This window comes from Carya illinoinensis, chromosome 11 (genome assembly GCF_018687715.1).
Source record: "Carya illinoinensis cultivar Pawnee chromosome 11, C.illinoinensisPawnee_v1, whole genome shotgun sequence".
Lineage (NCBI taxonomy): Eukaryota > Viridiplantae > Streptophyta > Magnoliopsida > Fagales > Juglandaceae > Carya > Carya illinoinensis.
In genome coordinates, this window is record NC_056762.1 from 12,672,746 (window position 1) to 12,744,834 (window position 72,089).

Consider the following 72,089-nt stretch of genomic DNA (forward strand, 5'->3'; position numbering starts at 1 on the left):
AGACATCATGAACATCTCCAAAATAATCTGGCAAAGCAACTCTATAAGCGACGGACCCTACTCTCTCCAGAATCTGAAAAGGGCCGACGTACCTCGGATCTAGTTTCCTCTTCTTACCAAAACGCTTAACACCTCTCATGGGAAAGACTTTAAGATAAACCCAGTCACCAACTTCAAATGACAATTCTCTCCTCCTAGTATCAGCGTAGCTTTTCTGGCGACTCTGAGCTGCCGCCATTTTATCTCTAATGATCCGGACTTGGCTTTGCATTTCTTGAATTATTTCGGATCCAATTACCCTACTCTCCCCAACTTCATCCCAACACAAGGGCGACCTACACTTTCTCCCATAAAGAGCTTCATAGGGAGCCATCTGAATGGTCGCATGGTAGCTGTTATTGTAGGCAAACTCAATGAGCGGCAAATGATTTTCCCAACTCCCTTGGAATTCCATGACACATGCTCGCAGCATGTCTTCCAGGGTCTGTATGGTGCGCTCTGACTGGCCGTCTGTCTGCGGGTGATAAGCAGTGCTAAACTTCAACTTAGTACCCAAAGCTGCCTGCAAACTCTTCCAGAACTGCGACGTAAACCTCGGGTCTCGATCCGACACTATACTCTTTGGTATGCCATGTAGCCGCACTATCTCTTTGACATACAAACGGGTCAACTTACCCAAAGAGTCGGTGTTATTTACAGGCAGAAAATGGGCGCTCTTCGTTAACCGGTCCACGATCACCCAAACAGAATTCTTCCCACTAGGCGTTCTCGGCAAACCCACCACGAAGTCCATCGTGATGTCATCCCACTTCCACTCAGGAATAGGGAGGGGTTGGAGCATACCTGCAGGTCTCTGATGCTCGGCCTTTACCTGACGGCACGTGTGGCATTTCTCCACATATAAGGCAACGTTCTTCTTCATTCCATCCCACCAGTAATTTTTCTTCAAGTCTCGATACATCTTTGTACTGCCGGGATGAACTGAATACGGGGCCGCATGAGCTTCCGCCATGATCCGTTCTTTGAAATCTGAGTCCTTTGGGACCACTCTGCGATCTCGGAACCGAAGTATCTCATCACTATCCATGCTATAGTGCAACGGCCCTCGAGATTTTCGGACTCTTTTCCTGATATTCAGCAGCTTCGGATCCTTTCTTTGGAGAGCTTTCAATTCTTCAGAATCAGTTACCCGAATATCAAGAACTGAAGACAAAATCTCTACTTGCTGCGAACTCTCTATAAGGAGCATTCTCATCCCATAAAGTAACGAATCCATTTCTGACGGTTCGGCTTCATCCTCCAAATGTGACTTCCGGCTCAAAGCATCAGCAACTATATTAGCCTTCCCCAGGTGGTACTTGATCTCACACTGATAGTCACTGATTAGCTCCAGCCATCGCCTCTGCCTCATATTCAAATTTTTCTGGGAAAACAATTGCTTCAAGCTCTTGTGATCGGTAAATACCTCGCAAGCTTCCCCATACAAGAAGTGCCGCCAGATCTTAAGGGCAAAGACAATCGCAGCCAATTCTAGATCATGCGTCGGATAATTCTTCTCATGGTCCTTAAGCTGACAAGATGCATAGGCTACAACCCGTCCTTCCTGCATAAGGACACAACCCAAACCGAACTTAGACGCATCACTGAAGACTACGAATGGCTTATGCGGTTCTGGGAGTGCTAACACTGGTGCCGTTGTCAACCTGTTCTTCAATTCCTGGAAGCTTCTCTCACATTTCTCTGACCACACAAATTCTGTATTCTTCCGAGTCAAAGCTGTGAGAGGTCCGGATAAGCGAGCAAAACCCTCTACAAATCTTCGGTAATAACCGGCGAGCCCCAAGAAACTCCTGATCTCACGTACTGTAGTTGGGCGTGGCCATGACAAAATGGCTTCTATCTTACTAGGATCAACTGCCACTCCGCCCCGAGAAATTACATGCCCAAGAAATTTAACTTCTTCCAACCAGAACTCACACTTGCTGAGCTTGGCGTATAGCTGGTGTTCTCTCAATCTCTCAAGTACCAGACTAAGATGATATACATGCTCTTCAACATCTCGGGAATAAATCAGTATATCATCGATAAATACTACCACAAAGGAATCCAGGTAAGGTTGAAACACCCTATTCATCAAATCCATGAAAGCAGCAGGGGCATTAGCTAACCCAAACGGCATCACCTTAAATTCATAATGCCCATACCTCGACCTGAAAGCAGTTTTAGGCACATCCTGGTCCCTGATTCTCAGCTGGTAGTATCCCGACCTCAGATCAATCTTGGAGAACACGGCTGCTCCTTGAAGCTGGTCAAACAAATCATCAATCTGCGGGAGAGGGTATTTATTTTTTATGGTCACCTTGTTCAATTCCCGATAGTCAATGCACATACGGAGGGTTCCATCTTTCTTCTTAACAAATAAAACTGGTGCACCCCACGGCGACGTACTAGGCTGAATAAATCCCTTCTCTACTAACTCTTGCAACTGAGTCTTCAACTCTTTCAATTCAGCCGGTGCCATGCGATAAGGAGCTTTATGCACAGGAGCCGCTCCAGGTTCCAAGTCTATAACAAACTCCATCTCCCGAACAGGGGGTAGTCCGGGCAAGTCATCCACAAACACATCGGGGAATTCTTCCACAACTGGAATGTCTGCCAAAGACTTCTTCTCAGACGGCGTGGACACCATCTGCACCAAGAATGCATCCGCTCCCCATGCAATCTCTCGTCTTGCCTGAATCGCCGATATAATTATCGGTTTCTCTTTTAATCTACTCCCCACAAATTCCAGACAATCACCATCTGGAAGCTGAAAGCTAATTATCCGACTTCTGCAATTAATACTCGCAGAATATCGGTATAGCCAATCCATTCCGAGGATAATATCAAAACCCAACAGCTTGAACACCACCAAATCCGCATCCAAGAATCTTCCCTCAAAATTTAACGGGCACCCCAAAGCAACCTTGGAACACCACACCATCTCGCCATCGGGTAGCGCCACTACCATAGCCTTCGGCAACGGTTCCGTGACCAAGTTACACACCCGAGCAAACGTGGAAGACACAAACGATCGTGAAGCACCGGAATCAAACAAAGTACAAGCATAAAACTCATACAAACGGACTCTTCCTGAACCAAACACACAACCCATGAAATCCAAAAAATAACGAAGAAACCAAATGCACAAAAAATTAAATCCAACTTAAAAAAAATTAAATTAACCCATACCTGTGATTACTCCAGCATCATGGGTCGCTGGTGCCTCATCATCCACCTCTCCGGGCGTGACAGCATAAACCCGGGCTTGCACTGCTTGTCTCGGGTTGGTTCTTCCACCGTGTCTACCTCCACGGCTTCCTTGAGCTCTGACAGGGCAATCCCGAGCAATATGTCCCACTTGGCCGCACCGATAACACTGGGGTCCGCTACTCGTCCGACACTCGCCCTCATGAGCTCTATTACAAGCTCCACAAACAGGCATACGTCCTCCCATGCGAACACTTGAGGATGCTTGAGGTCAAGTTCCGGTCCGCTGAACAAACTTTTGAGGCGAACCCGAGCTGCTTCCTTCACCAGAAAAACTCCGCCTCTTTTGCCCTGGAGGGGAGCCCATACTCAGATTATTTTCCCGCTCTATAAGGGTGGCCACATCCACTAACTCCTGAAAAGTGGATATCCGATGGCTGACCACCATACGGCGTATGTCCTGACGCAGCCCCTCCTGGAAACGATCTGCTCGCATCTCCTCAGTGGCGACAAGGTGAGGAGCAAACCGCTCAAGTTCTATGAACCTCCGGGCGTACAGCTCCACTGTCGCGCCCCCTTGGACCAGATTGGAGAACTCTCTTGCCTTTTGCTTCCTTACCGATGCGGGAAAGAAGCGGTCATTGAACTCCTTCTTGAAACGCTGCCAGGTCACCGCAGCGAAAGATCCCAGTTCAGATTCCAACAGCACCCTCTTGGTATCCCACCAATCAGAAGCGGTACCTTGCAAGAGATAGCTGGCGTAAAGTACTTGCTGTGCCTCAGTGCACCCACACACCTCAAAAGTCTTCTCCAGATCTTTGATCCATTTTCCAGCCTGAAGTGGATCCTCATTTCCAGTGAAGTGTGGGGTCCTATGCGCCAGGAAGCGCTCATAGGTGCATCCGGCTTGCACCATGCTACTGGACCCTCCTGGATACATCCAAGGCCCTCCCTGATATGGCCAGGGACCTCCTGGTTGTGGCCAATACCCTCCTTGTTGCGGACAAGGCTCTCCTGCCGGTGGATAAGGCCCTCCTGATGGTGGACAAGGCCCTCCTGATGGTGGCCAAGGACCCCCTTGTGGTGGCCAAGGTCCTTGTGGTGGCCAAGGCCCTGCCTGTTGAGACCTCGCACTCTGTTGCATAAACTCCGTCATCTGCCGAATTGCTTCGGCTATGGAGTCATCCCTGGAGGTATTGTCCTGTGGTTCCTGAGTATTTTTCCTTGGTCTCCCTGGTCTCCCCATACTCTTGCCACAACACCACTCTTGACCCTCCTTTACGAAAACAAATAAAACCATCATAAAACCAACAAAAACAAAAACAACACTACACAGCAAGAAACAAAAGAAACCAGCATGCCAAAACATAACTAAATAAATAAAAACAAACAAACAAGCTCACACAAATAAAACAAATAAAACAACTATACTTAACATAGTTTTCAAAAACACAACTTTAAAAACATTCTGGTACTACCTACGGGACATGTGGTTTTACCCAGAGCCAAACCACTCTGATACCACCTGTGACGCCCCCAAAATCCCCACGCCCGAACACGGGGAAATTGAGACGTCCGGATGGTGACAACCCGGGTCACCATCCCATCGACGGGTGCCGAGTGTGTGCAAGGCAACAGATGTGTACAGAGAAACACGCAGCGGATAACGAAAGTCATAACTAAGTACCAGAATTTTTCTTAACGTAATACAAGCTGTTTAAAACGTACATAGATAAAATATTACAGAACACAAATACAGTTTTAACAAATATAAAAGATAGCATCAGCAACCCGGCGGAGCCGCATCCTCGGGCTCAGCCTCCTCCTCTTCGTCCTCTAACTCTGCACCAAAAGCTACGGAACCACGAATGGTACCGCAGGTAAGTAAAACCCAAACACTACCAGATAAAAACACATAAAACTCAAACAAGATGCATGAAACATGCCCAATGCACAAAGCCCATAAAACACAAGTTTTCCACACACGCCAAAAACCCATTTGGCCCAAAACATATCCTTTCCGAAAAACACGCCAAAAGTCACATTTGGCCGCCAAAAGTCCATTTGGCCCAATATCTCGCCAGAAGTCCATCTGGCCCAATATCTCGCCAGAAGTCCATCCGGCCCACGCCAAAAGTCCCATTTGGCCTCATAAACCATTATCCAATTTTAACCGTATGCACCATGACCTCCCCTAGGGGTCATCTGCACACCCTGGCTCCAGTGTCACACCGTAGAGTACCACCACGCATGTGACACCTAACGAGCGATGCCCAGTTCCGCGCCCCGCGCGTGCGTAGCCAAGCATCCTCTAGCCCTCGCCAGCGAAGGGCCACGGAGTCGGTGAGTAGGGCGATGCCCGGTTCCGCGCCCGGCGAGTTCGTAGCCAAGCATCCCCTAGCCCCGGTCCCGTCATCTCTCTCGACAACTCAGGGGACATCACTCAGTTTATTCTGCTCCCGAGTGACCAGAGGAGCTCCACCGAGATAATAACACATCCCGGCTTGGGCTCGTGATACACACGCACCCGCAATACACTTACGCCAAAACACAGGCTTTTCACATAAATCCACAAACACACGTGCATGCACTATGTAATGCCATAACAATGCATAATAAACTAATCCAACAATCATAAATCAAATAAACAGGCAACTCCGTCCTCCATCCATCCGACCCCCGAAACTCCTCGGACTCAGTCCGGAATCAACAACCAACAACAGTAAAATAATTGAATGAGCAATATATATTAAAATCTGAAAATAGGGTTTGGAAAATACTTACAGCGCTATATGGCAATTTTAGAAAACAAGCGGCGTTGCAAACGGCGGAAAAACAGCAACGTCACAGTGAAAATTCACTGTGGCCGTGGGTTTGAAAAACCCACTTTTGAACGGGGAAAAACTAGGACACGAAATTGATAGGGAATGGTCTAGGGATGGTTGTGAAGCTATTGGAAGTGATGAACGGCCGTGGGTGGCGGCGGAATCGCCGGAAATGGCCGGATTACCCAAAACGGAAACTAAGCTCGTAGGAGCTGTTCCGGTGGTCGTTGGAGGCCGGAAATGGGTGGGTTAGGACGGCAAGGAGTCGGTGATGAAGTGGTGAAGAAATGGTGGCCGGAGGTGGAGCGACGGCGGCGGATCGGAGCCAAAACCGTGCGGCTTTGTTGGGCTTTTTCCGGCCAAATGGCCGGCCGGTTGGGGGTGAGCTTGGGTGGGGTGGTGCACCGGAGGGAGAGGAAGAGAATGGGACCGGTGGGGGGTCGATTGGTGGCCGGACGGCGGCGGTCTGGTAGAGAGAAGGGACGCCGGCGTGAGGGAGAGGGAGGAGAGAGAGAGAGCACGGGGGGGTTCGGTCGAGCGGGAAGCAGGGAAAGAAAAAGAAAAAAAAGAAAAAGAAGAAAAGGAAAAGAAAAGAAAAAGAAAAGAAGAAAAAAGAGAAAAAAAGAAAATGATGTGAAAAGAGATGAGGTTCAATCCTCACTCCGAGAAAACGAAACAAACCGCCGAAAAAGATTAAAAACCACAAAACAAGTTAAAGAAATAAAACACAACATCAAATAAATTAAATTAAATTAAAAACCCATTTTTTTTAAAACGCAAATAAATTAAAATAAATAACTGATATATTAATTAAAATAAAGACAATTATTTCAGCGAAAATACACTTAAAAGTTGGTCATCACAACAGATGCGCTAAATGGATATATATATTTTTCAAAATTTAGCTTTCTAAAAAGTCCAATAAAACAGCTCCATCAGCTTCCTTCTAATTCATCTTAAGAATAAAGATAAAGAGCCATATTTAATTTTTAGAGAATAATAACAATTATATTAAAAAAGGACAAGATTATAACATTGTAACCGCTTTCATGCCAATAGATTAATACGATTATTAAGATATAAAATAAATAATAAAATCTACTTTTTCTTATTAGTTTAAACTTTTAAAATTAGTTGTGATTTCATATAATATCATAGCAAAAGTCCTGACTTCTAACCCTAACTTTACATTTTACCCCATTCAATTAAGGAAATACTTTAGCTATAAAGGGTTTATACATAGATAAACCAACAAACTGATATAATTTGATGTATTATATCAGATTATGAAGTTATTTTTATTATAAAGTAAATCTAACGGATTCTATGAAATCACATCAATTTATGAGTTTATTTTATGTAATCTTTTGTATCCGTAATAGTTCTCTTTAATTAAATATTTTACGTGTTGAGCCACTCATTGAATGGGAGTCTGGCCCACACGTGAGAGGAGTGTTAAGATATAAAATATACATATTTCTATCAATTTAAATTTTTAGAATAAATAATAATTTCACAATAATGATACAGTTTTATCATTATATAAACAATTCTCTCTCTCTCACGTTTTTTCCTTTCTTTCTTTCTTTTTTCTAAACTCTCTTTACTTTCTCCAATACCTTCTCTATTTTGTTTTTGGTTCATTTTATTTTCTAGTCTTGTTTTTTGATTTTTTGATTTGGATTTTAGGATTGATATTTTAATCATCTTAAAATTTAAATATATATATAAGTTTAATCAAATTAAAATTTAAATCTATTTTAATCACATTCTATAAAATACACTCAAAAAAGGAAATTAAGTTCTATTCAGGTTAAAATATATAATCAAAAGTTGATATTAATGGATTAGCACTGATATGGTCTTAAGATAGAGAAAATGTTTTTATTTATTTATTTTATTTTTTTAAAATAGCTCAAACGAAAGAATGTTGTTGAAGATAGTCTCAAGGTCGGTTTCATCCGGCCCTTTTTTTAAAATTAGGTCGGTTCTTGCCCCCTCATTCAATTCAATTGAGATGTTGACGTTGTTGTTGAATAATCTAAATAATATTTTTTATGGGTTTTTTTTCTATTTAATATTAAAAAAAATTTATTGACCAAAAATTTGAATACCTTTATAAGAAGATTAAAAAAAAAAAAAAAAAAAAAGAGAATTTGTTAAAGAATGTGGTTTTGTCTAAACATGATTTGTTATGTATGATGCCTTTTTTAATTTTGTGGCCAACAGTTGGTCGGACCTCCATGATTACAATTAGGGGTGAGTATCGGCCGGTCCGGACCGGCAAAACCGACCGGACCGGCACTGTTTGGACCGAACCGAACCGGATCGAATTGGGACCGGTCCGGTCCGGTCCGGTCCAATTTTTAAGGGACCGAGAGGATTCGGTCCGGTCCCGGTCCGGGAGCTTTTCACCCCGGACCGGACCGAACCGGACCGAATAGAAATTAAAAAAAAATATATTTATATATATTATTTATATAATAGTTGTATATAATTAATTATATAATTATATATGGTATAAAAAAATATTAATAGTCTAATATAGACTATAGTTATAATATGTATTAAATCACTATAACTACATAGAGTATTAGTAATAAGAGTATTACTATTATTTAATATAGTATTACATATAGTATTACTATCATTACATATAGTTATTAGTTATAGTATTAGTACTAGTATAGTTATTAATACTAGTATAGTTATTAGTACTAATAGACTAATAGTATTAGTTATTAGTATTACATATAGTTACATATATAGTTATCACTATAACTATTATTACATATAGTTATTAGTTATAGTATAGTTATTATTACATATAGTTATTAGTTATAGTATTATTACTAATAGACTAATAGTATTAGCATATTACTAATATATATATAATAGTATACTATATATATATATTAAATATATTACAATATAATTACATAAGTATTAAAAAAATGTCATTAGATAAAAAAAAAAAAAAAAAAAAAAAAAAAAAAAAAAAAAAAAAAGTCAACCTTGGACCGAATGGACCGACCGGACCGGACCGGACCGAATAGGACCGGACCGAACCGGTCCTGAGGGAGTTCGGTCCGGTCCAGGGTGAGAAAACCCTGGACCGAATAGGTTCGGTCCGGTCCACAAAACCTCTCCGGACCGAACCGAACCGGACCGAACTCCCCCCTAATTACAATTAGTGATGTTCGCCCAACCCGACCCGAATATGTAAATTTTAATCTAACCCGAAACTTATGGATTACCGTTAATTGATTAAATGTGTTCCTCAACCCGAAAGAGTCAAGGAGAAACAAGTATTCCGACCCGACCCAATTTTATTTTTTAAAAAATTATTATTTTTAAAAATACATATATTCTGAAATTCAACAACAAAAAATAAAGACTTCAAAAACCAAAAAATAAAAGAAGGAAAAGTTCACATCTTTTGCAAAATTTGCTCATTTGAAAATTACAAATTAAAACATTATTTTATTTTATCTACAAATAACCAATTCATTTAAACCATGGAAGAGTCTGGAACTCTACCAAACCCATCACTTCCTCAAAGGAATCACCTGGACCTATTATGTTGAGAGGGGTTGGTTTTACAAGGAGTAATATGCTAGAAGCCTAGAAGGAACGAGAGGCTGAGGAGCAAGAATAACGAGACGAGGCATGAGAGGAGCAACGAAGCTTGAGAACTTGAGGAAATCTGCCTTCGCAGCTTACTCTGTGGAGCAAAGCGAGGTCCTCACCATTGGTTCAAATTTCGTACCGTACCAGCCGGCCGATATATGCTATATCGGCTATTAGTCTAATATATAAATTTTATCTGTTTCGTACCAGTTCAAATACCCGTTATACTAGTCAGTATTTCGGCCTTCACTATTTTTTTATTCATTTCTTCAAACTAGAAGCTCATTTTTTTGACCCTCGATTCATATCAGACTATTTATAATTTATATATATATATATATGTATTTATGTATAATTTATTAATATATAGAATATTATTTTAGAATATAATTAATATATATTTATAAATATATAATTTATTCATATATCGATTATCCTGAAACGGTCTCGGTACTAAAATATTTCGTTTCAGTGCCTTGACCTGTATAGAATCCGGTACCATATTCAAAATATTAGTTCTAACTTCAAAGTATATGCTGAGAAGTATGACGAAAGAGAACAAATCTATCTAAAGGCTCTATGACTATATAAAAAAAAAAAAAAAAAAAAAAAAGCAAACGGATTTTTGGGCAATCTGATACTATTTCTGCGTAATAATGAATTATGTGTATATTTAAGATACTTGCTAGTTTCTATGGGTTGGAGATGGATTCTGGTGTCATATTTAGCATGTTCGAGTAAATCCTGAAGAAATATTTTTGGGTTTTGATGGGTTTGAGTCTTGAGGTGTTTTAGCAGCAGTGATCTTGATTCAAGGTTCTAAAAATAGATAACAACCCTTGCAGGGCCACTGGTAGTTTTCGATTACGGAAGTCTTTGGTATGGTGGAATAACGTTGTGGACGTTTTCTCGATGTCTTCGCGAGAAGAAGATGATGAAGAAGCTCTCAAATGGGTTGCTTCAACTTCGGCTAAAGAAAAAATTTATTAATTCAGGTATTGGGTAATTACCCGATCCTATTTGTCCAGATCGAAAATTACCTGTTTATTTTCGGGTAGGGCATTTTTCAAGTTAGAATAGACTGAAAATCGGATCGAGTCAGGTCGATTTTTAAGATTATTTGTTCAGCCCTAAATTTACAATACTTTGCTATGATGGTAGAGATTTTGCATTCATGACTTGCTAAAGTAAAATAACTGGTAAAAAGTAAATAAACATAAGATTTAATGTGGTTCAACATTGGGGTTTAAGTTCATGAACTTAGGAAGTGAAATCTATTGTAAATTGTGCTTGATTCAAGCTCTCAACTCTCATTTAGTGGTGGGCTTTGACTCCAATCAAATCAGATTGGCCAATTTCGATCATTGACTCTTAACTAAGATCCGAAGCCAAGTTGACACTACATTTTCAACTCTGTTGTAAGGGATCATAAAGTCCTAAAAGCCCCTCAAAGTACATGTTCATAGTACGATATAAATTACTGAATATGCGAACAGTGGTATCATAAACAAATTTAAAAAATGGAACGAAATACCTCACATTATCCCAAATATGAGTGTTTGGTGGTCTGAGCCCCTTCCTCTCCGTTGTGTCCTCTAACAAAGTATCATATAGAACAACATCTTCAACTTCCATTCTTTTAAAGGCTTTTGATACTTTTCTACTACATCCAACATCATGTAGGTCAAGTTTCATCTAGTGGGAATGTCCAAGATCAATATACTACTATGTAATTTTTAGTTACTCGATACACAGCTTAAACTTGTCAAGTCTTTGGGGGGAAGACTTCATGTACTTTACAATATTGGGACACTAATAATTGAATCATCAACTTCCTTCAGACCCTCGTTGACTATGAGATTGATAATTTGAGCACAGCATCTAATGTGACGCGCCTAGATTCTGCTTAGGATTTGACGGATTCTGAAGTATCGGGACATGCAATATAAGGTTAACTGCCCCTATTCATGACAGATAAAGATGCAATGCACCTAATATGTATCTAATAATATACAATATTCCTAGTTGATACTTTTTTTCTTTGAGCAATGCTATGTACCAGAAGTAATATATTTTAAAAACATAAACATACTAAAAAAATCCACATGATAGATGTTTAAAAATTAGTGTGTATGTCCAAAGACCTGTAACATCACGAGTACCAGAGATAACGCTCATTAAAAACATGTAAATACTGCTAATATATACTAGGCTAGTCCTTCCAATAGCTCATGTAACTCAACCAAAGAAGCCAATATACTATCAATGAGACGGAGCATCGAGGCTATAAGCTCCGCGTCATTGTGTTGATGCCTAATCAACCTCCTCCAGTCGAACATCGGCCGCATCTCCTAGTCTTGGCATATGATACACCATTATGGGGGGATATGGTAGTTTGGACAATCAATTGAGATTTGATTACTAATATCAACAAGTTAGCAAATAACTTTAACTAGTAGTATACAAATTCATGAATGACAGTAAAAATATAAATACTAACGTGAACATGAATAAACGTGACGTAACTTGGCAAATAATGTGACATGAACTGACATAAACTAAAATTAATGTGAGATGAACTTTGCTCAAGGAGTTGCATAATAGGCATGTTGAGGTGTGCTCCAAGACCTCTACCTAAGGTTTCACGTTTTACAGGAGATCGCTAAAGCTACAAACCATTCTGAAATCTCTACTCGAGGTTGTGACGCCCCCAAATTTCACTTGAGATTAGACTGACTCTAAATTGTGGGAACGTGCAACATGAGATTATTTGTTTTGTTCATGATAATTATACAATGCATCTAGCATGCATATAATAGTATGCAATATTCACAGCAGATACATTTTTTCTTTGAATAATTAACATTGTACCAGAAATTATATCTCGAAATATAACATTTTTCATAACTTCATAACAGACTGATAACTTTAATGTTATAAAACTTTTCTGTCATAAATATAACTTAAATAAGTACTGGAGTCGGCGCTAAGTATGGTACGGAAAAACATAACTATTGAGCTAACTCGCTGAGCCACCCTTGCAACTCAGCTAAGATAGCCATAATTCTATTTATGAACTGGATGACTGAATTAATAATCTTATTGTCATGCTAGGGCCTAATCGACCTCATCTAATCTATCCTCAGCTAGCTCTCCAGAGCCTGACACATAGTCTATCATTCTAGGGGGAACAACAGTTGGAACTACTAAGTGAGATTTGATTATAAATCTCAGTAAGTCAACTACCAGCTTAACTAGCAGTATGATATGAACCCACAGAATTGAAATCTCTTGAACTCATGATCAATTTGAAAAATTCACCCAAAAAAGCCAAATCAAATCAATGGATGAAGAATCTAAACTCGTTGAGAATTTATTTCAAGAATCGGATTCGATCTCGAATTTTCACCTACATTAAAAGGAGAAAGATTAGAAACATTGAAGATGACAGAAACATTATACTCACATGGAAGATCCACTTTATATGCATTGTCATTAATTTTCTCAAGAATTTGAAAATGTCTATCCTCTCGATGATGCAACTTAGTCTATCTATGGGATGTGAATATTTCTTTGCACATGTGAACCCAAACCCAATCTCCTTATTCTAAAATCATAGTTCAAATAAAATAATAACTTTTCAAATAAGTTCTTGACCAAAATACAAGACTTTTTCAAAATCCCTAATTCATTAAAAATAAGACATATGTGGGCTAAGCATCCTCAAACCCACTTATTCTAAATTAATAATAAAAATCCTTAAAACAAATTGAAATCCTTAACAACAGGTCTTATCTCTAAGTCATGTCTTACACAATTTTTATCAAGTGAATCAAAACTGTTTCTCCTTCTTTCAAGCCTATCTTGAGTGTTGTGCTCTTCCTAACTTCATCCTAATTGGATTATACAAATCATTGCATTGATTTCTTAATCTTCTTGGCTCTTGATCTTGTAATTAGTCCATCTGAAATTTGCAAAGGATCTTTAAGGCTAGCTCCACCTCAGTTCCCATTACAGTTATTAGATGTATGCATGATAGTAAAATGATGTGAATGCGATTTGATATGAACATGAATGCATGTGACATGACTTGACAAATAGCATGACATGTGCTGACATAAGTTGAAACTTGACACGGAGTGAAAATTGACATGGACTGAACATGAACTTGTAATCTTGTTCAACATAAACATGTGGATGCTACATAGATCCCCTTGAGCTGTGTGCTCCTGCCAATATCGCATCACATCACAATGGGTTGGATTGTTGCCAATCGGTCTAGTCCACGGACCGAAGTGGCATATGGACTAGACTGAACCACAATGGCATATGGACCAAACCGTACTATAACCAATCAATCCAGTCCTGTCTGGTCGGTTCGACCCTTACCCCATTGGGCCACTTTTCTAGTTTCGGCCCAACTGACTTTTCTAGTCAAGTTTTGGCCCAAGTCATGATTTTGAGACTATTTTCAACCTAAATTATTATTAGCATACAAGAAAATTAGTAAAAAACAACCAAAGAAGATGTAAAATTCCAATAACATCCAAAATATAAATTAAAAAATATATATAGAAAAAATGAAAAAATACTAATAAAACCAAAAATCCATAATCATCAAAACTCCAAATGAAAGACAAAAAATAGTTACAAAAATAAAAAAAAGTAAAGAAAATACACAATAAAATTTACAAATTATAATCCATGCATCTCAGTCGAAATTACAAATTATAAATGACTAAATGGTAATAAAAAACTCCAACTCTAAGTATTTAGGCCTCGTTCGGTTACATAGTTCAGATAAGATATGATATTTTGAATAATAATAAGATTTGTGAGTAAAGATAAGATGTGATAGTTTATAAATAAGTATATGTTTAGATAGTGAGATGAGATGAGGTAGTTTTGATTTTTTGGGATTTAATAAATGGGTGGGTCCCACCATTGATTGGAAATCATTTAATAATTATGAATATATTGATAAAAAGTAATATTTATGAGTAATTAAAAAATCATATATAAATAAATTTAAATCCTAAAATATATTTTGAAGTCGTTGGCCGAATTTACTCTATAATTCATAAAGATAAAATTTCTCTTTTAAAATATGTTATTACTCTAATTTTGACCTATTTATTTTTCTATATTAGAAAATTTAGATTTTTTATTATGGTGGGGATGTGATTGGTTTTAGCAGATGAGATGGTGGGTTTCGATAGATGTTTCAAGGGGCAGTAATGAGATAAATTTGAAAGGGGATTGAAAAATTAAAAAGAGGTCGACGGGTCACACCAAAAGATAGTACTTTTCAGTATTCACTGTTGATATGTTAGATGGAGTATTGGTTGAAAAGTTAAAAATTCATAGACGAGATACAATACGCGTTATGACCGTTTGGACAATCTCATCCGTACTGTTCATATGAGATACAGAGTATCTGAACTAGCTAACCAAACCGAGCCTAGCCTCCAAGTCCAAAACTCCAAATCTTTACAACTTTATAGTAAAAATAGAGCAAATAAATATTAAATGTCTTAGTTTAATAACAAAAATAACTCGTATAGTAGTATAAATGAACTATTTAATTGTATCTTTATTTCAAACTCTCTTATTAGTTGAGCACCACCCGAGTCCAAATTGAACTCTACGACACCTGTCCCAATTTCTCCATATACCTCTTCTCAGCTCTCTATTATTGCCCCCAACCGATAGAACTTCCGCAAGATGTGCAACCCCTCGTTCTGCTTTTTTTTTTTTTTTTTTCAATTCTGAAAGTGGTTTTAAGTCTATACGCGTCCCCTTTTCGAGTAGGGGAGCCTTATCATGAATTGTTCTAGCGAGGGTGCATTTTTCAATTTTTGTTGGGATCGCTACGCCTACCGCTAGGGGTTGTCGCTAAGAGCTTCTGCTAAGCTATTTATATATATATATATATATATATATATATATTTGCACTTTTAAATATTTTTAAAAATAAAAAAAAATGTAATATTATTAAATAATATTTTTTTAATTATTAAAAAAATTTAAAAAAAAAGGGAACAGGAAGCTCCAGCAGGATCCCCAACATTTTTTTTTTCAAATATTTTTTAAACCCCCCGGGTCCCTTTAAACATTTTTAGAAAAAAATAAAAAAAATCACAAATTTATTTTAAAAATACTTTCTTAATAATTATAATCGGTATCATTTATTGACTGTAGCTCTTTAAACGTTTTTGTCCCTCGAATTGTTGTTTTTCGTGATCTGTAAATTTGCTTCCTTTCGGTAGCATGTGGTACGGTTTTCTTTGCCATCCCTGTCATTTCCCTTTCCCCAAGAACTTGTTATTGCTTTATTCCACGAATCAGTTGATTTCTCAACCTTATTAAATTCTCCTTGAACAACTAGGATTCAGGTTGTGATCGAGGGACAGGTGCAGAGATTAGTGGTAAAAACATTTGAAAACATTAGGTTGACCTATGTTCAGAGTCTTGTATTTATACACAATCGATACTACTTTGTGGTGTACACGGGAACGATCTAAGTAAATTGATTGAAATCCGATATTATATTTAAAATAACTCTATATCACTTTACATTTTGAACCATATTGTTGATGTAGCCCATCTTTGGACTATCGCATTATGCATAGCTCCTAATGTATATGACCATATTGAAAAACTCAAATTTGTTCTAACAATCCAAAATAACTGTTTATAGGAAAATTTATATATATATATATAAAAAATACATCAGAAAAAATATTCTAACAACAATAACAGATGAAATAAATAAATTCAGTATTTATAAGAAAAAGAATTTCTCAAAAGTTTATATAGCTGGAACAAAAAAAATAGGACATACCGAAAAATAGGAACCCACAAAAGATAAGTGAAAATACACGAAATCAACTACCACCGCGATGTGCACAACTGAAATAAAGATATAACCAATAAATATGTTTAAAAAAAATATAATAACAAAATATCATAAAAATATAATTATATCTATTGAGCTCAACTATATTAGTAAATTTAAACAAAATACCTCAACATTTATTAATATATTCTTTTACTAATTATTATTTATTATTATTATTTTTTTATTAATATTTAATATTTTTTATTTATTTATTTTTATTATTATTCATAATATATTTTAATATTTTTCATCTAAACCCATGACTGCAGGGATTGAAAGCAATGTCAGGGTACCTGTCAAATATTCACAACTCACATGAAAATCAATCCTAGTACAGATGCCTAATAAATGGGCAGAAATAATTTTGATTTCTGAAAAGCGTGTGAAAAGCATGTCTGCCAAGCTAGGATTAGAGCATTCACATTAATTTTATTAAAATCATTTTTAAAATTTAATAAAAAATATAAATTTTTCGTAAATTTAAAATCCTCCTATCTATAATCTCACATTACAGTAAAGAAATTAACTTATTAATATGCAGTAAAGCATTTGATTAATTAAAATGCAATAAAGCAGTTGATGAATTAAAATGCAGTAAAATATTTAGATGATAAGTGTACAGTAGCCCTTCATATTTGAAGGAAATGAGATAAACACTGTAGGTCAAAACTTTCCATTATTTGGTTTGACTAATCCAATGCAGCTCTTTTTCATCCATATTTATCATTTTATATATTTGGTTTGATTTTTGATGAAGCCAATACCAATACTCTTAGTTGAGAAACTTTACAACAGCTACAACCTACAGCATTTTTAATGGATTACATATATATATATATATATATAAATTTTTTAATAAATATAAAATAAATTTAAATTTTGATTATTTTATTTATATAAATTTCCATATTAAAATAATCATTATTTTTTATATAATAATAAAATAATAAAAACTAATTTTAATTTTAACTATTCATATTTAATTTTTACGTTAAATTATTTATTTATTTATTTATTATATAGTAATGATTAATTAATAATTTAACAAATATTTAATTTTTTTAATTATTAATTTATTTTATTTATCATATTTTATTATTCTATTTATTATATGTTAATTAGTAATCATATTTTAATTAAATTATGGGTTAAAAAGTTATATTTTTTTCAATTGCTATTTAATATTAATAATCACAAATATCTAATTAAATTTATTTAAAATTTTATATAAATATCTTAATTACAAATCAATTTTCTATATTTTTCATTTAATTATATTTTTATTTTCAGATTTTATTCTACCCAACAACTATCAAAACGACACACAGAGAGTTACGGATAACTAATAAAATAAACATTTACTCTTTAAACACTTAAGGATCGAATTTGATTTTATCTTTATAAAGACTGTAGCTAAAAGTTAAAAAATATTTATTCAATAAATATTTATAAAGAAAAGAATGAAAAGTTTAACTGAATAAATTATTACAACAAATAAACTTTTTATTAATGGAATTTTTAATAACTTCATTGATAATATTATAAATATTATATTCTTTTTCATTAATAATATTGTGTTTAATCCTAGTCATTGAAATGTTAGGTGAGAAAAATATCTTCCCACGCTTAATCTCCACCATTCATTTTGACTTCACAAGTAAATGACTAAAAACTCTTTGCCTTTAGAGCATTGGCAATGGCTAGGAGTTTATAATTTAGTTAAAATGTTAACTTTTAGTTAGAACATAAACTTCTAGATATATTAGTCTACATTAGACTAGCAATTTTAAAGTCTAAATAATAATAAAATATTATATATTTTAATAATATTTGAATTTTTTTAATATTTTACAAATACACTTCACATATTAGTTAATAACTTTATTAAATAAATTATTATTTAACTACAAATTATTATTTTTCAACTATTTTTTTTCCTCGATGTTATGTTGTAAAAAATAGTTGGCATTTTGTTGTAAATATATATATATATATATATATATATATATGGCAACCGATGTTATGTTGTTAAAAATAGTTGACATTTTCGTAATAAATACATCTTTGCTATGTTAGAAAATTGTAAAAAAAATTACAAAGATATCTAAAAAATATTACAAATAGTTAGAAATCCCTATTATGTTTCGAAATATCACTAACATCCATAATACTCTATTTTCATATTTCTAATATAGTTCGCAAATGTACAAACCAACAGTTCACAAAAAACCCCACTACAATCCACTAATGTACCCCAAAACATTCCACTAATTATCAAAATAGTCCACTAATTACCAAAACAGTCTATTAATCAGTCAATTAATTTAGTTGCTATCCAGCTACGTGTTTATCCAGCCCACATGTGGCTGGGTAGCCACTAATATTTCAAAAAAAAAAAATCTTCACTATCAATAGTAGACATTAGACACCTCCATAAGGTGTCGAAGGAGATGTAAATGTACCCCTGATATCCTTCCTTCGTTCCTAAAAAATTTTGAATTGAATATAGCTGAAATATTCTTACTGCATGGAATTAAGGCCACTTAGATCTAGCAACATCATCTTTACCTCGAACTTCTTCTTTTTTAGTTCAAATGCTGCTGATCTTTCTAGGTCTGCCTTCAAGGCATTTCTATGCTCTTCCATGATCATCGCTTTATCCTCGGTCATTTTAGTTAAGACAATCTTGATCTCACCATTGTTGCCTTTCATGAACTTCCGCTTCCTCTCCCTTTCTTTCTCAGCTTTTTTGTCTGAAGGTCTCTCAGTAAGAACCTCTATATCCTCCAATAAATTAGCAAGGTTTGCACCAATTAGAAAATTTTATTTTATCATTTACTATAGACCATCGTTTTTTATAGTGTTTTGTTAAGGTAAGAATGTTGTTCCTTCAGTAATGGTGAATACGTGAAAGCTGGGCTGGCTGAATTGGAACATTAGTGTGATATATCAAATGCTCTGATAGTGTGATATATCTCTAATAATTAACCAAAGTTAAAAAAAGCAATCAGTATGCAGGTTCTTCTTGGGATGAGGTCAAGCATATTAAATAGGCTATTGGGTTTCTTGTATCATTCTTCTATTCTTGGTTATTTCCCATTTCTACTAGATTTAATATGTTAATGGTGGAGCAACTAATAGTCTTTTGAAATATCCAATTTTTTTTATTCATGTCATACATAAAAAACCAAAGAAAACACTAGATAAAATATAAAATCATCTTTTCCACTTCTTTTCCTTCTTAGAAAATGCAAAATTTCATAAGCAACTAACACATTGTCAGTAATTAATCTTCCTGAAACAAATGCTATTTGAGAAGGTGAAATGATAGAAGATAATATCCTCTTGATTCTATTTTCTAGAATCTTGGATATCAGCTTATAGATAACATTATAAAGGCTGATTGACCTATAATAAGATACTAGCTCAAGCTTATTTTTCTTTGGAACTTAAGTGACAAAAGTATGGTTAATATCAGCAGGGAAATGACCACAATTAAGAGCATGAAGAATTGTATCAGTGACATCTTTACCAACAATAGACCAAAATTTTTGATAAAAAAGTGGAGCCATACCATTTGGTCCAGGTGCCTTTGTTGGCTGATCTCATCTAGAGTTTTTTTCACCTTCTCTTCTGTAAAGATCAAATCAAGTTGCTCCACCATAACTGGGGTTATTCTACCTACCAATCCATGCAAAATCCCTATTACCAAGTACATTTGCAGCTTTGAAGAGAATATTAAAGTATTCAATGATAACTTCATCTCTTGCCTCATCAATTTGCCATCTTCCATTTGAGTCCTGCACCCCCTTTATCCAATTCTTCTTCTTTCTCTGAGTTGCCTTATGATGTAAAAAATTTGAATTTTTATCACCCTCAGCTAGCCGCAAAGCCTTAAATCTTTGCCTCTACATGGTTTCACTTCTCTGTAACCATTTTTGAACCTCATTTCTAACTTCTTGAAACTTCTGTTTGTTATGAGAGAAGGGATCAACCTGATGTGCAAATCAAAGCTTTTCCTAAGCCTTTCTTAAATTTCTATGTACATGTTTAAAGCTAGATTTGTTCAATATAGTAAGTTTCTCACCACAATACTGTATTTTCTTCATCACAGTGCTTAGTTCTTTCCTACCTTCAAGTCTCCATGCCTCTTGAATAATCTATTTGTAGTCAGTATATTTTACCCATATTGCTTCAAATCTAAATAATTTCTTTCTTACAACCTGTAGTTGGACCCCTTCATTTAACTTCAAGATTATAGGCATGTGATCAGAATAAGTAACAACACCATGCAGCACAGTAGCCATTGGGTAGAAAGAATGACATTTAAAATTCGACAAACACCTGTCCAACCTTTCACTTATAGTTTGCTCCACCTCTCTTCTGTTACACCAAGTGAAAAGATTACATTTAAAATCCAAATCATGTAAATGACATTCTTCAATAACATCTCTAAAAGCCTCTATTTGTCTATCAGGTCTTGCTCTTCCCATTCTTTTCATTATTGCTCATAATCTCATTAAAGTCTCCCAATGGTAACCATCCCTTATCACTAGGTACTTTTATAAATATCAACAAAGACCATGATTCATATCTCTTACTCATATTTGGTTGGCCATAAAAACTAGTTAGCCACCATAGTTCAAACTTTTCACCCTCCTTAGTAACTTTTACATGAATATGAAATTTAGAAAAATTTTATACTTCAACTTTAAATTGCTTCTTCTAGTAAAGGGCTATTCTACCACTCTTACCTTCACAACTAGCTGCTAAGCAACCATAGAACCCTAACTTGTATTTCAACCTATCCATTACTTGAGCATGTAGCCTTGTCTCTTGAAGAAACCAAAACTTAGGAACTTCTTTTCTAGACCAAGTCAGAAAGAGCTTGAATTCCTAGTGGGTTCCCAAGTCCACGGAAATTCCAACTTACGAAACTCATTGATTTCGGCAGGGTTGTTGCATAGCCACTCTCGATCCCAAAACATTGTTGCCCCTCCGATCATGCTCATGACCCCTTTTAAGACAAATAACATCATCAGTGGAAAGAGTAGCAAATTTACCTCTCTTATTGCCAACAACAACAATTGTGCCTCCAAAAATCTCCTCCATAGTTCTTTTCTTCTTAGACTCCTCTTCAAAAGAGTTCCATCTTGCTCTATTCTTCCAAGTACTTGTAGTGTTTCTTTCTTGCTTTTGAATAGAATGTTGTTGTGGTATAATCTTCTCAAAATCTTGGACTCGAGTGATTAAATCATGCCATTGAGCCCAGCAACAAACCTAGTAAAAGGCACATAATTTACTGCATAGGGCCCAGAATGAGGTGGGCCATCAGCAGTTTCATTTAACACATTCGAAAATATAGGTGCCTGCACTTCCACATTGCCTCTAATAACTGAATTTCCTTTATTAGCCAGTACAACAAGAATGAAACCCTCCTATCCATAACAGTCAATAATTGCTTCAATTAAATTTTCTTTATTAGCAATTGAACTTGTAGCTGAATTCAAGATATTCTCATCAATAGGCATTGATGAAGGAAAACCATTACTCTTCCTCTTCCTCTTCCTCTTCTCAAGGATCACAGCTCCACCACTCACACCATGTTTTGCTCCATCTCCCCCTTGTGCTCATGGCCATTGTTTTACTATTATCATGAGAAAACTCTTACATCCTCTTAAAACTATCAGTACGTAACCATGCACCAAATTATGGTGAAGAATCTATCTCCAATTTGCAACTTGCATTCTCATGAATAATTTGACCACACGTAAAACAAAAATCGTAGAAGTTTTTCATACTGCACTGAACTCCAAACCTTGACACCAGTCAGTGTACAAGTCTTGTCTCTATAGCAAGAGGTTTCTTCAAATCTATTAGAATTTTGACACCATTCAATGTACATCATCTTTATCAACATCCACCTCCTATACCTCTCTTATTGAACTGCCCAACTTTTCACTACAATCTTTGTTTATTCCAAACAAAGGTAGATTATGAAATTGCACCAAAAAAGGAGCAACATCAAACTTCAGTGCATATACTAGTTTGAGGCCATCAAAAGGAATGATGACAAGAAACTAACCATAAAAAACCATGGCCTCCCGCCTTCTATTCTTTGTTTGTAATCATAAGTTGCAAAGATCATCACAAACATACTTCTCCCAACCTCCCTCAACACAGCTAGTTTACTAAGCCACCAAATCTTTGTCATGGTAGACTCCACAACTTGCTTTTCCAACTGTCTATCACTTCAAATTTTGTCAATCAAACTACAATCACCATTTTTTTAACCTTTGACACTGCAGCATCCTCAATCACAATGGCATCATCCTCTTCTTCACTCAATCGCAGACTACTCCATAATTTTTGCAGACTATCCATTGTAATGGAATACAATAGAAGATCACCAATGTTTGAAGAATAGATTATGAAATACCACTGTTGAAAAAACAAGGACTCACCACCACCTCTATTCTCTCAAAGCAAAGCTAGAGAGAAAAGTACTAGTCTATGCCTATGCTTATAAAAGGGTGTATTAACAATCATTTGTACAACATAAGAAACTAGAAGTGAATGATATTGAACTCTTAAAAAGATAACTTTATATTACAATCTTTCAATTCTCTTACTACTTCTCATTAATTCCACAACAATTATGATATTTTCTTAACCTACATTTTAGTATTTATTTTTGTGGTAATGATATGCATGTGAAATTATATATGTGGTACTCTACTATGGGTTGACTTATATTCTTTTGCAATTGTTCGGTGGATTCATGCATGTAGATTGACACATTGTTTTGTTCATCTTAGGTGCAATTTGGATAGTGATATGAGATGAGATGGTTTTATATTAAAGTTGAAAGTTTAATAAAATATTGTTAGAATATTAATTTTTAATATTATTATTATTTTAAGATTTGAAAAATCTGAATTGTTTATTATATTTTATGTGAAAATTTAAAAAAATTGTAATGATAAGAAGAGATAAGATGAGATGAAATGCTTTCATTATCCAAACAGATATAAGATAATCCTAACAGTATACGTTTTTCGGAAGAGAAAGTGTAAAGGCTTTTATTTGTTCTTTTTCTAAAATATAAATTATTAATATTGAAAATTTTTAAAAAATAAATGAAAGTGCCAATTAAAATAAAGCAAAGTACAATATTTATATTAGAAAATTATTATTGAGATAGAAGAAGTTATATTACAGAAAATACACTACATAAGATCGCGTGGCCTAATGGATAAGGCGCTCGCCTCCGGAGCGGGAGATTGTGGGTTCGAGTCCCATCGCGATCGCTAATGTTATCTATTTGAAGTTTTTCTGTCTTCTCCTTTGCAATGCACCGCACACTGCTACCGTATTCCACAGTCCCTCCAGCTACAACCTTCACCTCAAAAATTAATGCAAGACCAAGAATATATTTCGCATAAATTAAAAAAATATAAATTTATATTTTTATTAAAAACAAGGGATAATTTTAAAGTAAAAATACTCATACTTGATCCTCCAACGAAAATAGCTCAGTTCTAACTCTTAAAAAAATAACTTTTGCAAATCCAAAATATTAAAAGAAATGCTTTAATTATAGATAAAGTAAATTAGAAATACTGAGGTGAGTTAATATAGTACGTCATATTAGAAAATTAATAAAATAAATATAACGTATCATATAAAACTGTATCAATTTATGATTTACTTTTATGAAATCTCTTAAAACTAAAAAGTTAATATGTATACATTGATCAAACCCATAAATTATAATGCTCGACTTTCTTTCTATTGATTTATCCTTTTCCTCAAATTTCAATGTTCCATTAGTACTGACTAACAAAATGCCAAAAATACTAATTCCACATAAACCATTTTGCATGAAACAGAACCATAACGTTCTGTTTATCTATGAGCAATATGCCTGCCCGTCTCCTTTCTTTTAGCATGCACATTCCACACAACTTAGGAAGACGTAATATGTAAATACGAACATCATAACTATATAGCAACGAATGGCTGCAGACAGGCCCTGTGATTTAAGCAATTCTACCATACGAAAGCTTGATCTACATGTAAAGATAGTTGGTTTTGTCGGGAAAAAAGGATAATAAAAAATAGTACAAAAAGTATTGCAACTGGGAATCATCTTTTGAATAAGAAAACGGGTATGGGAGCCCATGGTTTGTTCAATATCTGGAACTTGCAGCAAACCCATTCATCTACTGGCAATCCAGAAGCAAATGCTTGAATTGTCTCCCATTCCTGCCTGGATATCAGAAAAAAGAACAAAGATATATCTGTTAATGGTTATTAAAACATTTATCTAGAACAGATCCGAAGGGACCGAAGCCTTAAAAACAGCTACTGAAAAAAGAATTTTTTGTATGGGGAGGGCAAACAAATACATAGACACAGATGCATCGTCTTCCTATATGCGTGTGCGCGTATTTATGTAAATTCGAAACGGAAAAGTTATATTAATTTTCTCATAAGTCATAAATTATAACAGTACAAAAAAGTTAGTCTAAAATAATATATGAAATGACTAGGCAAAAAGTTAGTCTAAAATAATATATGAAATGACTAGGCAATGCAAGTGTATATATATATATATAGCGTGCGTGTTGTATATATATAACAAAAAGTATTGATCATCCTCTATATAAATTACAAACTATGGAATCACACCCATGTAAGACCACATAAAATTCCACCTCCAAGATAATAATCTTATGCAACTCTCAGATTACAACTTAGTAATGGTAGAAGAGTTTGCAAAAAATCCAGTAAAACGTGTACTAAATTAAGTTGGAATCTCCACCGACCAATCACAGTTTACCAACTGAAGTAGAAAACTTAAAATGGCCCATGAAATTATTCAAACAGTAATGTCTTACCAAACAACCACTATGAACTTGAACTTAAACTGCCTCACTGTTTTCATTGCATGCAGAAATAAGGCACTAAAAGGGGGAAAAAAACACAGGTTTCATGAATTCTAAGTCAATCTAGACTGAATCTATGATGCTTGCAGGCTATACTCTTACTGGACATTGAAATTATCAACAATTTGTTTGAAACAAAACATTTCCTCTAACTGGCATCATAAGAGCTTGCCAAACTTCATAATTTTACACGAAAGCCCCTCTAACGCGGTGCTATTATAGGATTTAAACCCTCCAATAGGAGTTTGCCACGTGTTCAGCACGATAAATTTACAGTAGGAGCGAAACTCTATTTATGATTTATTTTTTTATCACATTAACCTTTACTTCTTATTTCATATTTTAGCCTATCTAGAGATTTATTCCTAGCCTGTAGAAACAAAAATAATAATTAACAAATAAAATATCAGCCTGGTTCATTGACCAAAACTGGTTTCCATCACAACCTAAATAGTAAATACACTTATAGATAAATTTAAAAAGTAGAATGAAGTCTTGCGCTTTTGCTTCTTTTAAGGAAATTTTATTACTTGTAAAAAGGTATAATTTAGTGCATTCAATAAGATGCAGGAATGGACCCAAGGGAGTGATGAATGCATGAGTATTTTCAAAATATGAATTACTTATCCGATTACTGGATTAGTCCATTGAGGCTATTTTGCAAGCTTTCCATTCCTTAGTCAAAATCTTCTTCAGTGCGAGGAAAAATATACTTTCCATACTCTTATCTCTAAGTTTTAGCTACAAAATTCCACTCTCTCTATTTTAGAGACTCACTTTTGAAGTGTACTCCACAGAGAGCTCTGAATGACTCAAATGCTGAAGAACCACTGGAGTGGGAGAGGGGGACATTTTTTTTCCTGAGCAAGAGAGGGAGAGGGATTGGGAGAAAAGAGTGAGAAGAATAAAAAGAAGGGAGCAAGAGACAGTTGGGGAAAGTGAGGGAATGTTTCATAAGTGAAAATTTCTGTAACTTTTGAGAATTCTTGAACAAATTTTTTATTTATTTTTGATAAGTAAGAATTCTTGAACAAAATTTTAAGATGTCTCTTGTATTGGGTTTTGTACAAGGGGGTCAGTAGGAAGAGAAATTGCTTGTAGACATTTTTTTCAAGATACATTTGGTATTGGGTTTGTGAAAGTGGGTAGGTATCAGTGAAAAGTCATTTGAATAAGGTTTGTGAAAGGTGTCATTTTGGGTTTTGTGCAAATTGTTTTGGTTTTTATATTTTTTATTTAACCATTTGCTCTCGCATTCAAAGCAAAAGTCAAATAGTTAGCGAGTGAGTTACAGTGCCCCTTCTAGTTTGGGGAGGCCCTGTAGCTCATTGTTATTTTACAGTAAATAGAGGGAAGCTGATGTTTATTGATCTGAAATTAGGGTGCTTATCTCTGAATTACAGAGCCCCTTCTATTACAGATGCTGTGAACAACAATTCCATAGTTCTAATGCCCACATGAGATCTAGATACCGAAAATAGGTATTAATACAATCGAATTTTAAAGCATTTTAGAGACTGAGAAATCCATTTGTTCCTGGCTTTTAAAGTCCAAGGGTGGTTTAAGAAACTGAGAAATCAAGCCCTAAAGGTTACAGATCTTTGATTTTTTATATACTATTAAGTTGGCTAAAGCCTTCCATAAAGTAGTGGGATAAACTTCGAGAACAGAACCTATGGTCTACATAGAACAAAAAGTCTCTAGGAAATCATGTGCAGAGTAATTTGGATGATTACTAATCACACAAAAAGGAGGCATAAAATCAATTACTGAAAAAAGGATCCAATCGTGGTCCCCATGCAACTCAACAAATTGTTATTTCACCATTGTAACCATTAACTTCGATAGGTAAAAATATTTTTTCCTGATAGGCGTAACCATTAAATAATCCACTAGAATAACAATCCATTCATGCCATAATAGCCTCATTTCATCTGTTCACTCTACCAAATGACAACAAATATGGTACTAATCAAGTCTTTAATGTGTTAAAGGCTTAACCAGATTGATTAGTAAGACAAAACACGGATCATTAACAGTAAACTAGCTATATAAGCAGAGGTACATCTATTAATAATAGGAATTGAGCTGAGCAGAGCAGAAGTATTACCATCCGCCGGGATGCCCCACATAAACCACTAAGCTTATAAGCCCTCCTGGCATTACACTTTCTTTTGCAGCTTCCAGCGCAAGTAAAGTCGTCTCTGGCTTTGTGATTATTGCCTTGTCACCACCAGGAAGGAAACCTAAGTTGAAAGCAACAAGCCTAAAACCACCCAGGTCATCAAATTCTGCCTTTTCTGAAAGCAGTCTTCTTGTTTTCCTTGATGAAATGCATAAATATGTCTTTGATTGAAAATTAACAGATACACTCATAGGGTCTGGAGTCCACAACCACGAGCACATCCTCCCACTCATATTTATGGGCACAGAAGGTGGCATTCGAGCTAAAGCCATTGGCTTAATGAAATGCAGAAATATTAACTAAGATATGGCTTGGCTCAATATGAATCCATGATATTGAAGAATTTAATTGATTATCATATCTTAATACATCTACAATAAGAAGTACAATAAATGGCCGTTAGATGTTGTACATATTTCTTCTTTCTAGTAAATTGTGTTGTTAATTTCTTCTATAATTAATGTTTTCTTTAAATTATAAATAATTTCTTTTATTAGAAACTCCATATGAAGCAGTATCCTTGGAGGCCAGATCTTGATGGTTTAGCTTTTGATAACATTGACTCTGAGTGTTACATGGCTTGAACGACCTTTTGAGGAGAAAGAAGTTTTAAGGATAGAACTCCTGCTTTGGATGGCTTCAACCATGACATTTTTTCAGGTTTGTTGGGACATTGTACAGGAAGACATAATGAAAGTGTTTCAGGAATTGCATTCTTTTGGGAGTTTGAAAAGAGTCTAAATGCGACCTTCATTGCACTTATTCCAAAGAGGGTGGGGGCTTTTGATGTGAAGGGTTTTCATGGTTTACAAAATCATTTCCAAAGTTCTTGCCATCCGTTTGAGCACAGTTATGGGGATGATTATTTCAAAATCTCATAATGCTTTCGTTAAAAGGAGACAAATTCTGGATTCAGTATTAATAGCCAATGAATATTTGGAAAGTAGAATTAAATAGGGAGTGCTAGGTATTTTATGTGAGCTTGACATGGAGAAGGCTTTTGATCATGTCAGTTGGGATTTTCATTTTTACCGACTAGGGAGATGTGGCTTTGGGAGGAGGTGGTGTAAGTGGAGTACGCATCGCGTTTCAACAGCACGATTATCAGTGTTAGTACACAACTCTCCCGTGATCTTCTTTAATAGTTCTCGTGGTTTGAGACAAGGGGATTTGTTGTCTCCCTTCCTTTTTGTCATAGCTATGGATGCACTAGGCCAAATGCTGAGGGCTACAATAAATGGTGGTTTCTTGGCAGGTTTCTTGGTGGGTGGGTCTTATAATGGATTGATTAATATTTCTCACCTTTTGTTTGCATATGATATGTTACTTTTTTGTGATGTGAATCCAGGTCAGGTGCAAACATTGAGAGCACACTTGCTTTGTTTTGGGGCTGTCTTGCCAAAAGGTATTTCTTGGAAAATCCAAGAAATATTAGCACTTGGCAAACATTCTAGGTTGCCAGGTTTCTTCATTGCCACTAAGAGATCTTGGTCTCCCTTTGGGGGCTGTTTTTAAGGCAAGAGCAGTTTAAAATCGGGTGATAGAGAAGGTTGAGAGAAGGTTGGCGGAATGGAAGAGGTTGTACCTATCAGAACAGAAGAATCACCTTAATCAAGAGCACTCTTTCTAATCTCCCTACATGTTTTCTCTCACTATTTCCTATACCAGTTGGCATGGCTAATCGGACTGAAAATATTTTTTGAGAGTTCTTGTGGAGAGGTATTGAGGCGGAAGCCAAGTTTATTATGTTAGTTGGGAAAAGTTATGTACCCCACTGTCGTGTGGAGGGTTGGGAGTTATGAAGTGGTTATGGAGGAATCATTAGGAAAGTGAGTCTTTGTGGAGGGCTGTGATTGATTCCAAATATGGGAGTGCTTTTTATGTGTGTGTGTGTTGGTGGTTGTGGGGGGGTGGGTTGGGTGTTGTTGGTGTTCTAATGAGGTTATAGGTACACATGGTGTGGGGGTTTTAAAAAAATATTAGGAGTGGTTGGGATGAGTTCACCAAACATGCTTGTTTTGCATTAGGGATGGCTCTACGAATAGTTAATGGCATAATTCATGGTTTGGTGGTAGGACCCTTAGTGCTTAGTGCTGCTTTTCCAGGTCTTCTTGTATCACTTAGAATCAGGGTGCTTTAGTGGAAGATGTTTTGGATTGCTAGAGTGGTTTCCCCTCAATAGAATGTACATTTTTCTAGAGCAGCAAATGATTGGGAAATGTAAGCAATTTCTGATCTGTTTAGTTTGCTGTATGATACAAGTATTGGCCAGGCTGAGGCGGAGAAGATGGTCTCGATTCACACTGGAAACAAGAAGTTTTTATTTTTAGGAAGCATGGATTACTTGTTATGTATTGGTGCAACATGTAAAAAATGTGGCAAATCGGTGGATCCTTTGTTACTTCATTCTGAGATGGCAAGGATGTTATGGTATGAGGTCTTTAATAGGACTGGAGTGGCATGGGTGATGCCGACAAGGAGGGTGGTGGAACTTTTTGCTTGTTTGAATGATCTTAGGGGTAACTCTCAATTGCCATCGGCGGGAACCTGATCCCTTTATGTCTTGTGTGGTGTATCTGGCTCGAGAGGAATGGTCAGTGTTTTGAAGATAATAAATGCTTAGCGGACGAACTTAGATATGTTTGCTTTTAACACTTTATTTCTTTGGGCTTCGGCCATTATATTTCATGGAACTAGTGTCCATGATTTCCTTATTTCTTTTTCTAGTTCCAGAATTGTAACTAGGTTTCCACATTTGTATAATTCCTGTGTACTTGGGCTATGCCTTTTTAGTTGTCCAAATAAAACTTTTCACGATACCCAATATTGCAATTGATAAAAAAAACTTCCACAAAGTCTGAGTATGGTTACGGGGAAGATCATCACAAAGTCTCAAAATGCCTTTGTCAAGGGTAGACAATTCTTAACTCTATTCTCATAGCTAATGAATGCTTGGAGAGTAGGATTAGAGGCGGGGTTCTAGGAATCCTTTGCAAATTAGATATGGAGAAGGCTTTTGATTATGTTAAATGAGATTTTTTTATATATATCCTTGGTAGGCATGGTTTTGGGGAAAAATGGTGTAAGTGGATGAAGCATTGCATTTCTTCAGCTAGATTTTCAGTTTTGGACAATGGTACTCCAGCTGTTTTTTTTTTTTAATTTTTTTAACGGCTCACAGGACTAAGACAAGGGGATCCTTTATCCCCTTTCTCTTTGTTTTAGTTATGGATGTGTTGAGTAGAATGTTGAAGGCAGTGGTGGACAGGGATTTTATCTCGGGCTTCTCGGTGGGCAGTACCGTTCAAGGCAGCATTAATTTCTCTCATTTACCTTTTGCAGATGATACTTTGATCCTATGTGAGCCAAATTCTGATTAGATCTGTTCATTGAGGGCACTTTTGTTATGTTTTGAAGCTGTATCTGGTTTAAAAGTCAATTTGTCTAAATCTGAAATAGTCCTCGTTGGTTTGGTCAATAATCTTGGGGATTTGACTGATATATTAGGTTGTAAGTTTTCTTCTTTGCCTATGAAATATCTGGGTCTTCCCTTGGGGGCACCTTTTAAATTAAAAGCAATTTGGGACAGGGTTTTAGGCCTGGTTTGTGAAAGGCCTGGTTTGTTTTCACAAACCAACTCAACTCATCTCATTTAATCATGACAACTTTTTCAAATCCCCACATAATATAAAATAAAAAATTCAACCTTTTCAAATCCCAAAACAAAAATAATATTAAAAAAATATATTCTAACAATATTTTATTTAAATTTCAACTTTAATCTCAACTCATCTACGAAAACAAATGAGGCTAAAGAAAATTGAATGTAGGTTTGCTGGCTGGAAAATGATCTACTTGTGCAAAAGTGGTAGAATCACCTTATCAAGAGCACTTAATCTAATATCCCAACCTATTTCCTATCTTTATTTCCTTTGCCTGCAGGAGTGGCTAATAGAATGGAAAGGATATTCCGTGACTTCTTATGGGGTGGATTGGAGGATGAGAAGAAATTCCACTTGCTCAAGTAGGATAAGATTTGTTCTCCTTGATATTCGGGAGGTTTGGGGATTTGAAGTGGGTAGGGGTAACCGGATCAGTTTTTGGCATGATTTATGGTGTGGAGACGTGGCCTTGAAGATTGCTTTCCCTTCCCTCTATAGAATTGCTTCAGATAAAGGCGCTTCTGTATCTGATTGCATGAGCAACACTGCTGGTTTTATTTAGTGGTCAATAAGTTTTGTTAAGAATGCCCACGATTGGGAGGTGGGGGCTATCACTGATTTTTACAGCTTTCTCTATGCCTTAAATTTAAAATCTGGAGGGGAGGATGGATTAATCTGGATTCAGCTTGGTAATAAGAAATTTCTGGTTAGATCTTTGTACAAAGTCTTGGTGCCACATTCTTCTAGTGATTTTTTCCCTTGGAAAAATATTTGGAGATGCAAAGTGCCTCTCAAGGTCTGATTCTTCGGGTGGTTGGCTTCTCATGGGAAAATCCTTACTATTGATAAGCTGAGAAAGGTATCGTTGCAATGGATTGGTGCTTTATGTACAAAAGGTGTGGAGAATCGGCGGATCACCTTCTTCTTCATTGTGATGTGTCGAGGGCTTTGTGGGATAAGGTCTTTGTCAAGCTTGGCATTTCTTGGGTGATGCCTATGAGTGTGGGGAATCTTTTGGCCTGTTGGAGAGGGATTCAAAGAAATCTTCAAATAGCAGCTGTTTGGAAGATGATTCCGCTTTGTCTTCTGTGGTGTATTTGGAATGAGAGGAATGGTCGCTGTTTCGACAATAGAGAACGCTTGGTGGATGGGATTAGGGCTTTCTTTTTTCATACCTTGTTGCTTTGGGCTTTGGTTATTGTAATGGATGGATTTAGTTCCTGTAGTCAATATTGAGAGAAATTACACTTAGATATTTTATTGATCTTTAAGCTTATATATATAGTACACAAATGACACTAACACCCTTATATACATTAGTTACAACCATACCCTCTAACACTCCCCCTCAAGCTGGTGCATATATATCATATAAACCTAGCTTGGAACAAATAAGCTTTAACCGTTTACAACACACTGGTTTGGTAAATATATCTGCAAGTTGATCAGCAGATTTCACAAATGGTGTAGAAATGTCACCACTTAGTATTTTATCCCGAATGAAATGACAATCAATCTCAATGTGTTTAGTCATCTCATGGAAAACAGGATTAGATGCAATATGCACTGCAGTTTGGTTATCACAAAGTGATTGAAGAGGGACAGGAGCTGGAAACCCAATCTCTTGGAGAAAGTGTTGCAACCATGTCAGCTCACTAGTTGTGTGAGTCATTGCTCTGTATTCAGCTTCTGCACTAGACCGAGCTACTACTGTTTGCTTCTTACTCTTCCACATAACCAAGTTACCACCCACAAAGGTACAATATCCAGTAGTTTATCTTCTATCTGAAGGAGATCCAGCCCAATCAACATCTGAAAAAGCTTCAATTCTAAAATGTCCATTTGATCTATACAACAATCCAATACCAGGAGCCCGTTTAAGGTAACGAAGAATATGAATTATAGCATCCCAATGTGAGACCCTGGGCATTTGTAGAAATTGACTCACTACACTCACTGCATAAGAGATATCAGGTCTAGTAATAGTAAGATAATTCAATTTACCAACTAGTCTGTGATACCGACCTGGATCTCCAAACAACTCCCCTTCATCTTTCAAGAGTTTACGATTTGGATCCATAGGTGTGTCAATGGGCCGTGCACCCAACATGCCAGTTTCTCCAGAAGGTCAAGTGCATATTTTCTTTGAGATAGGTTAATACCTTTCTTCGATCTACCAACTTCAATTCCAAGAAAGTATCTAAGTTTGCCCAAGTCTTTTGTCTGAAACTGATCATGTAGGAATTGTTTTAGCCTGGCAATTCCAACCAAGTCACTTCCAGTAATGACAATGTCATCCACATATACAACTAACAAGATATGACCTGCATCACTATGTAGGTGAAATACCGAATGATCTGTTTGGCATCTATGAAGACCAAATGCCAATACAGCTTTCGAGAACCTTCCAAACCATGCTCGAGGAGATTGTTTCAAACCATATAATGCCTTCTTTAACTTGCACACAGTACCTCGATACTCCCCCTGAGCAACAAACCCAGGTGGTTGCTCCGTATACACTTCCTCATTTAAGTCGCCATGTAAGAATGCGTTTTTAACATCCAATTGAAATAAAGGCCAATCCAGATTAGCAGCAAGAGAGATCAATATTCGAACAGAAAAAATTTTGGCAACTGGGGAGAAAGTCTCATCATAATCAATGCCATAAGTTTGAGTGTAACCCTTAGCAACCAAGCGAGCTTTCAAGCGTTCCATAGAACCATCAGGGTGAAATTTGATGGTATACACCCATCTACAACCAACCGGGTGTTTACCAGGTGGTAAAGGGACAAGATCCCATGTCCCATTATGATGAAGAGCATCCATTTCATTTTCCATAGCAGTCCTCCATTCCAAATCAGATAAAGCATCCTGAACAGTTTTAGGAACAGAAAGTTTTGAGAGTTGAGAAGAAAAACATGAGAAGGATGGAGATAAGGCATGGAAAGGACATACTGGCTAATCGGATGTTGAGTAACACAAGAGCGAGTACCTTTTTGGAGAGCAATAGGTCGAGAGTCTAAAGCAGTAGATAACTCAGGATCTGAAGATGGAGACAAGGTTGGTGGAGGCATGAGAGCTAGGAGCCGCAAGCATTGCGAGTACACCTGTAAAGGAACAACGGAAGGCATTGAGGAGGGTTGGGAAGAATTGGGTGAGTGAGCAGGAGAAAGAGTAAGGGTAGGTAATGGTAGAGGATCACACTCACCAACCGAAGATGTTTCTGAGAAATAGGGTGTGGACTCAAAGAAGGTGACATCAGCACTAGTGAAGTAACGTCTAAGAGCAGGACTATAGCAACGATATCCTTTTTGAGTCCGAGAATAACCAACAAACAAACACTTAGTAGCACGTGGATCAAGCTTATCAAAGCCTGAGCCAAGATTATGAACATAGCAAACACACCCAAAAATTTTTGGAGGGATAGAAAAAGGTGAAGAAGAAGGGTACAAGATGGAGAAGGGAGAGGAACCATTGAGGACTGATGAGGACATACGGTTAATAAGGTAACATGCAGTAAGAACATCATCACTCCAAAAGTGTTTAGGAACATGCATGTGCAGAAAAAGAGCTCGGGTTACATCTAACAAATGGCAATTTTTGCGTTCAGCCACCCCATTTTGTTGGTGTGTATAAGAACATGAAGTTTGATGGACAATTCCTTTATTACTTAAGTAAGTAGTAAAGGAATTAGATTGATACTCTTTAGCATTGTCAGAATGCAAGATTTGAACTTTTTGTCTAAATTGAGTTTTAATTTCTTTCCGGAAGACTTTGAATATGGAAAAAAGTTCAGATCGCGCCTTCATAAAAAACAACCATGTCATTCGAGAGTAGTCATCAACAAATGTAACAAAATACTGAAACTTGTTTGATACAATGTTAATTGGTCCCCATATATCAGAGTGAACCAATTTAAAAGGAATAGAAGTTCGATTATCAAGTCGAGGTACAAAAGACACACAATGGTGTTTGCTAAGCTGACATGCTTCACAAGAAAAGGGAGACACATTTCCAAGATTCCTAACTTGGCGTTTCAAAAGAGAAAGGGATGGGTGTCCAAGGCGACAATGCCATTCAAAAGCAGATGATGAGGCTGTGAGAGCTCGAGTAGGTGACTCTTCAACATCAAGGTAATATAGACCACCAGTTTCATGCCCCGTACCAATCTTCTTCCCCGTCTTGAGATCCTGAAAGATACATACAGATGGATAAAAGGTTACGGAACATTGAAGAGTTTGAGTAATTTTACTAATGGATAGTAAACTAAAGGGAAAACTAGGAGCGTATAAAACAAATGACAAGGATATAGAATCGGTGAGATTAGTGGATCCAATGCCTGTAACTTTAGCAAGAGAACCATTAGCAAGAGTGACACTCTTTGGAGATTTCATATTATCTAACTTAGACAAGGAATAAGACAAACCGGTCAAGTGTTCGTTGGCTTCTGAATCGATGATCCATGGATGTTGAGGAGATAAGACAAGACATGCGGACGTTGTACCTGAATGGGCACGAGTAGCTATGGAAGATGAAGCCGTCTGTGTGCGACCCAAAAGTTGATCATACTCATCCTTGGATATGCTAATCATCTCTGGAGTTAGGTTGGAACTCGTTGATGGTAGATCATCTTGAAAAGTGGCTTGATTAGCGGATCCAAATGGTCTACCATGTAGATCCCAACAATAATCCACTGAGTGGTTAGTGCAACCACAATGGGTGCACTTACGAGATTCACGATCTCAAGTACGATTATCACGTCCCCCACGTGCACCTCCACGTGCGCTTCTACCACTTCGACCTCCACGCCCAGCAGGAGCAACATAGGAGGCAACTAAAGCAGATCTCTCATTACTTTGATCAGAAGACAATGTAGCTAACTGAAGTTGGGAGAATACATCAGGAAATGAGGGAAGCTGTGGACTTGCCAAGATTTGAGAACGCACTGACTCATACTCAAGTTTTAAAGCAACAAGAAAGCGAACAACATTAAAATCTTCCCGTTGTTTCAGCATACTTGGAACATCAGAAGTGATAGGTTGATACATTTTTAGCTCTTCACATATGCTCATCACTTGAGAGTAATATTCTTCCAGGCTCAAAACACTTTGTTCCAATGCGAAAAATTGTTTACACAACTCATAAATACGAGTTATGTTTTCAACACCCGAATACATTTGTTTGAGATGCCTCCACACCTCTTGAGCGGTATCAAAATGTATTAAGCTTGTACAAATATTAGGCTCAATACTGGTCAACATCAAAGACAATATTTGAGCATCTTCTTGCTCTCATTGGGCAAAGGTAGAACTAGTCGAATTAGGAACTGGATCAACCAAATGAGTATGACGAAGACCTTTGCCTTTCAAAAACATTTCAACAGATCTTGACCACAACATATAATTTTTTCCATTTAACTTCACCGAAGTCATAGGCATACTAACATTTGGTGCAAGAGACATTGACTCAAATTTAGTATCCATGGAAAACAAAAATATCACAACAATTCACTTTAGAAGAAAAGATTTCACATAAAAACATGAAATATGGATGAGAAATTGGAAAAAGCACGCTGGAAAAGTACAAATCCAGATTAAAAACCCAAACTTCGGGCCTATATCGTGTGAAACTAATTTGAACCGGTCGAAATAAGCAAATATCGGGTCTGAACCGGTATGTTTCGGGCCTGAACCGTCCTGTTTCGGGTTTGAACCGGAATGTTTCGGGTCTGAACCGGACAGTTTCGGGATATTTCGGGTTTCGGCTTGTACCGGGTTCACTGCCGACCAAAAAAGGATTATGCTATCCCTAACCGAGAATAAGCTTACCTTATATCCATTACCAAACAGGGCTTATTTTGAATAGGAATAAGTTCCTATTGCAGGTTTGAGGCATACCCAGTCTAGAACGGGTTTTGTTGAGACCTGCAGCCAAACACCCCAAGCCGAGCTCCTCGCCGACGATATACGGTTGCTCCGGCAGCCGATGACGACGGAAAATACACCGGAATGCACAGAAAACGCCGGTGAAGTGTATTCCGATGACTTTAACACTTGAAATCACTGGAAACACGTTGAAAATGGGCTTATTCCACTCCCTGCCACCAATGCCGAAGACGACACCACCAGAAAACACCACAGACGGCTACGGTGATTCCACACAGCACCACTAACCACCACCAGCCACCACTAACAACCACTAATCATGAAACGCGTTGAAAAAAGTAAAAATTTGTCACACAACACTACCAACCGACTATGCAGAGTGCTCTGATACCATGTAGTCGATATTGAGAGAAATTACACTTAGATATTTTATTGATCTTTAAGCTTATATATACAGTACACAAATGACACTAACACCCTTATATACATTAGTTACAACCATACCCTCCAACACAATGACTTTCGTGCTGTTTTTCAGCTTTAGTTTGTACTTAGTGTTTTCTCTTGTGTACTTGGGCTATGCCTAATTACGTGGTTTTTAATAAATTTCTTATTTTTCAAAAAAAAGAAAACTTCCACCACAGATCATAAATCATGAATGCCTAGGACATCTAAATTGACCAAATGTACATGCAATTGGTCGTAAGATCTGGGGCACTATTTGTGGAGGTAGCTAATGTGCTAGTTGATATTGATATTTGGACCACGCTTGGGAAACTATAATGTTTTGCCAGTCTTAAGAGCCTGAAGATAAAATGTCATTGATGATAAAGCCTAATAGTACCATCATAGCAGTAAAGTAAGTTGCATCAAAAAGGAATATAAAGGAATCTCTTAGAAATTTCTTAAAAAATGGGTCAGGGATATGCATGCTTAGCACCATTAAAATCGAATGGTAATACATTCAGTTTTCTTTTTAAGAGTTACCCTAGAACAATTTTAACATGTTTAAGTACGACCACTGATAAAAGATCTGACATAGGATGTTGAAACATGGCTTAAACTATATAAGTACCAGTATCAACAAGAATATTAGTGACCTCCAGGGTTTCTGATACCTTGAAAAATGCAATTGACATCTCTGGCTAGTTGAACACCCCTATTAGATGTATGCTGATAGGCTATACTAATGTGTATTTTCCCAGCAAAGAGACAAAACTGTTTGAAAAAATTTCTTTCAGAATTCCAGGACCCTTAGTTCTAGTTCCTTGACTATTCCATATCAAGAAGTAATCTCTGAAGGTTACTAAGGCAAAGTGAGAGGGCCTAGAGTGAGAAACTGCAGCTAAATTATTCTGCTCATGTTTGTTCGACAAACACAGTTGCTTAAAGTTGGAGTATCTTGAGTTTTATAGGTTTATTTATTTATTTATTTATTTGATAAGTAATAAACTTTATTGAAACAAATGAAACTAGGCAGAGCTATGGGTTGGTATTCTTTGTAGAGCTGGGCTGAGTTGGGTTATGCCTAAGAGGGTGGTGGAGGTTTTAGCCTGCTGGAACAGAAATCACAATAGCTCTCAACTGGATGCGGCATGGAGGATGATACCATTGTGCTTATTGAATTTTATAGGTTGAGAAATACATTTAAGTAAACACATATTTCGTCAAGTCAAATAGCTTTCATGTTACATATAGATCCTCTGCTTCAAAACACAGACCAATCAGAACAAGTATCAAGTTGTAGGGAGCACCTCACGGAGGCCTTCTCTGGAATAACTTTGTCCAGTTCACTGTGGCATATAGGCAGGAGCTTGACAAGGTCTCTCTGCATACATTTGCAACTCATAAGCAATTGCACCGACTTTTCTAATCTTACGAAAACAACTTCAAAACCCTACACCATGTTCCCAATTCCAAAAGACAATACATGATTACATATGGATGTAGTGCAAAAAAAACCGAGCATTTCAGCAGTAATGATAGGACCAATAGTATTTATGTGTTATCTTTGGCGTCTATAGATATTAGACACATAAAAGTTCACTATAGGTACAGAAATTAAAAAACAATATAAAATCCTAGAGAGTCTAAGGAGCATTTGGAATCATATTTGTATCTATATTATCAAGAATACAGCTTCAATTTTCTTTTTACCGTTTTCCCATTATACATAGATAGATCTTTCTTTACTTTTCTAGACAATCAATAAAAGGGCTCAGACCTCTACTAAATATTGAAAATGCTAACATATAAAGGCTATTTCTTTCCTCATCCTCAAGTGGACTCTGAAATTACCAGTTAAGTGGTAGATAAAGACCAACCTGTGCACTAACAAGTGTGGGTGGGCTGTTTTTAATTTGTTTTCCTTTCTCTTTAGGGTTGGGACGTTTGCTTAGTTTCATGTTTGATTAAATTCAAGTAAAAGAATTACAGGAGTTTGCAAGCAGTTGGTTAAGACTATCAGGAATCCAATGACATGCAATTTTAACCAATGAAACTGCAAGTAATTCTGTGAGTTTACTTCCAATCAATTGGCTATCAAAACTTTTAAAAGAAGCCAAATTATAATACCTCGAATTGACTAAAAGAGCGTGGTGAATGGGATCACACATTGCCTAGGAGGGAGAAGTTTTGGGGATCCATAATGATTCCATGGAGTCCAATTGTAACTTTAATAGTTCTTTTGGAGTATAAACATAGTTGTCAAACATTATTTGGGTCGTTACATGAATATAACTATCATATAATATATATATATATATTTGTATCTAGCGATTGATAGCATGTATTCCACCTAGATGCAGACCACGGGTTGAACATGTTAGAAATCAGATCTAGGAACCTAACTTTAATGCCAAGAAAAGAGAATCCTCTCATCTAAAATAAATTAGTAACTCTATAGCAGGCTGTCTGTACCAGCATTTCTAAAAGCACCAAAGTCAGTCCCTGGACTCCAACCCTAACAGAGCTTACCGTCTATTTGGCATTTCTTTTAGGTATAAGTCATAAATTTATGGTAATCTCACTTTATATATAACATTTTGTTAACTACAACAATGGCAGTCCATATTTACATGCTTAGGCAAGACTCCAAGTGATAAGGACTAAAACATTTCCAACTCTGTATTTCTGGGTTTTAAGATTAGAGAGCCACAGTAACTTATAAAAACAAAAAACAAATGATTAGACAGCCATGGCAGTTTAGTTCAAGTACCGCTATATGTTAGAACTGAAAATGGATTATTGCAAAATAGTTTCACTTAATTGTGCAAAATTAGTAGGGTGAAATCTCTTGAGTTACAAAATTTTTTATCTTTTGCATTCCTTGAAGAATCCAAAGTAAAAGGTAACTGAAAGTGCAAAATTGGGGCACCTCATTTGCATTGACGGACTCTTCCAACAAAGTATTAGTGTTTACTAAAGCATCCTTCTGAACATCCATGGCATAAACACATCCCCTACCTAATTCATCAGAAACCATTTTGAGCAATGCTAAGGTATCATAGCCATTGCCACAAGTGGCATCAATGACTGTGTCCCCTTTCTTGACAACATGTTTCCATACCCTGGTATACAGAGGCAATAGAAGATCAGAAGTCAGAATAGGCTTGCACTGAATAATAAGCAAACGTATATATACAAGTGAACCAATCTAGAGATGGTCAAGGTTAATTACAAAATATCCTGCCGGGTTACCATTTACCATAAAGGAAAAGCTTATCAAAGGCGCCGCAGGGGGCCGGGGGGGGGGAGTGTTAAATTGTCGAATCCCAATTTTAAATGACTCATATTGAGCCCATACAAGCTCAATGTAACAAATGCCAAACCAATTACATAACACAAGCTCATATTTTGAACGAACCAAACACAAGTAGCACATGGGCTCATTCATTAAATAAAAGTTTATAGAATTCAGAATGCATATACTTTGCAAAAGTAAGAGAGCTACTTTAAGTTTCTCAGCAAAGGATCTGATGTAGAATTCATATATATAACCAATTAACCATTGATGTGCCGATAACAAGAAGCAACACTTAGCATGTGTAGTCAAATCACAGAGAACTGATAGAACAGATTCTCCTATTAAAGATGACCAAATTACTGATGAGATAGGAAGTTGGACAAGTATGGAATGAAAGGAAAGCATCTCAACAAACAACTGTAGATCAACTGAAAGAGTATCAAGCATTGATAGTGGCTAATTCCAAACTATGCTTCTTAAAAAGAAAGTCATGGTAAGTTGTCTTATACCAAAACAACTTTATACACAAATACATATGTGCATACAAGCACAGGAACACCTTACACACAGACGCACACCCCAAAGAAAACCCGAGGCATCAGCTCTAAATTGTAAGGCCAAAGCTGCAATTTATCATTAACAAAAAGAAAAAGGAATCCCTCGTCACCTGTATTTAGATTGGGCCCCTTAAATATTAATTTTGCTTAGTTTGCTCCTACTACAATGCTAACAATCAATAAAAATGAAATTTCAGAGTTAGCCAGCATGATTTTTGGCCCATTCCCATGATAATCATGCTTAGGTGTCTCTCTTGTATATGTCCTTGTACTTGCGCTATGCCTATTATCATCAATAAAATTCTTATTTACTGATTAATAAAATGGCCTTATTGCTCTGTATTATCAGTGAAAATCTCCAGTGCTATATGATATAATCTCTTGGTCTTAAACACAATGTTCATACAGGTAACATCAAGGTGGATTGCAATATGGGTGAATTTTAAGCTCATCATTCATATGTCTTCACCGGCCATCCCTTGCATCATATAAAACAATTACATACACGGCATTTGAAAATATAAGTCCTATAACTGCATACTTTTATCACTAGTCATTACTGCAGTAATGCACCATTGTTGCATTGAGAATAAACACATATAAAATTTCACTTTTGTAAAGGAAGAAAGAATTAAACTCCAGTAGGCCTTCACCAGAACAAATAAGGGTAGATAATCGCAAGAATCAAAATCTTTAAAAATTTTGTTAATAAAAATGGATACAAGACATATCTGGAGGAACTCGATTGTCAAGTACTTACGAGTGAGCAACTTCTGTCGCCCTCTTCTTGCCAAATATATAGCTCACTAGAACATCCTCCATTCCTAATATCAAAGCATTCACAATGTGGGAATATAAGATTCAGCAATAAAAAACCATAACTTCAGATATTTATAAGTTGTGGTAATTATGCCATATACCAATCACACACACACACACATACATGTATTATTTATATAGAGTTATAGACAACCACACCCAGACACAGTACATGTATATATAAACTCACATGTAGATACATGTGTGCTATGCGAGTTTATTTTATTACTTATTAAAAAAACAAAATAACATAGCCACCACACGCGGACATTCAAGTGCGCACGCTCGCACACTCGGATTTATTGGTATAATTAAGAAAACTAGCAAATTTATAATCAATCAAAGATTTTATAAGTTTATTTTCATAGATAAATCCATCAGAACAGAATAAAACTTTGAATTCAGACACGAAACCCAACCCACCACAGCTACTGTTCTGTTTGGTTTTTGAGAAAATGTGGGAAAGAGGAAAATAATTCTTGTTACATATGACCCGAGAAACTTAATGCTTATGGGTGAAAGGCGGGGAGGATTGATACCAGACATAGGAGTATCATCGAGGACATAAGTTTCAGAAGTTGAAGAGGCAGAGGCGAGTCCATTTCGGTCACTCGGCTTCAAGCTGAAACAGAGGTTTCTTCTAGGACTACCACGCGAGAGGTTTCGTGGAGAAATAAGTACGGGTTTCCGTTGGAAAGCTAATAGGGGTTTCAAGATGGCAGAAGAACGTGATGAGCCTCTCAGCGATAACATCTCTCCCTCTCACGCGCGAGTATGGCGACGTTGCTTCCTGGCGCTCGGAGCAATACGGTCTTTAGACTTGCTAGACATCGGCAGTTAGGTCCGGTCCGGTCTCGGAAAGTTTTGTGATACGACCGGACCAATTCGGTTCGGAGTTTTTATACCCTAGACCGGAAAGAACGGTCTAAGATTGGGCCTGTCCGGTCTCATTCGGGACATTCCGACCAATCGGTTCTTTCGGTCTAATTTTATTTTTTTAAAATTGATTGATAAAAAAAATTATTTAAAATAATAAATTAAAATAAAGTAACTTATTAAATAAAAATTGCATAATAAATTATACAATTATTAATATATATATATTATAATTATACATTACTAATATTATATATTATAGTTATACATTAAAGAATATAATAATATATTGATCTAAATATATATAGTGAGACTTAATTCTAATACTATAACTAATAACTATACTAGTAGTATTACTAATATACTATATGTTAGTACTAAATTGGTAATACTATATTAAATAATAATTTATGTAGTTATAGTGATTTAATACTGATATATTAAGTTAACTATACTAACGCTATTATAAATTGATACATATACTATAATTTATAATATAACTCTTATAATATGTTAATATATACTAATACTATATATTATAGTTATACATTAAAGAATATAATACTTATGTAATATTGTGATATATTAATAATTATTTATATAAATAAATAAAAAAATTAAATTTCATTACGTCCGGTCTGGTTTGGGGTAAAAAATCATTGAACCGTGGACTGAACCGAATGAATTTGGTCCTATATAATTTGGACTGAATCGATAAAAAATGACCAGTTCAGTCGATTTCTCCGATTTGAACCGGCCAAATCTCTCCTCTAATGTCAACAATAACCACATCATGACTCATTGGCATGTATGTTATTCGGATGTTATACCATATTTTTGCCTATATAAATCATAGGTATTGTAATGCCTACAATAAGAAAGACAAGAAAATTGAATAGTTTTGCTACAAAATTTTTAAACATAATTTAATTTTAAAAATAAATTTTTAAAATTTTAATTTTATAAATTAAACTATATTACGCGAATGCAATTTACTTAGAAGGCATACATGGCTCAAAATGAGTTATGAATTACGCGAAGGATAATGATAGGCTTATGTAATGTTCTTGATACCAAGAATACCAATCTAGATGCCAAGAATAGCAACTCAGTTCTTCATTGACTTAAAACTCTAATAATCACACAAATGATGAAGTTGTACACAGAGACTGATAAGCAAGAACCAATACAAGAACACACAAATTGATCAAATGCAAGATTCCATTATGAACCTTGATAGAGAACTTTCGAGTAGTCATCAACCTCCAAACTCAAACTCTCCAAGATGATTCAAGATGACTTTTACAAGAGTAGCTTCTACTTTTATAATTTCAGCAGAATGTTGAAATTATAAAATGCTACAATTAAAACTCTAAACGCACATTAACTCTTGCACTTAAAACTCATAATTTCATTAAAAAGCTTTCCTAACATTCTTATCAAAACTCATAATTTCATTAAAAAGCTTTCCTAACTATAGGACGTTACGCCTCGATCTATTTCCTCACCAAAAGTTGTTAAGTTTGTTACTCCTTCTTCAGCCAAGCTACTGCACTACACTTGTTACTCCACACCCACACAGACCAATCAACACTCAGCCAATTTCCTCTTCAAACCTTGGCTCCAAGCACTCGTGACAATCTCCACTTCTTCAAGCTTAAACCCAAGGCACTCGTGACCATTACAAAATTGTGCCTATCAAATGAGGATACAAAAGTCTAAGCTTATGCAACAACTACCAAGAGCTACCTTCAATATTAGCTCCCACCCACTTAATCAATACCTCTGTAACAGCATAATTCCCCACCTTTTTCATCATTCTACCTATAATCTTCTCGGGTTCAGGTTGAATATAACCTTCATTATCAACCGGAGGAAGAGTAAGCAAAGGGGAAATTTAGTCCCCAATTTTTTTTTCAGACATGATACATGGAAGACATAGTGAATTTTTGATGAATCTAGTAGATTCAACTTATAAGCAACTGTGCCAACTTTCTGAAGGACCTCGAAAGGACCATAATATCTTGGGGCAAGCTTCATATTATGTCTCATAGCAACAGATTTCTGTCTATAGGGTTGTAATTTAAGAGATACCCAATCTCCAACCTGAAGGACTCTCTTAGAACTCTTTTTATCTACATTTACTTTCATTCTATCTTGTGCCTTTCTCAAATTCTCTTTTAATAAGCACAAAACTTATTCCCTTGTCTTCAAATGTTGATAATCAGCAGCATTGGCAATAATGCCAAGCACATAAGACAACAACTTTGGAAGGGGCATGCCATATAAGGCATGAAAGGGTGAAAACCCAGTAGAAGAATGCATAGTAGTGCTGTGACACCACTTTGCGATAGGGAACCAAGTGATTCAACTCTTTGGTTTCGAGCCACAGCAAGCTCTTAAGTAGGCTTCAATAGATTTATTCAAAACTTCAGCTTGACCATCAGATTGGAGATGGTAGGTTGAACTCATTGCCAAAGTAGTACCTTGCAATCTGAAAAGTTCTTTAAAAAAAGAACTAGTGAACACTACATCTCTATCAGACACTATGGTCTTAGACAAATCATGAAGCTTGAACACTCCAGAGAAGAATACTTCTGCCACTTTAGATGCTATGTATGGGTGAGCTAGAGGCAAAAAATGACCAACTTGGTCAATCTATTCACCATAGTTAATATTACTGTCATATCACCTAAAGAGGGAAGGCTTTCAATGAAATCCATGACAATATCAAGCTAAAGACTTTGAGCAACAGGCAAGGGTTAAAGTGCTTGAAGTATATTCTCATTCTTACTAACTTGACAAATCTTACATTCTTTGACAAATTTTTTAACATCCATGCGCAAGTTAGGCCAATAAAAATTCTGTTTTGCCTTTTGTAAAGTCTTGTGATAACCATAGCGGCTTGCTTTTGGACTATAATGAATGAGTTGCAATATTTTCTATTGAAAAGGAGAACCAGGAACAATAATAAATTTTCCTTTCCTAAGCAAGACCTTGGAAGATAAATTTTGTAGGCCTGCCACTTTATAAAGCATGAATTAATTCACAAACTTCTTTAGAAAAAGCATAACTTTGCTTCATTTAGGTAAACCACACAGGATTGGGAAAAGAAATAAGGGCTAGAGTATCTAAGTCCTCCCCCATTTTCCTAAAAAGTGCATCAGCAACCTTATTGTCCATTTCTTTCTTATACTCGATCTAAAAGTCATATCCCATGAGCTTTGAGATCCACTTCCGCTGAGCCTCAATTGCTATCTTTTGTTCAAGCAAATACTTCAAGGCTTGTTAGTCAGTTTTAATCTTAAAAGTCTGACCAAGCAAGTTTGGCCTCAATTTCTCCACAGCACACACAAGTGCAAAAAATTCATTCTCATAAGTAGAAAGCAACAAAGCTTTACCCTTGAGAGCTTTACTAAAGAAAGCTATAGGCTGATTATTTTGCATCAACACAGCTCCTACTCCCACACCAGATGCATAACACTCGATTGTGAATTCCTTAGAGAAATCCGGTAGCTTCAAAACAAGTGGATTAGAAACAACATCTTTCAACGATTTAAAGGCTACCTCAACTCAGCTGACCAATTAAAGCAATTCTTCTTCAATAATTCTGTTAATGGAGTAGCTATAGACCCATAGTTCCTTATAAATTTTCTGTAATAGCCAGTAAAGCCTAAAAAACCCCGCAATGCTTTCACTATTTTAGAAATGGGCCAATCAACCATAGATGAAATTTTTGTGGGATCTACTTTCACTCCCACTCTAGAAATAATATGGCCTAGGTAGCAAAGTTTTGAATATCGTACCGGATGTCGTACCGGTTAAGACACTAGAACAAAATATATCGGTATCGATATTTTTTTGTATACCGTTTCGGAATAGTTTATATCTGAATAAATTATATATATATATATAAGCATTTACTGTATTCCAAAATAATAACGAAATAAGTCATAAACTCAATATTTCTCAATACAAGTCTTAAGTTTTAAGTTACAAACTAAATAAGTTCTTAATCTAACCATTAAAATAAAATCACTCATCCTCATCAAAAAGACAATAAGGATCAAGATTCAACATGTTAATCAAAATATTTTCATTAACGTCACCACCATCATCAACATCAACATCAACACCAACATTATCAACGTCTTCCTCATTTAGTGAGATTAATGACTTTTCAATACTTGCCCAATCCAAATCTTCTCCATCAAGAAGCTCAGATTCTTCGCTCACCCATTCTTCCATCAAGTCAATGTTTTCAAGATCGATTAGATCTAAAGTATCTCTTTGCTTTTTTATGCTCCTGTCAAAATAAAATCAAACATAATTGAAAATATTATATATATTTTCAAAAGTGAAAGACATTAGTATTAAAAAAATTTACCTCTCTCGCAGCTTCAAGTTATAACGAACAAATATTAAGTCATTCAAACGTTTATGCACTAATCTATTTCTCTTATTCAAATGAATAAAATCAAATGTGCTCCAGTTTCTCTCACATCCAGTTGTACTACAACATTGACTTAGTATTCGAACAGCAAACCTTTGAAGCATTGGAACCTCGCAACCAAATTAGGTCCACCATGCAATAATAAAAATAATGCAATTATTAATTATTAATTAAATGCAAGTAAAATAAAATAAGATAAAATTTAAAGTACAAAGTCACACTATTTAACAAATGATATTAATAAATGATAATACCTGGATTAAGCTTATCACGCTGGCGGATTGCTAAAGAATGTCCGAACTCACCTACTGCATTATTATACAAATCAAGGCAATGATCTTGTCTTGATCATTGGGATCAAGTTCCATCTTCATAACACAACTGTTAAAGTCTCTTACAACATCATTTATTTTTTAAAGCTGGGGCTATAGAAAATTCTAGGGTTAAGAAGACAAAACGCCGCATGTAATGGACTGTGAAGCTGTTTATCCCATCTAGAATTAATGATTCTCGTGAATGGACTGAATACACTAACTTTGTTATTACATCTTACTTTTATGTTCTCTTTGGCTCTTTCCATTGCATCATACAAGTATCCCATTATAGGCTTCTCATCCCTGTCAACAAGTCGTAGAACACGAACCAAAGGCTCACTAATTTTAACAATAAATTGACATTGAGCCAAAAACTCTTTATCTTCTAAAACAATCCCGACTATCTCTTTCCCTATGATTCTTTTAGAATGACTTGATGCAATCCATTTATGACACGTAAACATTTGTCTCAGTTCTTTTTTAAACAAGAGCAAGCATTGGATACTTAAAAAATTTGTCGCAAACCTTATAATTGCAGGACGACACAAATCATGACCTTTGGTGAAATCTTGTCTCATCAATGCCAAAACCCAACCATAGTTATAGATGAACTTTGTTATCTTTTTTACCTTTTTTATAATATCATCAATAAGGGGAAAATATCTTAGATCAGAAAAATTTTCCAACATCAAGTCTATGCAATGAGTTGCACAAGAGGATCAATAGAAAGAGCCATACTTCTGCTGTAACTTTTTTCTTACAGCTTTATAACTTGCATTATTGTCTGTTATGAACTGCACAAGATTCTTAGCTCAAATTTCTTGAACAATCTCATCAAAAATATTAAACAATGTTTTAGCATCTTTTCTAAGGCTAGATGTATCAATAGACTTCAAGAAAATTATACTTTTCGGACAATAAACTAAAAAGTTGATTATTGATTGTTGCTTCTTATTTGTCCAACCATCTGCCATTAGTGTACAACTAGTCTCATTCTAAATCTTCTTAATTTGTTGCAAATACTTTTGAACCTTATTCACAGCCATTTTTAACAAATTTACTCTCAACTCATATAAAAAATGACCCTTGAATCCTGGTCCGATGGCTGAATTGAGCTGCGTTAAAAGGTATATTAGAATCATACCACCAATGTGCTACAACCATCTTTGCTTGTGTAAGCATCTCATTCAAATACATAGAACTCTTAATTGAAGGTTGGGTCCCAGGAGTTGTTCTTGGAGCAAAAAATCTATTTAATACCCCCACTGACTTTCCAGTTCTAGATTCTCTCGACTTTCCATTACCTTTTGAAAGCTGAGACTGTCCTTCCATACTATTACTATCATCAATATCATCAGATGTTAAATCTATATCGCCTCCAATCTCTGAGCTTATTTTTCTTTTATTCTCTTTGCTTCTTTTCATTTCATCAAGCAACTCCTTCATTTACCATTTTACAACTTCAGAGACCTTTTTACATGCTTCTACATTGCCTGGAATCCTAGCTAGATGATACTTTAACCGAGTGATCCCGCCACCTCTAATTACTTTATTACAATATAAACATTCAGTATTATTTCTTACTCCTGGCACTGCACGTGCATGGCTCAGTATTATTTCTTACCCCTGGCACTACACGTACATGGGCCCATGCTGGATCTTTTGATCTTACAGGAGCAAGTGTTGTAGATGTAGCACCGGTTGATTGACAACTAGACATTTTTATATTCTTATATAATAATTCATAATTTAACACTTATTCAAATTCAAGTATTCAACACTTAATAGACTCAAACTTAACATAATTTACTTGTACTAAGTTTTCATTTTCAGTGTTAACTTTAAGCCCCCAAAGAGTTGGCTGATTCTAATAATCTAATTGCTAAAGTTAAACCATGAAATGTTATTTTTTTTTTTAATTTCTTATGAAGCTTTTTTTTAAATAAAAAAAAGAATTCAAGAAGTTGAAATTGGAAAATTGAAAATTGAAATACATTCATCATCACTATCTTCAAGAATCTGAAATGAATGGCCAACCAAAGCAACTGCAAACCAGCAAGTAAAATATGACAAGCAATTCCATGCGTACTGCGTAGGCCAAGAAGAGAGAGAAAAAAAAGTGTCAGTTTACTAGATTGAAGAAGAGAAAAGAAAAGACCAAGAAAAAAAAAGTGCAGACAACGAGATCAAAGAAGAGAGAGAGAAAAAAAAGTGCTGGCAACTAGATCAAAGAAGAGAAAAAAAAAGACCAAGAAGAGGAAAAAAAAAAAACAAAGTGCAGGCAACGGCAACGAGATCAAAGAAGAGAGGAAAAAAAAAAAAACAAAATGCATGCAACAAGATCAAAGAAGAGAATAGATTAATAGCAAAGATCAAGAAAAGAAATTGAAAAGAGCCAAAATCCCATACCAGTAGGTAGTGCCGCAGTAAGTTACAAACTCTCCAAGTCCACTCCAGTCCAGATGCACGACGACAGGAAAGAAGAAATGAACTAAAAGTGAAAACCTAAAGACTAATGGCCAAAATGACATAAATGACCCTGATCGGTTACTTAAATTACAAAATTGACATAAATACATAAATGATAAATCAATTGAAAGTGTACTAGACGAAATTTATATTCCGGCCGGAATCCGAAATACTGGCCGAAACAGGATTGTACCGGCCGGTACACCCGGTATTTTGTCCGGTACGAAATATATATATTTTCTGTACCGGACCGGATACCGGTATGGCATGTACCGGCCAGTACTGTACAGTATCGAAACACTGCTAGATAGTCAACTTTAACTACACCAAACCTATACTTAGATCTCTTTGCAAATAGGGTATGCTACTGTAAAACACATAAGACTATTTTTAAATGTGCCAAATGCTCAATTAAATCTTGATTGTATATCAAGATGTTATAAAAAAAAAAACAAGAACAAACTTTCTAAGAAAAGGTTTAAACATATGATTCATTAAACCTTGAAATGTGGCTGGTGCATTGGTAAGCTCAAAAGGCGTTACCAAGAACTTATAGTGGCCTTCATGAGTTTGAAATGTTGTCTTAGGAATGTCCTCATCCTTAACCCTTATTTGATGTTAGCCTGACCTTAAATTAAGCTTAGAAAAATACTTTGCTCAATGCAATTCATCAAGAAGCTCATCAATCACAGGAATATAAAACTTATGTTTAATGGTTTTCTTATTAAGAGCCCTATAATCGATGCATATCCTCGAAGTCCCATAAGCTTTTTTAACTAAGAGGATAGGTGATGAAAATGTACTTTGGCTGGGTCTTATTACTCCATTGCTTAACAATTCTTGTACAATCTTTTCAATCTTTGTCTTATGATAATGAGCATATCTGTAAGGCCTCATAGAAACTAGAGCAGTGCCTTCCTTCAACACAATCTGATGATCACAAGCTCAAGTAGGAGGTAACCCTATAGGTTCTTCGAAAACACTTGTAAATTGCTGCAAAACCTCAATTCCTAGTAAAGTCTCAACTTTATTTGGCTTGTCATGAACTGCTACCAACTGTGGTAACCAATCTTGTTGTCTAACAAAAGAAGATTTCAACATATTAACTGTAGGTTCCACTTGCACCTAGTCAGACAACATCCCTTGCAAAAGTAAGTTTTTACCACACATCTCAAATTGCATCGACATATTAGTAAAATCTCATTGAATAAGACCTAGTGTTTTAAGCAATTAACCCTAACACAATGTCACACCCTCCTAGAGTTAAAACATGAGAAGGAACTAGAAACTTGGAACCTTAAATTCTCACAATTTCCACACAACTTCCTTGACTTACGACCTTTGCTCCATTTGCCACTTTAACTTGTAAACCTCTATCTTTATTTACATTTGGTTGCTTCAACCACCAAGGGATCCAGGAAGATATGAGTACTTCCTGAATCCACAAGGATCTCAATAGAAAATGACCCTATTTTTCCTAGTAATTTCTTGGCATTATTTGTAACACACCCATTGATAGCATGAATTGAAACTTCAAGCTCTTTAGTCCCTTTTTCAATTGCTTCCTTAGATTCTAGTAATAATTGCCCTTCAACTTTTTCCTCAACAATTTCTTGCACTTCACTACTTTCACCTAGCAAAAAAATTCTTTTGGCCTTTATTAGCTATATCCACAAGGCTCGTGTTGTTAACTGGCCATTTATCAACATAATAGCCATTGAGTCTCCATGCTTTTCTTGAGGACAACACATACTCCTCTTGCAACCAACCCAAAGACAACCCTAAGATTTAAAGGATTAAACATTTTTACTGGTATGCGAACTTCATCCTTTAAGCCACTGATATAACAGCTTATCTTATGCCTTTCAGACAAGCCCTTCAATCTATTTGGCAAAACTTCAAATTGCGTTGTATAAAGACTGACAAATGTAATTTGTTTCAATCAAATTAAGGCTTCCATTGGGTCATCAAATGCCGATGGCCTAAATCTTCCTTGTATTGCCACCACTAAAGATTCCCAAGACTTAAATTGGCCAAGATCTAAGTCATTTTGGTACCACACTAATACCTCTCATTCCATATAGTCCATAAGCTTCTGATGAAAAGGCATTTGAAAACAATCAAAATACTGATTAGCTTTAAAGATCCACCAAGTAAGATCATTTCCACTAAAATGTGGAAATTCCAATCTAAAGTTCCTCTTAAATCCAATCCTCTCTTCATGACCTCTAGTCTCATTATCTCTATCTCCATGTACTTCTTTATCTCGATGAGAAATTATATTTATAGATTCAACTAAAGACATTAACATGTCTGAAAATTGGTCTAACCTTTCTATGATTCTCGTAATTGCATGCTGATGATGATCTAATTGTCTCTGCACCCCTCTTGTTGCCTTTTTAATGCCCTCATACCCTCTACCATCAACTTCACATTCTAAGGACCGATTACTACTGATATCACTTGTAACGTTCTTGATACCAAGAACACCAACCAAGATGCCAAGAACAGCTACCTGGGTTTTCACTGACTTAAAACTCCAAGAATCACACAAATGATAAAGTTGCATACAGAGAATGATAAGCAAGAACCAACACAAGAACACACAAATTGATCAAATGCAAGATTCTATTATGAACCTTGACAGAGAACTTTCGAGGAGTCCTGAAACTCGAAACTCAAACTCTCCAAGATGATTCAAGATGCCTTTTACAAGAGTAGCTTCTGCTTTTATAACCGTAGAGTGCTAAAGTTATAAAACGCAACAATCAAAACTCTAAGGCACATTAACTCCTACACTTAAAACGCTTCGTTTAATTAAAGCTGAAAATGCAAGAAACAACACAGGAAATGATGCACTTATTAACCTATAGCCAAACTAAACAGCTTACAACATTTTTATGAAAACTCATCGTTTCATTAAAAAACTTTCCTAACTATACATCGTTACGCCTCAATCTCTTTCCCTCCCAAAAGCTGTTAAGTTTGTTACTCCTTCTTCAGCCAAGCTACTGCACCACACTTGTTACTCCACAACCACACAGACGAATAAGCACTCAGCCACTTGCCTCTTCAAACCTTGGCCCCAAGCACCTGTGAGAACTTACTACCTCCTACCACTCATTTACTACTTTATAGTGTATTTAAAATTTTTTATTATATTTTTTAAAGTATTTTTTAATATCCTTAATCATTAAGAAAAAATTAAAAAAATATATATATAGTATCACTAATAGTCAATTCCTTAACTATTAAGTAAAAGAATAATAAAAAAATTTAAAAAATAAAGAAAGTAGTAAACCTATCATTTTCTTTATAGGAAATGTCAAACACATATGCATCTAGATGAAGACACTTAAAAAAATATGGTATATATTTTCTGTTAATTAATGGGAGGATGAGGTGTCAATCACCCATTTGGTGGTGTGAAGCCTAGCTTTGCATCACATCTGGTCCAAAGATGGACTCATAATCAAATGATAGGAAAATTAGGTCATATTGAAATTGGAAATCAATAAAACTTGAAATTGGACATCAGTAAGGCATATGTTGGAGTGAATGGGGTTTGATAGAAAGAAGATGAACCGGACTGGAAGGGATATTTGTACCCTTTACTAATCAAGCCCATAGCCTATAATTTAGTTAGAAATAAAGTCAAGAAGAGATAAGACATGTTGTCTTAGACTCCTAAGAGGAAAGAAACTTAGATTACTAACAGGAGAGAGGCTTGGACTGCTAAAAGGAAAATGCTTCACAAGGCTAATTGGACTTATATCACTCTAAGGAAATAACCTCTATAAATAGCCTACAAGAGGTAACAAATTCTGAACTTGATTTACTTTATCTTCTACATACACTTACCCCCATATTATTATTCTGACTTTGGTATTGGAGTGTCCCCAGGACATCCAGTATCGCCCATTTGTTCGTTGTAGGTTATCCATGCGGTTGGTGGTGTGAAACACGTCCTTAACATGGACTAATAATGAATTATGATTGAAAACTCTTATTCAATTATGATAAATGTGGAAAACCAAAAGAAAGGAAGTTACCCTTTAGAGGCTTAAGACAATGTGATCCTTTATTTCCATAGCTTTTCATTATATGTCTCCATAGCTTTTAAGCTCCTCCTCGACAATACGAAAAGATTTGGTGTTCCCATAGCAAGAGAGCCATTACAAATTAGTTATATATTCTTTGTGGACGATAATGTTTCTTTTTTTGCAAAGTAAATTTTTTTGAATGTTGTAGATTGCTAAAGGAATAGAAATTTATGAAAAGGGATCGAGGCAAAAGCTTTATAAGGAGAATACCTTTATTTTCTTAAATAGAAACAATACAAAAAAGGTACAGGATATAACATTGTTGAAATAGTAGGGATTAACTCGGACTTAATGAGAAAGTTTTGGGCTTTCCATGTTTGACTGGGAGATCTTGAAATAAGGCTTTCAAAAGCATTTTGGAGGGAATATGAAGTTCTTGTCCCAAATAAGCAAGACAAACCTAACTTCTGAAAGGAAATGAAACCAAAATTCATTGGATGCACTAGATTCCAATGGGGAAGAACAAATCTATTAGAGGATTAGGATGGAGAATCCTATCTCTTTGCAAGGGTGGAGAATCCTGCAAAATCCCAGCCCTTTGTAAGACTTTTGAAAATCAAATAATTTTCACACAATGACTTCTTGAAGGCAGAATTGAAGTATATAAACCTTACTATGTTTTGAGAAACATCATAGTGAGCTAGCTTCTACTAAATGAGGGATTGATATGGAGACATAGTAATGGACAAATTATAAAAGTTTGGAAGGATGGGATGATTTCAAGGCGAGTGTTATTTATGATTCAGTCTCTAGTTTAGATATTGAGTGAAAATGTTTGTGTAGTAGAGTTTATAGATAAAGATACAAAATGGAGGAATGATCCTTTTCTAAAGAACATTTTAAAAATCTGATCAGAAGTTGAAGAAATATGCAGAATTTTAGTAAGCCTCTGTGGTAACGCAGACAAATTGATTTTGTGGTGTATAGGGAATGGAAGTTCTTAGTTAGGAGTGCTCACTGCTTGCAAAGAGAGCTAAGTGCTCTAGCTTAGAGAGACTCTTGATTGGGAAACAAAAAGATTGAACTTTGGTCTTGAATCTAATGACTAAAAAATCCAAATGCTGCAGACACTCCAGAAAGCATGTCTAGATGCTCTTCCAATAAGATTGAATTTGTTTTAAAGGAAAATCGTTGAGAGCCAGCTCCTCTTGTCCTATATGCGTACCATTGTCAAAAATTGCAAAAGATGCTTGGAATCAATGCTAGAGGAAGGTGAAAAAAAGAAGTGCGGCAAAAGAGTCTTGCATGCAAGTTATAGCAGATATACATCAAGTGTTGGTTGGTGAGGAAATGGAAGAAACTCCTATAGAGACTAGACTTTCAGCCATCCCACTAATTGGCTTGTCAACTAGGTAAAGGAAACCCAAGGCTGGGAGTACAAGTCTATTTCACGTGTGAGTATGAGAGTATTAAGGCGATAACACTCTAATACTGAAGTGGGAATGCCCCATTAATGGCGTTTCAAAATATATATTGGGATGCAGGTGGGAGTTGGTGGATGAGAGCCATAAGAGGATTTATTTAAGATGCTTCTACTGTAAAAACAAGGGCAGTTCTATTAGTTGTCTTTCTCTATAGTGATTGGATTAAACAGTTTATTACCTATATAAAAGCTGAAATAATGCATTCACGAAACCTTTCATCTCTTGATACAAAGTACTGATATTCGGCTTCTCAATCCTTTCTCTACGCTTACTGAAAAGAACATTTCCTCTCTTTTCCAAATAATTGAAAAAAAACCTTAGACGTGTTGTACAAAAAAAGAACCTGATTTATGAGATTTCAACAATACATATTTGATAGATTCCTAGCTATCAACATTTAAATTGTCATTCTAATTCCTCTTGAAATTATTCCTAATCACTCTTAGATAAACACCTAACATGTCAATCGAATTTTGAACATTAATACTAGAGAACGTCTTCCTTTCATTTGCATACATAAAGAATCACCTTCGTGAAGTTTATGCTCCTATTACTTTCCTTCCTTTAATAATTAACTTTTGAGAAGCAATATGTATGAGTCAATACAATATTGTGATTTAGAAACAACATAAAATGGAGCATCATGTCTTCAAAGTTTCAACTTTCTTTGAGTAAAACACACCTGAGATCAAACCAATCAAAGTCTAAAGCTCATAGACCTATTATTGATGAGTTATGTTTGTTCATGATTTTATAAGATTGATATTGGAGAAGTACATAGAAGTATAGACATGATGAAAGTCACCTTATCATGCTTCAAACATAATTAATACTCAATATTCATAGATCTTAATTGTTAATACATTGTGAGCAAATTTATTGCTCTAGCCCTTATCATAGCCATGCGAAATTGCCCTCAGAATCTCTACCTAGCTAGAGTTTTCTGACTCAATGGAAGGTAGAAATTCTTAATATTATTTAACAACATATTAAACATAGAAAAGTAGTATTTTTAAAGTGGTTAAGCTTGGTCAGCAAGTCATGTTATATATCTGTAGTTTAAGTAGAGGAGCTTTTCTTGATCTTGTGGCGATAAAGAACACGCTTTTTCCTGAACGATACATTCTGAACTATGAGCACAACTTTTCCAGGTTCTTTGTTTGTGAAAGAATTACGAACTGGACCCTCCTGCACACCCATTTTCCTTTCCCTTTGAACAATAATGCTGTACGATCCCTCATGACTTGGTTCAAATTCCTCCTTGTAGTTCACTTCCCAACCCGAGACACAAAGTTCCCAGATTAAAGTAGTTCCTGCCTGTAAATATAAAAATGAACAGAAATATTTAATAGAATTGGGCACCATTTACTATACAAGTTTTAAAAGTCCTCTAAAGACCACCAATTAACAAGTTATTTTTCATTTAATGATTTGCCCAACTTACCACATGAGACACAATAGATTAATAATAAGAATATTAATATTTTAAGAACTTTTCCAGGTACTTCAAAAATAATGTCCACTTGAATATAGAAAATCTAGCTGTGTGAATACCTCTAACATTGGGATATTAATAGTTTCTGTTGATCCTGACTTGACAACAACATCCATTACAGCATCTTCATTGGAGAACTCAGAATCATTTTCCTGCTTAAGGCCACCACAATGGACAGGAATTTCCTCGGCAGGGATGTACCTGCATTAGTGAGGCTTTTACTTAGTTTCCATATTATCAGATAGACCCATGATCCATGCAGTCTAGTAAGGAGAAAATTGGAAATATTTCTTACTTGAGCAAAGTTTCTGTAACCTTGGAAGGGCGTGCAAAGATAGATTTGTTCCTAGTTTGTTGGGTTAGGAAAGGTGATAGAAAAGCAGTGAAGGCATAAAACCAGAAAGGGACATTGATGAATATCTGAAACGAAGACATGTGGTTAGCCTTCGGTTTTTGTAACATGATCATGTATACATCATGAAACGAAAGTATTTGAGCAAAATCCTAGTTTTGAATGTGAGAGAACAATGGCTTTAGCATATTTTTATATGGCCTGAAGAAAACACAGTATTCGCCATGCAAATCATCGTGGTAGTTTCTTCACAACCACGTTTTTTTAAAAAAAAAATTGGTAGATAATTCTAAACATGAGTAAAACCATGCACCATGAAGATCAAGAACTAAAAGGTATAAGGAAAATATTACATTTTTTTCAACAAATTCTGGATAGTTTTCTTGGAGAAGCCCAATCACTTGCTTTATAGAAAACCAAATCTCCTTCTTTGAGGGGCCTGAAGTGTTCCTAATATTACTGATTTGGAGCAATGAAGACACACCACCAGGCTTGAAATCAAGTTTTTGAATCCCCTTCTCCATCAACTGAACCCTCCACCTCAAGAACTTTTCTCGCTTCTCCTCGGTCCCTAGTATCTTGTTATACATCTCATTGTCTCCAAGCAACCCGAAGTTGTTGTAGCATACAGGGTGGCCTTGGCGGTCCAAGCCATTCATGTAGCACATCATGTCAAGTTCAGTACTATCAAAGCTTTCCTTCAATATCGAATCAATATTATTTTCCTTCCTCCATTGAAGGGTATTCCTTAACATTTCAAAAGCATCATTGACCTTGAATTCTTTAGCCCTCAAGAACTTCAGTAGTATTATATCAGTGGCATTATCTCCTTTACTAGGCAATAATGGTATCCCCCAAAGCGCAATATCCTTATCGACATTAAGATTTTCTTTCTCAATAGGCAAATGGGTCTTATCCTTTGCGGTTTCATTTGTGAGATTCTTTTTTTTGTCAATATCTTCATTGGACTCTTTGCTCTCCTTGGCACCATTTTTCTCAGCGTCTTCTTTTTCTTTCCCTTCAAATATCAACTTTTCATTCTCTTCACTCGTTTCTTCTTTTTTCTCTCTCTCTTTTCTCACTTTCTTCAATGATTTTGCATTCTCTTGCAAATCTATTTGCTCTTTCTTCCCCTTGAACAAATGATTGCCATTGATTGATTCTTCAACCTTTGCTCTTAGCTCAGCCAATGCCTTTTTCTCATACTCTTTCCAATCTGAAGGAAAGTTGCTCATAACTGTATATGAAGAACTCCTATCAACTGTAGGAGGTGGCTGTGAAACATCACTTCTTTCAGCTTCATCTTTCTTCTTCTCCACTGTTTCATCGACATTATTTTTATTCTCAATCCATAGCTTTCCCTTGATAACTTCATCAATCTTCATTTTGAGTTTTGCAAATGCCTTTTTTTCATGCACTTTCAAGTGAGAGAGGAAGTTGCTTTCTTCTCTAGGCGTAGCATTCTTCTCAGCTACAGGAGATGATGACATATCCTTTCTTTCAGCTTCGCTTTCCTTCTCGTCCACTTTTTTTGCTGTTAGTTCATCATGTACATTCTTTCCTCTATCAATCCCTACTACCTCCATTTTTTGCACATTATCTTCCTTTGGTTCCCCATTTTGTTCTACACCACCTTCCACCTTTGCCACTATGACATCTTCGTTTTCAACATTCTTAGATGGCTTTTGCTCTTGCTTTTCATCAACCTCGGTAGTTTTGGCCATTTTTGAAGCTTCCTATATCGAAATTCAGAACTTTTCTAGTAAATTAGAGAAGTAGAAACAATTGCTTAAAATATGTAAAGAAAAATGTAAAAAGAGAAAGGGGGAGAGAGAAAGAGGGATGAAGAACACAGACCTCACACCTAGCCACTTTTCTCTCCTGTGTTTCCTCTACGCCTAATTTTTTTGGTGGGGTAGAGATCAGACAAAGAGAGCTTTTCAATGGTTATATTTAAGTGTTTGAAAAAATCACCAAAATTAGTTACTAAACTAGAGTTTTCTAGACTTGGTTATAACATATTCAGATCAATGCTACTATATTTAGATTGATATATAATAATTTAAATTATTTATATTGATATTAATATTAAAGCTTAATGAATTAATTATAATATGGATAAATTACAAAATAAAGCTATGTTCATGGTCCAACCAATGAAAACATTATTTATAATGAATTTGCATACCCCTACTTATATATATGTATATACATACATTTATATGTTTTAAACAATTCATATTTGGAGTGAATATATATAAACCATAATGCATTTTAAGAACAATTTGAGAGCTTGAGATTTAGATATTATAGAATATATAGTCTAGGGAGTACAAGTTATTTTGGCCTGCCGTACTCGGGAGTAATCCTATACAACATTCACCATTTCATTTGCATCTTACTATATATGATGTGATACATTTATCATCATTTGATAATAAAAAAGCATGTAATAAATGATCATTTAATGGTAATAAATATGTCACATCTTACTTAGTGGGATGCAAGTGAGATGATAGTATAGTGTATAGAATTTTCCATAAAGAGTATGGGTGGTGCTAGTGTGCTGCCTAGCTTTAACTGCTAGGCTTGCCTACTAGTACAAACTTTATTTATTACTTTTTACTTCTTTTCTTTTGTAAATTTTTTTAGCATATTTAAATATATTTTTTAAAATATACCAATATACTAAAAGTTAATTCCTTAAACATTAAGTAATAAAAAAAATTAAATACATGAGTGGTCAAAATGAGAGAGAAAATTCATGGGACATACTAGTATTTTCCAATAAATATATAGTGTCAAAAAGATTTATTCCTCGGAATTGTTTGTAGATTTATACTTTAATGCCGAACTATTTAATTAAATATCTTCTTTATTTTGTTCAATTTTTCTTACCTATTCATCTTTGGATCATATGGCCACCATTGGCCATCTTCTAGTTGGGATCATCTATGGAATATTTGGAGAGATTTGAATATTGAATTGAGATGAAAATTTAAAATTAAATAAAATATTATTATATTTTCATCACGCGTTGTTAAAAATAGTATCAAAAGATTCACAAAACTCCTCCAACATTGGGGCAATTAATATGAGCATAAAATGTGCGAGAATTCTTTCTGCGATGATGTTTTTCCCAATTAACCCCAAAAATTCCTTCATTTTTTTCTTTGAGATTAATGCATATATATTTTCGGAAGTATTACCATTAATTAACATTCAAATGTATTACGTACCATTAATTAACTTTTGAAAGAATGAATTAGTTTGTTAATCTTCTACATATATATAAGCATTTATAAGTATCATGTTAAGTTTGAACACATTTAAAATATGTTAAATTTGAACATATATATATATATATATATGATAGTTGCAATCATGATTGTGTAAACGTCGCGCAATTATTTTGAAAAAAATGAATAAATACGGGACTTACATAAAAAAAATTAATTTTTTAATAGTGGACCCTATTCTTTTTTAAAGTTATTACACGATATTTATGTAATTATTGACTATACGTAGCATTACTCATATATATATATATAAATAAGCCTCGATCTCTTTGAGCTTGCTTCAAGATAATCAAGAGATATCATGCACACATTATAAATGACGTAGAAAATTTACATCATGTTACTCCATATTTACGGTGCCACCCCAATGGTCGTTGTTCAAACACTATCTAGCTAGTGGGGCTCTCTCTCACTTGTTAGAAAATAAGATCCACCCTTCAATCACTCCATGCTAAGATGGCAACATCCACTTTAGGTGGGATTGATTTCTAGCCATCCCAAGCCAAGATGGCTAAGTCTATTGACTCTATTCTTAGTATTAGCTAGCTTTTGGAGCCTCGAGTTCTTTGTAGAGTTGTCCTCGAGCGACCTAATTTTTGGATTGTGAGCTTAGCTTGGCCCAAAAGATTCGAGCTCAATATTTTTATCCAATAATTGTTTAAGCCAAGTTCGGTGAACTGAGTTCCTAGCTTGAGCTTGAGCTGAGCTTGAGCTGACTTGGCTTAATTCAAGTTTTTTCTTTTTATAATAAAATCTAATAATTAAGAAATTATAAAACTACAAAAAGATTCTAAATTTAATGAGATTTTTTACAACTAAAAACTAGAGTTGGAGAATTATGAGAATTTATAAATAATTAATATGTAAATAGTTGATATTTACCCACTATAGTTATATAATTTATGTCATATAAATGACTCATACGATACACATAATATAATAGTATATATCAACACTTTATATATGGTTTCTACATTTTAGCGTATGAAATTATTAAATCCTACCGACTAAGTATTATACAAATTATAAAATAGTTACCATAATTTGTTAAGTTAAGTACTTAACTAAATAAGATATAGCCATAAAATCTATTCTATATATATATAGGCATAAGTGACTAGACATAATAATTAGGTTACAGACTATATATTTAATCACAAAACGTTCTATGCTTATATTATTTACTAATATATATACAAATTTTAAGAGGAGTATAACCAATCGAGTTCGGTCCGGTTTTAGACATTTTTAAGAACTGAACCGGTATATACAAATTTTGAAAATTTAAGTATTAATACCGAAACGATTCACCACAGAAACCGAAACTTCCTATCTTTTTTATTTCAAGTCCAATTTTATGGATAAACAAAATCATATTCTAACAAAACTTTAGCAAGTGATTGACCAATATCTCTTATTTTATGTTATATTAATTTTATATTGTAAAATTAAAATTTATATATAACATCAAAATTCAAAATGTTTTGTTAAAAATTATAAGATTAATTTATGTTATATTATAATCAAATGTTATATTAAGTTTTATAAGATTAATTTTATGTTAAATTAAATGTTGTATTAATTTTTTGTTATAAAATTAATAGACATGGATAATAAGATTTTAAGATTTCATATTATATTAATTAGCAATTTAGCATATGATATATATAATCTAATATAAAGATTATATATAATATAAAAAATCATCTAAAAATATTTTATAAATAATATAAAAAATTTAAAATAATATATATGTATCGGTCAAGTTCGGTTCGAACCGGTATTCTAAAACCAAAATCAGAATCGGACCGATTTTCAACCGGTTTTGCTAAATAGGAACTAGTACCTGATTAGACTCGTTCAAAACCAAACCAGACTCAAGTTTTTTTATAGCCCTATATATTTATCGATGTATGAATGAGTTTTAATTGAATTGAGCTAACGAATCAAGTAGGTTTTAACGAGCCTTATTTGAGTCGAGTATATGCCATTTACTAATTGCGTGGACATCTACTTTCATGGGCGAGTTTTTCTTTTCACATGAGTTGAGTTCGATTCGAGTTCAACCGAGTGAATATTGAGTAGGCTATCAAACAAACTAATTCATTTTCAGCCTAGTCATATGTAGGGGTGAGCATCGACCGGTCCGGACCGACAAAACTGACCGGATTGGCACTGTTTGGACCGGACCGGACCGGACCGAATTGGGTCCGGTCCGGTCCGGTCCCATTTTTAAGGGACCGAAAAGATTCGGTCCGGTCCCGGTCTGGGAGTTTTTCACCCCGGACCGGACCGAATAGAAATAAAAAAAATAAATATTATTTATATATATTATTTATATAATAGTATTAGCATATTACTAATATATATAATAGTATACTATATGTATATATATTAAATATATTACAATATAATTACATAAATATTAAAAAAAATGTCATTAAATATTAGCATATTATATAAATATATAGTTATCACTATTACTATTATTACATATAGTTATTAGTTATAGTATAGTTATTATTACATATATTTATTAGTTAGAGTATTATTACTAATAGACTAATAGTATTAGCATATTACTAATATATATATAATACTATATGTATATATATTAAATATATTACAATATAATTACATAAATATTAAAAAAAATGTCATTAGATTAAAAAAAAAAAAAAAAAAATCAACCTTGGACCGAATGGACCGACCGGACCGGTCCTGATGAAGTTCGGTCCGGTCCAAGGTGGGAAAACCCTGGACCGAATAGGTCTGGTCCGGTCCACAAAACCTCCCCGGACTGGACCGGACCGGACCGAACTCACCCCTAGTCATATGTGGAGTTTCTTACTAGGCAATCACTTTCCTCTTGTACTCCCCCATATATGCATGTCTCTATATTAGTAGTGCGTAGTGCATCGTTGCAAACTTGCATGATCAGCATGAACATTTTTTAAAAGCTGAGTCAATTCAACCCCCATGCATGTTCCAATAGCCATCCATCTTCCTGGAATCCAGCTACATCTGCTCTGCCTCAGCACGCATTGGCTCCTTCAGCACCTAAACAAATCAGCTTCGCTAAATGCAGTCATTGATTGAGGCTCCCAGCTACAAGTGGTCTTCTGGGACCAATTCCTGAACCTCGACGTACAAATGACAATCATTGATTGAGCTCCCTTGTACAATCAATCCTAGTAGTACAAAATATCATTTATAACGGATTATATGCGATAAAAATGATTATTTACGATTAAAATATATTTATTTTTACAGAAATAATTATTTTTGTAAGAAATAACTGACCATAACTGAGTAATTTTCTTGTAATGTATACGTAGCTATAGTTGCATCCTCACATAAAATGGTCATGTTTTGACGCCGCAATTTTTCATGAAAAATACTCGAATTAAGGAGCTCCTTGAAAAGCTACAACAAACATTGTCAAAATAGTGTTGAACCCTTATAACCTACTAGCTTCATACCATATATTTCATTTCACTTCAACATCATATATAAAGTATCAAACTCGTAAAACTGTTGTCATGGCCGAATGTTACATACCCTAGCTTTTCCTACATTCCTTTGATCTCTTACAAACCCTAATTCACTATAGTGTAGTTAAATAGCACTTACTAACAATAAGTATTTTCTCTGTATTTTACTCCTTTTGGGTTACCATGTTTTGTTTAATTACATAAAAAGCTTTATCTTCATAAAAATTGAGTAATGTTAATATAATTATGGGTTTAGCAAGCGTCGCGCACTCCTTTTGAAAAAGAGTAGACTTTACTATTAAATAATTAATTAATTTTTTTATATAAATCTCATATTTATTTATTTTTAAAAAATTTATATAGGCCCATTCTATAAGTGCAAATATATTTTTTAATTATAATATTATAATGAGACGATTGGTACTCTTTCCTCGTTAATATAACCACTTCGGTAACCTGTCTTGATCTCAAGCTCATTATTGAGCAATCATCCTTCACTGAAAAGTTAAAAAGTCAACAAATAAAATAAATAAAAAATGAAAATCAGATATATATATATATATATATAAAATTTAATATTGTAATAATATATATTATCATTTTAAAAATTGTTAGGGGTAATTTAGATTTGAGGTAGGTAGTTTAGGAAGCGATTGGCAAAATTAATAGCTTAGAATTTGATTATAAATGGTAGAATAGTTTTGAGGGATTCTACCATAACAATCATTTAAGTAGACACTTCCTTCTGTCCTTCAAAGACGGTAAGGATCCTATGACCTCTGGGGTCCAATGCCCACAACCTGAGCCATATTATTCATAATCCATGAAAATTTACATCACATATTTTCTCTTCTCCTTCCGCATCAAATTCTCAGCCCAACTTCGTATGAATATTGAAATGGCAAGATTTATTACAACTTTCATATTCAAACTGGGAGATTTTCTTATTCATCGTCCCTACTAATCCCGATAAATTTATGACAAATTTATGCATACTGAGAAATTTTCTTCTTGAATTATCTGAAATGCACTTGTGAAAAAAACTAATCACTGAGGGTCTTTGCACTCCCAAGTTTAGTCAAGACTTCGTTTCTGGACACCAGGTACCAATCAAAAGAATTTTCTTATTCAAAAGTTTGAATTGGGTCTAGCATCTAAAACAATAAAGCTAAACCTCTACAATTTTTCTCAAGAGAGGGAAAGGGCATGGTGCCAAAGGAGCTGGCTAATAAGAGGTGGATTATTAAAAGAAGAGCATGCTTCTGATTATTTATGTTTGATCAACAAAATGTGACACCTTATCAGAATGCCACCCCAATGTACATAATGGCTCCTCCCCCATGTTTTGTTTCTTGGGCTCCCCATAAATGATCACTTTTCCAATTCAACATCACATGATGAGATTTTAGAAACACACAAAACTGCGAGTGATATTTAACTGTTATTGATACAACCACTTTCCTCACAGTCCGAGTAACTTGTGTTTATGTTGCATTAACATTTAGGAAGTGTCGACAGGTGCATCAGGATGTGCTCCCCACTCAGTCCAAGATCCATCATAGACTGCAACATCAGGCTTCCCGAGTCGGTGGAGACCCTGAAAAACATAAAGCATAAGACGTTTTCCATCTTCAAGGTTTTTTAATTGCCAACATAATGAATTCCCAACAGAAAACTAGGCTTTGTAGGCATCCGATCATCTTAATCTATATATCCTCTAGGTTTGTTTCCACTAACTGAATTGAAACAAGACGAAATTATAACCTATATACCCAAATGCCCCGAAGGAAGGGACATCATTTCCTCTCCTCCACAAGTCTAACAAAAACAAAATGCCAAAGTAAGCAAATATTAAGACATTATAAATGAGAGAGAGAGAGAGAGAGAGAGAGAGAGAGAGAGAGAGAGAGAGAGAGAGAGAGACCAAGGCAAGGATGCATGCAGTTACTCCAGTGCCACATGAAGTTACCACAGGGCTTTCCAAAGAGATGCCTGCATTAGAATTTAGTTTATTAGGATCGTCATATAACAATCCAGCTGAACAGAAGTGTGGCCAATTGACCTCTACTCTACCGTGGAAACACAAACATAGCATTATTATTACTAATCATAAGCAAACTATAAAAGCTAGATGGATATTGAAAGAAAAACATGGCCTTGAGTTATTCTTGGAATCACAAACCATATTAAACTTATCATTTGATTCACCACTCTTAATATTGGATTTCAATGAAACACAGCAAACATTTACTAAAATGTAGAATTTCTCATCTTCTAAATAAAGAATTTCCTAGTCACATATCTTTATGTTACAGAAATTGAATTACAATCCCAAGGCCTAATATGAAATGGAAGAGGTCAAAAACATTGTTGAAACAAGTCAAGTGTTCTGTATATTGGTTTGTGTATATACTTGTAGTCATCAGGCAATGCCTCTCATGGCTAAAACAGACCTGTGACTAAGGAATTATCATTGGAGCCTAGATAATTCACCACTGCCAAGACATTTCCAAGAAATTAAAAATACAAAGTGAGTGCCTTAGTATTCAGACCTATAATTTCTAAACTACCTTGGGTGGTAATCATATGGTGGAAAAGGAATGTAAAAATCTTCGGAAGAAGAATTACAACTGAAGGAGTACTTCAAGTGACGTGAATGATGGAATGTGCATATACACACATCCCAAGAAATATACACAGATCCAACCAAAAAAATGCAAAGATCTAAAGAAAAATGCAAGAAAAAAAAAATTCATCTGACCCACAACTGAATCTTTATGCAGAGACCCACGGCTACACCCTGGCTATAGGTGTGACTTGAAGAAGAGGTGGAGAAAAAGAAGAGGAGACGAAGGAGGAGGAGAAGCAGAAGTAGAGGATAAGAGAAGAGAGAGAAGGAGAAGGGGGGTCGGCTGCTTAAACTTTATGAGGGATATGAGAATTATAGGGTTTTTTCAATATGGGCAAGTGGTTACTCCACCCGCTCACTAGGGCTTTAATCTTTACTATTCGCCCGCACTCGCATCCGGGGCAGGCAGGTTGCCCGCCCGTCCCCTAGCAGGACAGGTTGATGGGGTGGACGGAGTGGGTCCAGTTGACCTGCTGCCCACCTGTAGAAGTTTAGAACACACTATTCCAGCATTGTAATACCCTCCAGTAGAGAAATGGAACAGTGCTTTCAATTGCATTCATCCAAAGCCACCATCTAGATTTTTCCCACCTTTGGGTGGAACCCTAGAAAATGGAATTACCTTTCCATCAACAGAACAAAAATCTTTGAACTTGTGAAATCACCACTTGTTCCAAAAGCTTAAGTTAATGGAAAGATGTAGATTTTATTATTTTTGTTTGATAAGTACTTAAAATAGTTAATATAAACGATCGCAATAGGCCAGATTTTATTATTTATTTTATATCTTAACACTCCCCTTTACATGTAGGCCAGACTTCCCATCAATGGGTGGCCCAACACGTGGAATATTTAATTAAATAGAATAAAGTGTAGAGTCAAAGTTAAAACTCAAAACCTCTACTCTGATACCATGTAAAATCATCACTTGTTCCAAAAGCTTAAGCTAATAGGAAGAGGTAGATTTTATTATTTATTTTATATCTTAACGGAACTTTTTAAATAAGTTATGATAGTAATCATCATTCTAATCAGATTCCTTTCCCACCTTGAATACCTCAAAAGAAAACAAAGCAATGTAATAATCTTTTCCCTTCCTGTTCTGTCCATTAACTATTCATTTTAAATTCCATTTGTTTGCTTTCAATTATGAACTCCTAAAAACAATGTAAGTAGCTGAGATACCCACAACGCTTTGCATTGGGCACTCTACAAGCACAGTCTCAAAGGCATATTCAGATCATTCATGTATGCTTGTGTCTGTTTTCAAGTGTGTTTGGGCGTGTGTAATATTTATGTATACAGGCATTCATACTGTGGAGAGTTTTACATGTGTCTCGTGGCTAAGCCCACAGTTTTTGTATCTATTCAGCATTTAGTTTACCTAAATTATTTCCAATAAACAGAGTATTAATATTTAAATACAAATTAGTTTTATTTTCTTTTTAGATAAGTAATTTAAACTTTATTGATCATAAAAAGGGTGCTACCCAAGTACATGGAATATGCGGAATTAGTTTTCATGTCAAGCTCAATCAGGTATTTAACACTTACAATGAGATATAAAACTGTCACGAGAATAGAAATGACATTAAATTTCTTTTAAAAAATATATCCTTACCTTCTTGATCAAATCGTCTCTTCAGCTCATCTGCAGGTAAGAGTGACTGTGAAGAGTCCAACAACTACAAAGAAACACCATGCACGTCCATCAAAATAAAATATCATGGAATAGATGTCAATTTCTTTTGGATCAAGTGAACTAAGCCATACAGGAAAAGGCATAAGAACAACTTCATAAAAACCTTATTTTTATGGGTCCAAAACATGTATCATTCCACACAGTTGATGTTACTCAGTCAGGCTTTATCAAGTAATTTTCCGGAATGGAACTCATAAAAAAACATTATGCCAGTTTCCATTAGCCACTGCTAATGTTTTAACAAAATCTGTATTGCCAATCCAGATCCCAATATCTACAATGTTGGATCTTGCACTGTAGTTCCCGACGTTCCACATAACAGTTCATGCCACAGAGAGCAGTAATTGATAAATTTTTGAAAACCCAAACATGACCATTACACAAGAGAGATAATTTATAAGGATTTCACCCTTCCCTCAAATTACAACATATATACTATTACTCTCTTTAACAAGATTTTCTTTATTGGGTTAAAATAATAAGAACACGTAACAGATTTTTTTCATATCTTGGATTAACGATTAGATATATATATATTTGATAAGTCGATATACATACACACACACACATTACATTCTTGCTTTGTCACTGACTGCATCTCATATTTTAAGCAGAAAGATGAAAATTATAAGTCACACAATCCCTAAAAGTTCATTTTTCAGTTTATTCTTTACATTTATATTCATACAACATAGCCTTTTCAAATTCCTGAATCACCAACCTCATCAAATTTCCCAAGAATTACAATAAATTTGAGTGAAAGAATCATGTAACATAGTTATTGAAATACTTCTAAAAACTGAGATGATAAAACTAAAAGAAATCTAAAATATCTACTTGATGTCAATAAACATAATACAGTGAGAACTTTATAACTTCTGCCTTTTTTTCATCCAAAACAGTGGTCACAAAAAGTTACATGTCAACCAGAAGAGGAACTATGTACTTAAACCTATCTAAATCCAACCCATTGTTTCTATTATAAGTCAAGAAATTTATTTAGACTTCCAAGGCAGGAAAATATTGAGAAAGCCATGACAATCATAATTTGTACAACATTTGAAATAAAGCTAAATGCAAATGCAATCTCAAAAAAAAAAAACAATTGGATTCAATTAACAGTTTGGAAGGCTATGTGTGTTTCTTCATGTCATCACAATACAATAGAAACCATCCAACAACTTGATCTTTTACCTGGGCAAAAGGAATGCACTTGCTGCCAGGTACATGACCACTTCTTATCCCCTTTCGAGGTTCTGCTGCAGCTCCATCAAATCTGCAAGATTAAATCTCCATCAAATCCAATGATGTTGCACTAAAATAGGACCCTAGAAATCATAGAAATTAAATTTCTACCTAAAAATGATTTTCTTAACCACTTAACACAGTGTTCAAGTCTAAACCATCCTTGGCCAAGTATGGGGAAAAACAGTGTAGACTACAGAAATATTGGGCCTGCAAGTTGGACATTCAATCATATCTGGATGCAGCTCCGTGAAGCAACTAGAATCAACTGAACTCCAGTCTCAACAGGGAGTTGCGTTTTACTATCAGCCATAAGCTTCATATTGGGCAAAGTGCTTGTACTGGAAACTATATTGAGACGTACTCTAGTAGCCACCATATACTTCAGGAATTCCCCTCTTGAAACATTTTTCAAAGATAACAAGAGTCAATTTCTTTTGATAAGTAACAAGAGACTTGTTTCTTCCCACAAATCAGTCAAATAGGCAATATGTTTTTTAACATTTTTTTTGTTTAGAAGAGGGGTCGATAAATGTCATAAACTTCATTGTAATTGTGAAATACCTTAGTTATATAGAAAAATAAAAAAGGCAAACGAAACAGATGGATCCAAGCTTCAATTCTATTTTGTTTGTATAGTTTATTGCCTATAATAATGCAATACTTTGCCAAGCTACCAAAACTGGCCAACCAAACATCTTCATGAAGCACTGCAAGGATATGAACCCCATCCAAGGTGAACACAGGAACTCTTAATGTGATACAACTTATTCTCACACACATTTTCTTAAAGGTTGCTACTTATAGGCTGACCTTTTTCATAATGCAGAGCTTTTTTCAGTTGCTTATTAGTTGATGCTGAAACCAACAACAAAATGTTTATACAAATTATTGCACATGATAAAGAAGAAATACAGGATTAGCACTAGCTACCTGGCCTTTGACCGGGCATCTATGTGCTGGTGAGTTCTTTCCTCAGTGTTCTTTCTAACCTGGAAAATACACAAAAAGTAGAGTTAGAATCTGTATATATCAGAACCTAAATATTTGTTTTCTTCCCTGTCTTGATGACAGGTAGACTTGTGAAGTAACTATTTTCCGGCACTTCTCACCAGTAATAATTCTTTCCTTTCAATTCTCTAAACCTGGATTTCAGGCGCATCTCACTGGAATTCTCTTTCTATGCCTTTATTTATTTACTTTCTGTCATATTTCTGATGCTTCTTGTCAGAAATCCTCTTTGTTCTTTCGGTTAGTTTTCCTTATTTATTATAAGAGAGTTGAGAAAGATGAGCAGTGTTAGGGGTTCAAAGCATAAAATGCACATTAGATGCATTTACCTCTTTAATTAATATTTTAACAATGTCCATTTGTAAAAATTGATATTCTGGGTACCACTTTCAGAAAAGAAAATGAGACATGCATCTTAATTTTGTTGCTATAACAGCATGGACTACAATCTTTACCTGCTCGAGGGTCCAGACAAGATGGGGCTGAAAATTTGTCTGAAATGTTATTGGCCCAACCTGCAGAAAAATAATGCATGTCATTGAGATGACTAGAACCAAGATTGTGCGAGTAAAATTCAAAACAGTGTTATAGATAAAGAAAAGTGTAGAGAAGCAAAGAATTTGTTTTTCAAAAAGAAAATTATCATTCTGGTGAGCACATATTATGATAAATCGATAAAATATGTTAATTGCAGCAAAGAATATTAAAACTTCATTAAGGCAAGGACAATTGTTTCCCAGAAAAACTTTCTCCTGTTGCAGCCACTATACTAAATTTACTTTTATACAAAATTATGTAAATTGCATCAAGTGAT

The 72,089-nt window shown here is 35.2% G+C and overlaps 3 protein-coding genes and 1 non-coding gene across 10 annotated transcripts in view; 1 reads left to right on the top strand and 3 right to left on the bottom strand.

Moving 5' to 3' along the window:
- Positions 1–23,842: 23,842 nt before the first annotated feature.
- On the top strand, positions 23,843–23,915 carry TRNAR-CCG. The gene has a single exon. It is a non-coding gene; the product is annotated as a tRNA-Arg (tRNA).
- A 674-nt stretch (positions 23,916–24,589) lies between these two features.
- Positions 24,590–43,279, bottom strand: LOC122281370 (putative rRNA methylase YtqB). Of its 3 annotated transcripts, XM_043092796.1 has the most exons (6): positions 42,949–43,278; positions 42,351–42,414; positions 40,665–40,857; positions 39,043–39,116; positions 27,667–27,822; positions 24,590–24,877 (listed from the first exon to the last, which is right to left on the bottom strand). In XM_043092796.1, the coding sequence occupies exons 1-6, from the start codon at positions 43,160–43,162 to the stop codon at positions 24,754–24,756; spliced, it is 825 nt and encodes a 274-aa protein (XP_042948730.1). In that variant the 5' UTR covers positions 43,163–43,278; the 3' UTR covers positions 24,590–24,753. The 3 variants fall into 3 exon arrangements, with proteins under 3 accessions (XP_042948730.1, XP_042948732.1, XP_042948731.1); XM_043092798.1 differs by lacking the exon at positions 27,667–27,822 and having other exon boundaries at positions 42,949–43,277; XM_043092797.1 differs by lacking the exons at positions 24,590–24,877; positions 27,667–27,822 and adding an exon at positions 35,208–35,593 and having other exon boundaries at positions 42,949–43,279.
- A 13,581-nt stretch (positions 43,280–56,860) lies between these two features.
- Positions 56,861–59,738, bottom strand: LOC122282650 (patellin-4-like). The gene is made up of 4 exons (XM_043094594.1): positions 58,249–59,738; positions 57,839–57,963; positions 57,603–57,744; positions 56,861–57,365 (listed from the first exon to the last, which is right to left on the bottom strand). The coding sequence occupies exons 1-4, from the start codon at positions 59,617–59,619 to the stop codon at positions 57,108–57,110; spliced, it is 1,896 nt and encodes a 631-aa protein (XP_042950528.1). The 5' UTR covers positions 59,620–59,738; the 3' UTR covers positions 56,861–57,107.
- Positions 59,739–65,928: 6,190 nt separating this feature from the next.
- LOC122281580 (thiosulfate/3-mercaptopyruvate sulfurtransferase 1, mitochondrial-like) overlaps positions 65,929–72,089 on the bottom strand; it is a 14,871-nt gene continuing 8,710 nt past the window's right edge. For 4 of the 5 annotated variants that reach the window (XM_043093198.1, XM_043093194.1, XM_043093197.1 and 1 more), the window contains 6 exons: positions 71,731–71,790; positions 71,198–71,256; positions 70,214–70,295; positions 68,939–69,002; positions 66,613–66,680; positions 65,929–66,285 (listed from right to left, as the gene is read on the bottom strand). In XM_043093198.1, the coding sequence (XP_042949132.1) occupies positions 66,190–66,285; positions 66,613–66,680; positions 68,939–69,002; positions 70,214–70,295; positions 71,198–71,256; positions 71,731–71,790 (429 nt within the window). In that variant the 3' untranslated portion in view covers positions 65,929–66,189. Of the gene's footprint in view, positions 66,286–66,612; positions 66,683–68,938; positions 69,003–70,213; positions 70,296–71,197; positions 71,257–71,730; positions 71,791–72,089 lie in introns of all 5 variants that reach the window. The other variant, XM_043093195.1, reaches the window with a different exon arrangement.

Bases quoted from the DNA above. Each gene is read 5' to 3' on its own strand.
- LOC122281370 (XM_043092796.1), bottom strand. From the start codon at position 43,162: ATGTTATCGCTGAGAGGCTCATCACGTTCTTCTGCCATCTTGAAACCC. The intron at 42,415-42,948 runs GTATCAATCCTC...CTTTGATATTAG, and splicing joins CGATGATACTCCTATGTCTG to GAATGGAGGATGTTCTAGTG. The intron at 24,878-27,666 runs GTAATACTTCTG...TCTGATATCCAG, and splicing joins GTGGGGCATCCCGGCGGATG to GCAGGAATGGGAGACAATTC.
- LOC122282650 (XM_043094594.1), bottom strand. From the start codon at position 59,619: ATGGCCAAAACTACCGAGGTTGATGAAAAGCAAGAGCAAAAGCCATCT. The intron at 57,964-58,248 runs GTAATATTTTCC...TCTTCGTTTCAG, and splicing joins CAGAATTTGTTGAAAAAAAT to ATATTCATCAATGTCCCTTT. The intron at 57,366-57,602 runs GTATTCACACAG...TTATATTTACAG, and splicing joins TTAATATCCCAATGTTAGAG to GCAGGAACTACTTTAATCTG.